General features: G+C 47.3%; 3 protein-coding genes across 4 annotated transcripts; 2 read left to right on the forward strand and 1 right to left on the reverse strand.

Moving 5' to 3' along the window:
- The first annotated feature begins 484 nt into the window (after positions 1 to 484).
- LOC112932408 (transmembrane emp24 domain-containing protein 9) lies at positions 485 to 16,763 on the forward strand. Its single transcript, XM_026015339.2, has 8 exons — positions 485 to 601; positions 734 to 834; positions 7,936 to 8,095; positions 12,418 to 13,583; positions 13,716 to 13,816; positions 14,632 to 14,757; positions 15,118 to 15,264; positions 15,889 to 16,763. The coding sequence occupies exons 4-8, from the start codon at positions 13,400 to 13,402 to the stop codon at positions 16,036 to 16,038; spliced, it is 708 nt and encodes a 235-aa protein (XP_025871124.2). The 5' UTR covers positions 485 to 601; positions 734 to 834; positions 7,936 to 8,095; positions 12,418 to 13,399; the 3' UTR covers positions 16,039 to 16,763.
- Positions 2,913 to 5,440, reverse strand: LOC112932407 (transmembrane emp24 domain-containing protein 9-like). The gene is made up of 5 exons (XM_026015338.2): positions 5,149 to 5,440; positions 4,657 to 4,757; positions 4,234 to 4,359; positions 3,544 to 3,690; positions 2,913 to 3,405 (listed from the first exon to the last, which is right to left on the reverse strand). The coding sequence occupies exons 1-5, from the start codon at positions 5,276 to 5,278 to the stop codon at positions 3,256 to 3,258; spliced, it is 654 nt and encodes a 217-aa protein (XP_025871123.1). The 5' UTR covers positions 5,279 to 5,440; the 3' UTR covers positions 2,913 to 3,255.
- Positions 16,764 to 19,783: 3,020 nt separating the features above from the next.
- B4GALT7 (beta-1,4-galactosyltransferase 7) lies at positions 19,784 to 30,934 on the forward strand. 2 transcript variants are annotated; one of them, XM_072728792.1, is made up of 7 exons: positions 19,809 to 19,939; positions 21,586 to 21,747; positions 23,274 to 23,636; positions 26,626 to 26,851; positions 27,670 to 27,753; positions 27,962 to 28,066; positions 28,461 to 30,934. In XM_072728792.1, the coding sequence occupies exons 1-7, from the start codon at positions 19,890 to 19,892 to the stop codon at positions 28,614 to 28,616; spliced, it is 1,146 nt and encodes a 381-aa protein (XP_072584893.1). In that variant the 5' UTR covers positions 19,809 to 19,889; the 3' UTR covers positions 28,617 to 30,934. The 2 variants fall into 2 exon arrangements, with proteins under 2 accessions (XP_025871185.2, XP_072584893.1); XM_026015400.2 differs by lacking the exon at positions 21,586 to 21,747 and having other exon boundaries at positions 19,784 to 19,939.
- The last annotated feature ends 39,009 nt before the right edge of the window (positions 30,935 to 69,943 follow it).

Consider the following 69,943-nt stretch of genomic DNA (forward strand, 5'->3'; position numbering starts at 1 on the left):
CCCAACATGGGGCTCAAATTCAGGACCTCAGAGATCAAGTGGGAGCCGAAATCAAGATCAGGCGCTTAACCCACGGAGCCACCCAGGCCCCCTCAAAGCTAAATTTTAAAAGTGGAAGCAAGCCCAGAGTGTGGATGCATAGATGCAGAGGAAAAGTCAGGGAGCCTCTATTTCAGTCCTACATCTGTTCATAATTCACTCTGTGACCACAAACAAACGGCGTTACTTGCAGCATCTGTAAAAAGCTGATCATCACTGCCATTCTCCGGCCACCACGACAATCAGCAGAAGTAAGGTTTTGATTCCGCAGTTCCAACTCCCTTGCGAGCAGAAGCGGTTCCCGTAGCCAGGACCGCTTGGCGGCCGCACCTCGGGCCCTGTAGTCCGGGCGGTGGGACTCGCCGCCCCAGCAGGCCGTGCGGCTGCGTCCGGCTTACGTGGTGCCGCCGCCCGCAGCCCTGGGGACCGGGGCTGAGGTGGATGCGGAGCGAGCGTGGGAAGGACGTGTTTGCGGCCCGCGGAGGCGCGCTTTACTTCCACATCCGGGAGGCCGAAAAGAAGTGCTTTACTGAGGAGATTCCGGACGAGACCATGGTTATAGGTGCGGGCCGAAGGGAGAGCTGGGACCGAGACCTTCCTTGGTGTTGGGGCGGGGGGTGCGGGGGGTCCGCCGGGAGCCGACTCCACCCCGCCTCGCGCTTGTCTGACCCGGGTCCGCCCCACTCCCCTCCAGGAAACTACCGGACGCAGCTGTATGACAAGCAGCGGGAGGAGTACCAGCCGGCCACCCCCGGGCTGGGCATGTTCGTGGAGGTGAAGGACCCGGAGGACAAGGTGAGCCGGCCCCTCAGCCCCGCCGAGCCCTGCGCTCTGCACTTGAGCGCCAGAGCCGGCGGCCGCTGGCACTTCCGCTCCTCCTCGCCGCAGCCGCCAAACTGCTGAAGAGACTTGGGGTGTTGGTGAGAAGATCCCGGGTTTTCGCTCTAGGCCACACCTGGGCTGCTGCAGGGCTAGCGGCTCCTCTCGGTTTCTTGCCGGCTGCTGCAGGACTCGGCCGAGTCCCTTGCCTGCCCGGAGCCTTTTCTCCTGCTCTGTGAAGTGGAAACTCCCCTGCCTTGTAGGCGTGGTTGGTGCCTTCATGGTGGTGCTGGCCATCAAAGAATTGTGGTAACTCTCACGCTGTGACCTATGACGTATAGGCTTTAGGAGGTCGTTCAACAGGGTGCTTTCCAAACGAACGAGTAGCTTTGAATTTCGATAAATAGGGATATTAAAATAAAGCAAAACAAATCTTTAGTTGTCACCTTTCATTTTAAAAAATAAGTCACACCAGAAGAATTGACGTGGCAGGAGCTCTGAATAGAGCCCTCCCAAGAGCAGTCACGTGTCAGCTTCATCTGACTCTTCACTCCTGCCCCAGAAAGTTCTCAGACAAGCTCTGGACCTTTTAGTATTGTGAGATGCCCAAGGCTCTGTTTGCCAACTTTTGAGGCACTGAAAGCCCGAATTTGTTTCCTTCCAGCGCCCCCTCCCCCCAACACTTGCTGAAGCCCCTTCTCTGTAGGTCATGCTGGGTTGGCAGTATGGCTCTGAAGGCAGGTTTGCTTTCACCTCCCATACTCCCAGCGAACACCGGATCTGTTCTGTGGTCTTAGAGTCAGGATCATGATACTGTAGTCTTCTTTTGTTTCTCCAAATTGCCATATTCTTTTTTGCCTTAGGAGTCCTGCATGTGCTATTCCCTCTGGCCAGAACACACTTCCCCCAGCTAATTCCGACTAATCATGAATGCAGTTCTAAAAAGCAGCCTTCTCTGACCATCTAGACTAGGCCAGAGCTCTTCTGTCATTCTTAGTGCATACCCTTCTCAGAAGCATGCTTCACCTTTATCTGTTGTTCTAGCCCTGCCTCATTTAGTATCAGACCATAGGCTCCATGTGCAAGAATGTGCCTTTCTGGGTCACTCTGCTTCTCCTGTGGCAGAGAGCAGAGCACCCTCCCACACACACCCCTTCAGGTAAGGGTAATGGGCGCTATGATCACACACTCTGGTCTGAGGTTACTCTCCAGTGGTTCCCCCCACCCCTCCCCAACCTTCGGGTCAGTCCATTTATACTTTCCAGAGGCCAGTCATGACCACACCCACAAATGAGCAAATCTCCAAGACTTGGCCGTGTTCCTCCAGCGTATCTTAGGGTAGGGTCGATCTGTCTCCAGGGCCAAGTGCTGGAGCTGTCCTGACATCCCTCTCCTCATGGGGAGTCTTCCTTTATTGACATCTTGGGCCTTGGTGATTTGGACTTAATTTTGTCGAGGGTGCCAACCAGTGAATTTCCTTACAACATAAAATGTCAGATTCACGTGAGAAATGACTATTCCAACAGGGCAACCAGCAGAAGTAAAATGTGGGCTAGATCAGGCAGATGCAGTAGGTACATGGATATCTGGCCATCACTCGTGTGCACGTGTGAAGGAGGAGATGCTGACTATAATGGAAACAGTTACTTGGAATCCTATTTTCAAAAAGAGAAAAAGAATCATCTCCTGGAAAAATTAACCTATGACATCACAAAGAGAGAGACAGATTGCCTGAAAAATACTAGGAAGACAGAGGTGCCCATCCGACTTCCTGGAAGAACCCAGCAGTCCACATAACTGGAGTAAAATAGCACAGGAACCCGAGCCCAGAAAGAGGCACAGGATCACCACCAGTACTCAGGCTACCCATAAGGTGGGCCCAAATTGGACTTTTCTGGAAAGGGCTCCACAGGTTGCTAAGGCTTTCGGAGTATAAACTCTTCACATCATTCATTTTGGGATCAGTCCCCACCAATGCATGAGGAGCCTCACATGTTAATATCTGGTTAGAAACAAAACACCAGAATGAATTGCAGAGCAGGAGGCAATAAATGTTTAGGTCAGAAAGTTTGCAGTTTATATTCACTCTTAATTCTCCATCTTGGGTTAATTCATCTATCCAGTTTTGGTGGGGGCGGGGGAGGGTTGGGGTACCCTCACTCTCCTCCGAAGCACAGAGCCACAAAGAATCCTGCAGCTCCCCAACCAAGTGTGTACGGAAAACTCCTCCTGTCCCAAGTGCTGGCTGAGAAACCAGTTCAAAGCAGTCCTCTGTCCCCCTGACAGTACCAGGAACCCCTGCAGGGTTGGGGGACTGGGAGCCAGGAAACAGACCAGGGCAGGCCACTTTCCATCAGTTAAGAGGAGAATGAGTTGGGGCTAGGTTTCAGGGCCCACCTACACCAGCTTCTTGGCTTTAAAGAAACTCTTGAGGTGCTGCATCTGCCAGACACCTGTGGCTACAAGGATGAGGGTCTGCAGAATGGACCACCATAGCACCCGCTGATTGGTGCTCTCGCTGGTCTGCCGGAAGCGCTCCTCTCGCCACTGTGGAAGGAGAGAAGGAAGAATATGCCTGTCTAGAACTGAATTTTACCCCCACCCTCTCTGGGGGAACAGCTGGAAGAGTCACCTCCCAGGAGATTACACATCCCCTGTCCCAACTGTCTCAACCCAGCCCCTCACCCTTTGGTACTCCTGCTCCTTCTGGATCAACTCCACCTGCTCCACAAGCTGCTGTACACGCAGATGCAGCTGGGTCAGCTTGTCCTTGGCTGCAAATTCCACATAATCATTGGTGTGTTCACCTAACTGCATATCCAAGTGAATGGCCTGGAACAGAGGAATCAGGATGGGGGTCAGAGAGCTTAGCTCCATGAACCTGCCTGAAATCTAGTCCTCCATCCCACTCTGGGCCTGACACTGGCAGTTCCATTCCTCACACCCCAACTTAGTGACTGGCCCTGCTCTAGATGATCAGGACCCTACTTGTGTGAAGTTCTATATTCAAACACAAAGGATGGGACATGTGCAGAGAAATAGAGTTATGACTCTGAAACAGGCAGTTTACTAGAAGTTCTGTATTGGAAGGTGACGATGGAGAGCCCTGAAGGACTCAGATGCAGAAGAGCTCTGAACTTCACCTTATGAAGTTTGGTCTTTATCCTAGGGATGGCTGGGAGCCAAGGGAGGGCTTTAAGTCCAAGTGACTCCCTCCCAAGATCCCCTTTCGTCCTCAGGAGCTGTTCTTGGTATGCTCACTTCAGGTAAAGTCCCAGCCCAACTCAATAGGCAGCATGCCCTGCACCCTTCTTATTCTAGAGGCTGAGAAATTGAGCCCCTGGGGATGGTGGAGCACCCCCCTGCCACACTCACCAGCTTGCCATCATAGAAGAGGGCGAATCGGATGGACTCAAGGTGGAGACAGATCTGGTGCTCTCCTGGAGACTGGGAGGTGAAGGTGAAGCTGCCCTGAGGGCCATACTGCCGGGCCAGAAGATTCTAGAGGAAGCAGTCTCCAGTGAGCACAGAGAAGTTAGCCATGTACCTGCTTCTGGGAGAATTCTGAGAGTATCCCAGGTGCAGAGGGGTCAGTATGAGGGAAATGGCATGGGTTTGGCCATAAAGTCTCAAATGCCAGCATTGCCAGTACAGAACACAGATTGCAAAGAGCATGGCCCTCCTTGAGCTACCTGCCTGTGAGGAGACCAATCCTTCCGTGAGAAGTGAAGGATTAGAGAGGGCTATGCTTTGACCCGTGGCCTTGGGCGGGCTGCAAGGGGTAAAGGCCTGCCTCACCTTGTTCTCGGGGTCCTTCACAAACACGAACAAATTGATCCACTGTGGGGAGGGCTGATACTTTTCCATAGCAGGGTCGTAAAGCTCCGTCTTGTAATTACCTAATGGAGAGGCAACGGAGGTGTATTCCCATCCATTCCCATGACCGAGTCGTGGTTGTCGGGGGAGGAACAGAAGGATCTCGAGTCTGAGGGGCCTGACCACGGGCCTCTGCCTTCTCCTCCCCTCTCCAGCCCCACTTCTCTGCCATCAATCGAGTCTGAATCAGACGTGCCTCCTCGGCGCCCCTCCCCCAGCCCCGGCACACGCAAAAGAGAGGATGCCTTGGCGAGACTGCTGTCCACTCATTTCTCCCCGGCCCCAGCCCACTCCCCACCCCCCAGCAGGGAAGGGAAGGCGCGGGCCTGAGCTGGTGCCACGGCGCCCCATTCCGTCCCCTTTCAGGACTCTGGGTGCAGGGAGGGCAAGGCCGGGAGTGGCCGGCGCGCGCACCTATGACCACGGTACCATCGGGGATCTCCTGGATGAAGCACTTCTCTTCCAGCTCGCGGACCTCGAGGTAGAACGCGCCCCCGTGGCCCATGAGCGCCAGCAGCTGCCCCAGCAGCAGCGGCAGGGCCATACCGGTTGCCTGAGCTCTGCCCCATTCCCGCCCAGGGCGAGCCCTGGGCCCAGCTCCTCGAGCACGGCAGGCCCCCGCCACTTTCCCAGGCGAGTCCACCGGTCTCCGCGCGTAGGCTGCGGAGACTGCGAGCTCGCGCGTAGACTACAACTCCCAGGAGCCACGGCGCATTCCCGCCTACCCTCGCCGGCGGGGGGCCAGGCGAGCCCTCCACCCAATCCCCGCCAGGTTCTAGAGCGCTCTCCGCCCTATGGCTCTTATTCCGCGCAGGAACTTGGGGAGGCGTAGGTGTTGTAAGCCCATCTTGCTGATTGGGGTCACAGCCTCAGAGGGGGAAGAGGGTTTGCCCTCTGCAACTTGCAGGGCAGCCACTCAAGATGTGTGCTGAAAGGATGCACGATTAATGGGAAATGTATGACCTGGACTTGAACCTGGAAGACCTTAGAATTGATTGGGGAGGACCTGGAGACCTGGAGACCTGGAGAAATGGAATGGGAAGCCCCGTGGGATTGAGTTTGAAGCAGTAATTCAGGAAGGGCAGGGGGGAAATGTCGCGGTTTTCATGGAAGAGGTAGATTTGACCCCAGCCTTGAAGGATGGTTAAAATCTCCCTGCGCAGTAGGGGACAAGAATAATTTAGGTAGGGGGACCTAGGATTGCCTAACAGCCAATAGGCGAGTTAAGGAACTGGGGGAAGAAAAGCTATAGGAACTTAGAGGGTGGAGGTAATTGGGCTGAATCTGAGGGCACAGGAGGTGCCAGGCCTGCTTGAACAGGGGAGTCTGTCATCTAGTGTACTTTTCTCTGCACTAAAGACTAAAAAGAGGTTGTGGGTGAGCCTGGAGAGGAGAGAAGATGGCAGGAAAGCCACTGGTAAAGGATAGAGATGCACAACTGAAAGGGGTGGGAGAGTGGAGCCAACATGACAAAATGGGGACCCAGAAAAAGCAAATCTCTAGAATGCCAAAGCACACAATGCCCTGAGTAGAACAGTGTAGACCTAAACATATCAATAGAAAGCTGTAGCCCAACCCAAGTAGTGGGATGAAGTCTTCCACCTCCTAGTGCCTGGTGATAAGACATGCTCATTAGTTTATTCAGCAACCTGTCACGATGCTCCCCCCCCCCTTTTTTTTAAGATTTTATTTATTTATTCATGGGAGACACAGGCAGAGGGAGAAGCAGGCTCCATGCGGGGAGCCCAATGTGGGACTCTATTCTGGGACTCCAGGATCATGTCCTGGGCTGAAGGCAGGCGCTCAACTGCTGAGCCACCTAGAGATCCCCGATGATGGTCTTATTTATTTATTTATTTATTTATTTATTTATTTATTTATGATAGTCATCGCAGAGAGAGAGAGAGAGAGAGGCAGAGACACAGGCAGAGGGAGAAGCAGGCTCCATGCAGGGAGCCGACGTGGGATTTGATCCTAGGTCTCCAGGATCGCGCCCTGGGCCAAAGGCAGGCGCTAAACCCCTGCGCCACCCAGGGATCCCATGATGGTCCTTTTTATTATTTTTTTTAATTTTTATTTATTTATGAGAGTCACAGAGAGAGAGAGAGAGAGAGGCAGAGACATAGGCAGAGGGAGAAGCAGGCTCCATGCACCGGGAGCCTGATGTGGGATTCGATCCCGGGTCTCCAGGATCGCGCCCTGGGCCAAAGGCAAGCGCCAAACCACTGCGCCACCCAGGGATCCCCTGATGGTCCTTTTTAAATAAGATTTTACTGATTTAAGTAATGTCTGTACCCAGTATGGGGCTCTAACTCATGACCCCAAGATCAAGAGTTGCATGCTCTTCCAATTGAGCCAGACAGGTGCCCCAGTGATGATCCTTTTTATTCTTTTGTGCCAAGCACTGCTCTCATCACTGTTAAACTCACTAACCGAATTAATCTTTTAAAAATTATTAGGTAGACTGTAATGCTATTCCAGTTTAATAGCTAGGAAAAAGAGGCAAAGTTGATCTTCCCCAAGATCATCCAACTGATAAGTGGCAGGCATTTGCTGACACAGACTCTGGTCCAGGCGTCTGACACATGTTGGACGTCCAGGCATCTGACACATTAATTAATGAAAATTAATTAGACCTATCTCCTGGTCTCTAGGAACCCACTGAAAGCAAAAAAGCAATGTCAATACGGTGTTTTAAGACTGATATGAGAATTGTTCCCTCATTTTAGTGGTGTGGCTCATTGGAAATCCTAAGAGAGTGTTTTTTTATTTACGAGGAAGATCATTAAACAAACATGACAAATTCATATATTAACAAAAGTCATGCTTTAGAAAGGTCAAATAAGACAAGAGCTGAAAAGCATCTGTTGGGTTTGGGAGTCAATCAGTTGATTTAGCCAGAGTGGGGAGCAGAGGCAGAAAAGTGAGGATTCAGGCTTGGGAAGCAGAGGTGCTGTCCGTGGTACTGAATGGTTGCTTTCTAGACCAGTACCACCACCATCTGTAGTAAAGCTTTTTGGCTTTGTTTTGTTGTTAATAAAATTTGTAATATCTCCCAAGCCAATATTCTTTTTTTTTTTAAGCCAGAACTCTTATAAAATGAAAAAAAAAATAAACTAATCATGTGCTTGAATATCACATCAATATTAAACTTCTGTAAAACCTCCTAAACATTCATTTTTTGTACTTATCTCATTGCAGACCTATAACAAACATGGACCTGTACCAGCCCCCACACCACACTGTGAGTACCAGTCTTGAGTGGCAGTGGTCCATTGGCCAGACTACCCACAGGAATCCCCCAAATGGTCAAAAGTGGAAAATGCTTGCAGCCACCTACATATAAGGAAATAGTGCACTGGTGAGATTTCAAGACCCAGAACCCAGACATTTTGAAGGGGGAATATAACTCTCCAAGTAGCAAAACTGTTTTGCTAAAAATAGAACAACCTGAGGCTGCCTGGGTGGCTCAGTCAGTTAAGCATCTGACTTTGGCTCAGGTCCAGACCTCAGGGTCCTGGGATGGGCAGCATGGGGGGTGGGGTCTACATTCAGCGGGGAGTCTGCTTCTCCCTCTCCCTCTCCCTCTGCCCCCCACCCCCCGCTCATGGTCTCTCTCCCTCCCTGAAAAAAAAGAGAGAGAGAGAGAAACAACCTGTTTCTGACCTATGATAAGGCTAGGAACATAAGACCAGTGAACCCACATGGTCTGGGATCATCCCACATGGCAAAAATCTAATTCCACAATGGTTGTCAAGATCACTGAACCTGGGTGCCATTTGTGAGATTCAAAGAAGACACTGAGAGGCTACATCTACTTGCTCCACCTGTGGTTCCCCAAGATTTCAGACTTTGATGGATTTTTTAAAGGTTTTATTTATTATTTATTTGAGAGAGAGAGAAAGAGAGCACACAAGGGGGAATGAGGGACAGAGGGAAAAGGACAAGGGGACTCTGTTTAACATGAACCTCACCCCCATGCCGCCCATTCCAGGACCCTGGGACCATGACCTGAGCTGAAGGCAGATGCTTAACTCACTAAGCTACTCAGGTGTCCCTGATTTTTTTTTAAGGACAGATTTATTTGAAAAAAATATTACAGCATAGAACACTGCATAAGGACTTAATTTCTATTCATACACTGGTAGATTTGATATAATCCATAATAATAAAAAAAAGACTTTAAAAATCCAGAATCACAAAGCCCAGGCAAATCCAGGCCTCTCTTACATGCTGTGCCCTTTCTGGGAAATGCCCTGGGCCTCAATCCCTATCCCCTTCTCCACTTGCCTAGTTTCTATTCATCTTTTCAAGACTCAAATCCAGAAGCACTGTTTTATTTTTTTTCCTTCTCCTAGGGACTTTGTCAACGCCTCTATGGCAGTGTAAACCCCATTGTATTGCAATAGATAATTCTTGAGCAGGACCCCCTGGGGCTGATAGCTGTAAGAGATAAAGATGTAGGCTTCTGCCTTCGATTTATGTCTGCTAGCAAAAAAACAGCAACATCAAGAATATGCCTATGCCGTTGATGTTTGCTTGGAGAAAGGGAAGAGAGAGGAAGAAAAAAAAAGGAGAGAGTATGGAGGGGAAAGGAGGGAGAGGGATGAAAATCAAAGAGAAGACAGAAGAAGAAGGAGACAGTGAAAGAGAGAGAAGAAGAAAAAAAAAAAAAGAAAGAGAGAGAAGAGGAAAGAGGGGACGCCTGGGTGGCTCAGCAGTTGAGGATCTGCCTTTGGTTTGGGGCATGATCCTTGGGTTGGGGTGAAGTCCCACATTGGGCTCCCTGTGGGGAGCCTGCTTCTCCCTCTGCCTCTGTCTCTGCCTCTATATCTGTGTCTCTCATGAATAAATAAATAAAATCTTTAAAAAAAGAGGGAAGGAGGAAGACAAAGGGAAGCAAGCAAGGACGAAAGAGAGAGGAGAGAAAGAAGGAAGAAGGGTAATGGTGATTCATAATTATGGAAAAAGGCAAAATCTCGTAATCTATGCCTGGTTTTGCTGTAATGTCTCCTCCTGATTATTTCCATAGACATCTTGACCTGGGCATGGTAAGGGTGGGGATACATCAGGGATAGAATGTTCTGTACATAAAACCAGAGATTCCATGTGCAATTCTTCTGCTCTAGTGTTGGGTGGCTTCTTTGGTTTGCTGCTGACTTTCATACCATCCCCGGAGCCCCACCATGACACTATCCCTTCCTCTGCACCATGTCCTTCTACATTTATCTTCCCCCCTGGTGTGTGGAAAAACAACTTCTAATCCTTGTGACCATCTCTACAAAGAGAATTCCTATGACAGTTTGTTTCCTTGTGCTCTCAATCCCAGAACACCTAGACATGGGGGTGGTGTTGCTGAATTCAGGGATATCACAAACAATATTCTGCTGAACTTGTTTCACCACCTTCCTTAGGCTTACAGTGGTCCCTCTAACAGGATCCTTCCACTTCTGGTGAGTTTTCTCAGAAGTCTCACTGTGTCTTCAGTCCATTCCTCCTGGAGATCTGGGCAGTCTGTCCCCCAGGTCTGTGCCTGACTGAATCCTGACTAAGAACTTCTGTCCTCCTGCCCCCAAAACTGTGGGGGTTCCCATATGTAGGGCAAGGAAAGTGGTTGGGCTGTGCCTCAGTCCCTGAGAGTCAAGAAACCATTGATCCCAGGACTCAGAAGACTTCTAGGGGAAATGTGGCCAAAGGCTACACACATCGGCCCACTGAAGTCTCGGCTTTTTTTTTTTTTTTCTTTAAAGATTTTATTTATTTATTCATGAGACACAGAGAGAGAGAGGCAGAGACATAGGCAGAGGGAGAGGCAGGCTCCCTGTGGGGAGCCTGATGCCAGACTTGATCCCGGGACCCCAGGATCACTACCTGAGCCAAAGGCAGATGTTCAACCACTGAGCCACCTAGGCATCCCTGCTATTTGTTTTCTATTTGCCCTATAGCTTCTTTTTGGTCCCTCAATTCCTGCATTTACTATTTTCTTTTGTATTTAGTTTTTTTTTTTTTTAGTTGTGAAACATTTGAATTCCCTTCCCATTTCCTTTTGTGTATATTTTATAGCTATTTTCTTTGTGATTATCATGGGGATTACACTTAATATCATAAAGTTAAAACACTCTAATTTGAATTTATCAGTTTACCTTAAATAACAACAACAAAAAAAACCCTCTCTGCTCCTTTAACAGCTCTTTTCTCACCCATTTCTATGGTTGATATCAAACAAATTGTATCTTTATACATTCTATGTAATGGTTACTTTTTTGCAATGATTGTTGATATAAGTAATACACTGATTAAATCTCCAGATAATTAACTGAGTGAAAAAAGCCAATCTCAAAAGGTTACACACTGTGTGATTACATTTATATAACATTCTTGAAATGACAAAATTGTAGAAATGGAGAACACAGATTACTTGTTGTATGAGGTTAAGAAGAGGGAAGTGGGGGATCCCTGGATGGCGCAGCGGTTTAGCGCGATCCTGGAGACCCGGAATCGAGTCCCAGGCGGGCTCCCGGTGCATGGAGCCTGCTTCTCCCTCTGCCTGTGTCTCTGCCTCTCTCTCTCTCACTGTGTGCCTATCATAAATAAATAAAAATTAAAAAAAAAAAAAAAGAAGAGGGAAGTGAATGTGGCCAATACACAACGCGAGGAATCTTGGTAATGGAAATGTTCTGTGTCTTGACTGTATCAATGTCAATATCCTGGTTGTGGTATTGCATTATACTTGGACAAGATGTTACCATGGGGTAACCTGGATAATCGGGTACACTGGGTCTCTCTGCATTGCTTCTTACAACTGCATGTGAAATTATGTCAACATAAAAAGTTTAATTTTAAAAATACTAGAAACTTATTATGAAATTTTATCATTTATTAATTCTGTAATAATTTGTTAATTCTGAATGGTGGTAACATCAGCACTCATAGCATGTCGTTATAATAGCTAAGAAAAATCAGCAGTGATTCACAAATGACCAACAAAAAATGCTCAGTATCCAAGGAAATAAAAATTAAGAGGATAGCAAAATACAAGTTTTCATTTACTTATTTTGCACAATTAAAAAGATTGAGAACATTTGACCAGGGTGTGGGGTAGTAAGCACCAGGACACACTGCTGGTGAGACTGTAAATTGGTATGAAATTTGAAAGAGAAATTGTGATCTATTATCAAAAATCTATGTCCTACAGTAATGCTTTTTAAGAAACTGAACACAAATTTTTTTAAAGATTTTATTTATTTATGATAGACATAGAGAGAGAGAGAGAGAGAGAGAGAGGCAGAGGGAGTAGCAGGCTCCATGCCGGGAGCCCGATGTGGGACTCCATCCCAGGAATCCAGAATCACGCCCTGGGCCAAAGGCAGGCACTGAACTGCTGAGCCACTCAGGGATCCCCTGAACACAAATTTTTATTGCAGTAATATATGTAAGAGCAAATGATTAGAGGAAAATCTTAACCACTTTCATCACAGGAATGGTTAAAAAGTAAGGCACGAACCAAGCTTATGTTATATTGTTACTGTTAAGAAAAATGAGATAAAGACTTCCAATGAGGGAGAAATGTCAAAACATCATCCTTAGGGCAGCCCGGGTGGGCTGAATAAATGAATAAATAAAATAATAAATAAATAAAATCTTAAAAAAACAAAAACATCATACTTAAACTTCCCTCTCCAGGGCCAAATGAAAGAACAAAAAGAACCCAAATTAGAGAGAAAACCTCCAACTTCTATGAAATCTTAAGGTGGCACAATCAGAAACTGCTAACTCCGAAGAGCTGCCAAAATCCACTGGAATTGGGTGAAATCCAGGAGGGGTATGGAGGGCAGACCCAGACTTCTGGATCTCACATTGAGTGCCGAGCCCTCTGACACGGACGACTGTGCCCCCAAGACCTTCACAATTATGCCTTTACCTGCGGGCTCAGAACCACGTTCTGGAGAGGAGCCACCAGGGCGCAGCTCCGGCAGCAGAGTCCACGTGGATGACGTCTGAGCCTGGGATTATACAGACCAGATCAGACTCGATGTAGAAGTGGCTGGGTTTTGGAAGGCAAAGAAGTGGTAAAGGAAGTCTCTAGGCTTAAAAAAAAAATTTTTTTTTTAAGATTTTATTTATTTATTCATGAGAGACACAGGCAGAGGGAGAAGCAGGCTCCATACAGGGAGCCTGATGTGGGACTCGATCCCGGGGTCTCCAGGATCAGGCCCTGGGCTGCCCTTAAAAAATTTTTTTTCGAAGATAAGCTGGTGCACTGTTGGTGTTGCTTTTTCAAAGTTCAAGTTTTTAAAAATAGAAAGCTCAGAGTTTCGCACGCAGAGATGTCAAGTCAGGGATCCTCGGCTTCAATCCTGTATCTGCTCATAATTCATTCTGCGACCGCAAACTGTGTTACTTGCAGCATCTGTAAAATGCTGATAAATATTAGTAGTCACCTGCCCGCCACTGCGATCTATGAAAAGAAAGTTTCAATTCTGAGGTCTCAATTAGGTTGCAGGCAGAAGCTGCTCTCCAATCAGATACTGCCTCGCCGTGGCCGTGGGGCATCTCGGGACTTGTAGTCCAGCTGGTCGAACTCGCTGTCCCAGCAGACCCCGCGGCGGCGGCGGCAGGGCTACGTGGCGCCGCCGGCTGCAGTTGCGCCGGCAGGTGGGGCAAGATGGCCGCGGAGCAGGGCATGAGGGTCGTCGGTCCCCGGCCTGGAGCTGGACTGGGGCGGGTGATTCGGGCCCTCTTGCTGCTGCTGTGTTTTGCGGCCCGCGGAGGCGCGCTTTACTTCCACATCGGGGAGACCGAAAAGAAGTGCTTTATTGAGGAGATTCCGGACGAGACCATGGTTATAGGTGCGGGCCGAAGGGAGAGTTGGGACCGAGACCTTCCTTGGTGTTGGGGCGGGGGGTGCGGGGGGTCCGCCGGGAGCCGACTCCACCCCGCCTCGCGCTTGTCTGACCCGGGTCCGCCCCACTCCCCTCCAGGAAACTACCGGACGCAGCTGTATGACAAGCAGCGGGAGGAGTACCAGCCGGCCACCCCCGGGCTGGGCATGTTCGTGGAGGTGAAGGACCCGGAGGACAAGGTGAGCCGGCCCCTCAGCCCCGCCGAGCCCTGCGCTCTGCACTTGAGCGCCAGAGCCGGCGGCCGCTGGCACTTCCGCTCCTCCTCGCCGCAGCCGCCAAACTGCTGAAGAGACTTGGGGTGTTGGTGAGAAGATCCCGGGTTTTCGCTCTAGGCCACACCTGGGCTGCTGCAGGGCTAGCGGCTCCTCTCGGTTTCTTGCCGGCTGCTGCAGGACTCGGCCGAGTCCCTTGCCTGCCCGGAGCCTTTTCTCCTGCTCTGTGAAGTGGAAACTCCCCTGCCTTGTAGGCGTGGTTGGTGCCTTCATGGTGGTGCTGGCCATCAAAGAATTGTGGTAACTCTCACGCTGTGACCTATGACGTATAGGCTTTAGGAGGTCGTTCAACAGGGTGCTTTCCAAACGAATGAGTAGCTTTGAATTTCGATAAATAGGGATATTAAAATAAAGCAAAACAAATCTTTAGTTGTTACCTTTCATTAAAAAAAAATAAACCACATCAAAAGAGCGGAAATGGTAGCAGCTCTGAATAAAACAAGGGGACAGGACCCGTGGGCAGAAAGAGCTGCAGGTAGCCGCTCTAAATAAAAAGCCCTTCCCAGGAGCAGTCACGTGTCAGCTTCATCTCAGACTCTTCACCCATGCCCCAGAAAGTTCTCAGACAAGCTTTTGGCAACTGCTGCTGAGCAGCTCTGGACCTTTTAGTGTGAGGTCCCTAAGGCTCTGTTTGCCAACTTTTGAGGCACTGAGAGCCTGAAGCTCTTTCCTTCCAGTAGCTCCCTCCGCAGTAGCACTCACTTGAAGGCTTTTCTCTCCAGGTCATCCTGGCCCGGCAGTATGGCTCTGAAGGAAGGTTCACTTTCACCTCCCATACCCCGGGTGAACACCAGATCTGTCTTCACTCCAATTCCACTAAGTTCTCCCTTTTTGCTGGAGGCATGCTGGTGAGTTGGAACCACATGGGATTTGTAGCTTACAATCTCTATACCCTGATCAGGACTGGAGACTTGGTGCTTTGGTTGTGAGAGGAGTATGTTGGATTTTGTGTTTCCTAATACATCTGGGTTTCCAGTGAAGAGCCAAGCACAGTTGCCAAGCTCTTCATGTATGCCTTGGACCAAGTATTAGCCAAGCTGATTCTTGCCTGTTTTCCCAGAAACCCACAGGGCTAGACACTGAGGAGGCCTCAGTCAGCATTGGCTAAATGCACAAATGAAGGAAAGTGGGGGACCAGCTGTTAGTTCCTGGCAGGAAGATGGAGCAGAGCTGCCTGATTGCTTCTTATCGTCCTTCTCTGTCCTCAGAGAGTTCACCTGGACATCCAGGTGGGAGAACATGCCAACGACTATGCAGAAATTGCTGCCAAAGACAAGTTGAGTGAGTTGCAGCTCCGAGTGAGACAGCTGGTGGAGCAGGTGGAGCAGATCCAGAAAGAGCAGAACTACCAACGGGTATGTCGGGCCGGGGGCTGCTAGGTGGGCTTCTTCCCGGAAGCCTTCAGGCTCAGCCAGAAGTTGCATGCCTGCAAGGTTCATTAGGAAACTCGGGAGGGATCCCTGGGTGGCGCAGCGGTTTGGCGCCTGCCTTTGGCCCAGGGCGCGATCCTGGAGACCCGGGATCGAATCCCACGTTGGGCTCCCGGTGCATGGAGCCTGCTTCTCCCTCTGCCTGTGTCTCTGCCTCTCTCTCTCTGTGACTATCATAAATAAATTAATTAATTAAAAAAAATGTTTAAAAAAAAAAAGGAAACTCAGGGGACTTACCCTTCTGTGCTGCTTTGCAAGTTTAAAAGATGGGGTGGGTACTACTAACTCCAGTTTGTAACCAAGGAGACAGGCTCTCAGGAGGCTGTCATTCTTCTAAATCACAGTGACACGTGCACAGTGACAAAAGCAGGAACTGATACTAATGCCTTAGGTGTTTTTTCCATGGCTATAGGTGTTTCCAAGACCAGCTATTTCAAACTCACTTTGGTCTGGGAGCCAGGGTGGTACCATGAATGAATCTAGCAGTTAGAGTGGCACCAGGTGGTGCCCAGCAAACTTAGGCTCCTCTTCCCTTCTCTCTTCCCACAGTGGCGAGAGGAGCGCTTCCGGCAGACCAGCGAGAGCACCAACCAGCGGGTGCTGTGGTGGTCCATTCTGCAGACCCTCATCCTCGTAGCCATTGGTGTCTGGCAGATGCGGCACCTCAAAAGTTTCTTTGAAGCGAAGAAGCTGGTGTAGCCATCCCAGGCCTCAACAGACCATCCCTCCTCCTCCGAGGCTGTGGGAGAAAGGGCCTCCTGGAACTGATTTCTCTTTGGCAGGAGGACTGGTTCCAACCCGTGGATATATTGGAGGGGGCAGGGCTACAGGCACCCGAGGCACAAGCTTAGGGCAGCAGCTTGCTTGGCTGGCTACTACTGAGCAGGTGGTGGGGTCAAGCCTGCCCCCTTCCCTGGGCTCTGAGCCCTTTGCAGTAATCATCCAGGGGCTGGTGAAGCCACTGGGAGCCTCATTGGCACCTCAGAATCATAGTGTTACTGATCAGGGATGTGAGACTGTTGTCTGGGGTGGCTGGGGGGAGGGGAGTGGGTGGGCAAGCCAGTCTTTTTTTCTGTCTTCCTTTGCTAACTTGGGATTTTGAGCAGGTTGGGGTGTGCCTGTGATTCCCTGCCACCCTGGGAACCACTATACCCTCCTTGGGCCCAGACTGCTGATCCAGGGTAGGGTGTGTGTGTGTCAGTGGAGGGTGGGGTGGAGGGGGTTGCAGTGTGGGAAAGTAGCTCTGAGGTTGACCTCAGCTTCTCAGCATAGTTGTCCTTTGGGGAGCTTGAGGAACTGGGGTCAGGCCAAGCAGAGGCCTTGGTGCTGGTTGGGGATGGGGCCTGCAGAGTCTTAGTTACTGATTTCATTTTCAATAAGTCTAGGTTTGTTATATTGGTTTCCCAATAAAAAAAGAAAATTGATGATTTGTCCAGAGTAGTTACTGTACTGTCAGTGGCTATAACACGGAGGAGTTCAGGGAATGTCATCAGTTCTTCCACTGTGTGAAGCACTTCATATTCCAAGATGAAAACCCACCAGTGGGCTTTATCCTTTCTGTCCTCTCTCCACCTTGTCGCAGGGGATAGTGGGTTTGCCCAAGACTATAAAACAGGTGAATTGTGGGCTTGGTGCTCAAACTGACAGCATTTTCCTCTGTGTCCGCTCCCTTGTGACACAAGTGCCCTCCCTGCATTTCCAAAGTAAATGGATAGCACTGTCATGGTGCTGCCAGGAAGTACCTCATTCAAGAAGGTAGCATGTGTTGAACAGAAAAAGGCTGCAGGTTTGGGAAGGGCAGAAATCCCTGCGCTGGTGGGCATGATGCTGATGGTCATAACCAATAGCACGGGATTTTGGCAAGGACCTTGGAGAGGAAAGATTCTGATGGAAGAAGGCAGAGCTGGGGGCGTGGGAAGCAATAGCAGATGGAGGTCAATAGGCATTGTTTCCATGAATTCGGGAAGGGGGTTTAAGGAAGCTTATGTTAGGGAAGGTTGGTCAGAATTAGAAAACATTCGGGGACGCCTGGGTGGCTCAGCAGTTGAGTGCCTGCCTTCAACCCAGGGTGTGATCCTGGAGACCCAGGATCGAGTCCCACATCGGGCTCCCTGCATGGAGCCTGCTTCTCCCTCTGCCTGTGTCTCTGCCCCTCTCTTTGTGTGTCTCTCATGAATGAATAAAATCTTTTTAAAAATTAAAAATAAATAAAAATGCTTTCTAAAAACAGCTTTGTAATTACAGAAAAATTGTAATAATAGTTCCCCCCCCATTACTAATGCCTTGCATTAGCATGATACATTTGTTAAACACTAGCAATACATTATTTTTAAAATCCATACCAAATGCAAATTTCCTTAGCCATCACCTAATGCCCTTTTTCTGTTTCAGGATCCTACCCAGGGCACCACATCACATTTAGCCCCTTCTTGGCTGTGACTTTCTCAGACTTTCCTTGTTTTTTATTACCTTGACAATTTTTAGGAGTACTATTCAGGTTTTTTGTAGAATTTCCTTCAGTTGGGATGTGTTGGTTTTTCTCATGATTAGACAGGAGTTCTGAGTTTTTTGAAAGAAAGATCAGAAATGTGCCGTTGTCATCCCATCCTATCTAGGATGCTTATCAACATGACTGTGGGTGTCACTGTTTAAGATAGGATTTTTATGTGAAATCTTATTTTTTTTAAAGATTTTTTTATTTATTTGTCCATGAGAGACAGAGAGAGGCACACAGGCAGAGGGATAAGCAGGCTCCATGCAGGGAGCCGGACTCAGGACTCGATCCCGGGTCTCCAGGATCAGGTCCTGGGCCCAAGGCAGCGCTAAACCGCTGAGCCACCCGGGCTGCCCAAAATCTTATTTTTTTAAACGATCTTATTTTATTTATTTGAGAGACTGAGCATGAGCTGAGGGAGGGGCAGGAGAGGGAGAGCTCTATCCCAGGACTCAGGGATCACGACCTGAGCTGAAGACAGACACTTAACCGATTGAGCCGCCCAGACGCCCCTGAAATCTGATTTCTTGAGACAGATCTGATGCCAGTTGGGCTTCATTGTGATGGACAATGAACTGGACCAAATGGTAGGTGTCCCCTTTAGATGGGCTTATACTCTCAGGTCCTAATGCCACCCTTCCTGCTTCCATTATTGGCCTGACCTGGCTGGTCTCTGCAAGGGGTCAATCAGCCTTGCCTTTGTCATCAGCCAAAGCTAGGCTGCATTTGCCATGGTTCTGTTCTAGAGTGCAGGGCAGAGGCAGAGTTCAACAAGATCCCTGGTGGGTTGTACACCAGGTGTAAGGGAGAAAGGGAGCTGCTGGGGATGATCACATTTCTCACCTAAGGAAAGTCCTTTTGCAAGCACAGTGGTTGAGACCACAGACTGTGCAACCAATGCGTTTTGATTTACACCCTGAACTGCCTCTCTGTGCCCCGGTCTTTCAAGTGGGCACAGTAAGGTCATTGCCCATAAGGACTGAATGACAAAACAGCAGTAAAGAACTTAGAACAATGACTGGCACATAGAACTCAATAGATGTTAGCTATTTATTAGAGAACTTTACATTTGCCTGAAGAGCAGGGGAGATTAAGCTGAAGGACTCTGTTACTGTCTTTTCCTAGGTGGGAGGCTGGCCCATCCAGGCAAGTTCCCACTGTGCCAGGGCAGACATACGAAATCTTAGGGGCACCTGGGTGGCCCACGCCTTTGGCTCAGACGTGATCCTGGGGTCCTGGGATCGAGTCTCACATCCGGCTCCCCGGAGGGTGCCTGCTTCTCCCTCTGCCTATGTCTCTGCCTGTATGTCCCTCATGAATAAATAAATAAAATCTTTTTTAAAAAACTCTTACTCCCTCTTCCGTGCTCACCTCAGCTCCAGCAAAGCGGTAACGGCCGCCGGTGACAGAGCGCGAGGTGCCCAGCAGCCTACCAAGTGTTTGCGGTTTTCCCACCGCAGCAACCAAGCAGATAAACTATTTATACGCTCAGATGCAAGGAGATGGTGCCTTGGCCCCACAGGCAGAGGGAGGTTTCCCACGCGGCGAGGGTGTCTCCGGGGCCTGGCTCCTCCGAGTCCTTGGGGTACTGCCCGGGCCGAGCCTGAGCCCCGAGCCCGGCCTCGCCCCCAGCCCCGCGTGCAGCGGAGGAAGCAGGCGCCTCCCCGCGGGGCCGGGAGGAGCCGGAGGAGGATGCGCACCCTCCCGGAGCGCCGGTGTGGCAGTCTGGAGTCTCTCACCGGTCCCACGCCGGCCCGGTGCCTTGCGCTCGCTCCGGGCTCTCGGGCTGTCGGGAGAACCCGCGGGCCCCCGGGCGGGCGGCAGCTGGCGGGCGGCGCTGGGGCGCCTGGGCCGTCCTCGCACGCGGAACCTTTCCGGAGACGGCTCCGGGGAGCGGCCGGCGCGGCTGCAGCGGCGGACCCGGCGGACCCGGCGGACCGAGGGGCGGGGCGGACCGGCCGGGGCGGGGCGGGAGGCGGAGGCGCCGCGTAGGCCCGGGAGGCCCGGCCGGCCCGGCTGGGAGCTCGAATCCCATGCGCCGCCACCTCCCCCTACGATGTTCCCCTCCCGGAGGAAAGCGGCGCCTTTGCCCTGGGAGGACGGCAGGTGAGCGGCGGCGGCCGGCGCGGGCCCCGTCCTCCCGGGTGCCGATCCTTTCCGGGCCGCCCCGCGGGATCCGGAGCCCGAGGCCGTCGCGTCCCCGCCTGCGGGGCTTCCTGAGGGTCTGTGGTTCTCTTTGGGGGTCCCTGTGTGTCTGTGCCTGCGGGGCGCCGTGTCTCTGCGATGACCTCCCCTTGCGAGTCCCTGTCCCCCGGTAGAGGTCTCTGCGCCGTTTCCGCACCGGCGTGTCTCCGCGCGGGTCTCCGACTGCGGTGGCCTCGCCACTGGGTCTGTCGTTCTGTCTGCCGCTGCCCCTTGCCCCTTGCCCTGGTCTCCGCAGCCCGGGACCCTGCCGGTCTCACGCCTCCCCAGCCCCGGCGGCCTGCCAGCCTCTTCCCCGACGGAACTGCGAGCGCCGAGCCTGGCAGGCAGGCCCCTGCCCGCGCGTACTAGGCGCTCGGCCCGCGTGTGCTGGTTCATTTCCGGGGCGGCTGGACTGAGCGGGTCCCGCTCCAGGTGTTGGGTGTGCGCTTGGTCCAGACCTTAGCCGATGATGTTTTCCACCAAAGCAGAATGGGGGGGGGGGGCAGGGGAGCTCTTTGCCCCCTAGATTTGGGAGGACAGCCACACTCATTCTTCAGATGTGCCCCCGCCCCCCCAGTCTTCTCACCCCAAACACGGAGAGTGGGTCTCCACCCATCCAGCGAATGACATTTGGGTTTACCAGGTGCCAAAGATTCTGGAATATAGTGGGCACCACTCTTTGGTTTTTAGGGATTTTTCCGACAGTGTGGAAGGAGGAAGACAGGAATCTAATAGAAGGAAAGCCTGGACCGTGGAGTCAGCCCTGGGCGGGAATCCTCTTTATGAGCCATGTGACCAGAAACAGATCACTTAATCTTTCTGACCTCAGCTTTTCCACCTCTGAAACAGGGATCATAATATGTACGCTGCAGGGCTGGGTAAGGAGTAAAAGAGACCACGAATGTAAGACTCGTGACACTGCCTGGCACAGAAGGAGGTGTCTTCTAGTTCCCTTTGCAGTTGGGAGGTGCTGTGACCAGAGCGGCTGATATTCAAACTTGTACCACTAAGATTTGTGTAAGGGAGGAAAAGGAAGGTGATGGAGGAGAACTTCCATTCTCTGATCCCTTCCTATAAACCTTTGGAATGTACATGTGTTCCCCCAAAAAGTTACCCATGTCGATTCCTGCTTTGGACACAGGGCTACAAAAGTCCATGCAACAGATACGGGCTAGTGTGGCATTTAAGAGTGCTGGCTCTGGGGCCAGCCTGCCTGGATTGGAATCTGCCTTTTCTAGCCTCAGGCACAGGTTGATGAAGACAAAACCGCATCTGGTCTACCCATCATAGCAGGGTGCCCTGGCCTGGGAGCACCTGGGACTGCAGGTCTGGAGTCTGCCACCAGGTGGCACCAGGAGTGTTTTCAGTGTCCGCTATCCTGAGGACTTGAGATTTGGCTCCAAATTTAGTTGCTCAGCCATTTGGGCCCTTAGAGCCCAGGACAAGATTGCCCATGAGAACCTGATCCTGAAAGAGAAGCTGGACTGAAGGAACAGCACGTGAAACTGCACAGAATGCCCAGTCCGTGCCACACCCCTGGATAACGGTCACTGCTTCTTTTCCTGAAGGTGGGATGTTTCCTCATGTCCATATCCCGGGTCTCCATCCCACCCCCAGAAAGAGGCCCGAGGGCGAGAGAGAATCTGTAGAGGTTCCAGCCTTCCCAGGCCACTGGCAGGATTGGGCTCCCCTCCTCCCCAGCGGAAACCCCCACCACGGGACAATGGGGGGTAAGTCAGAAGCCTTGTCAGGGTGCCTTACCTGGCCACCTCTCTGCTGTGTGGGGGACCTGGCTTCCTTCCGGGTTGCTGGCTTCCAGGTTGGCAGTTATGCTCTAGAGGAAGTCAGGAGTTGGTGTGGCTGTGGTGTGTGACTCAAAGCATGCCCCTGACTGCTTGAACCTTCCTGTAACTCACTTAGCAAGCCCTCTGCTGTCTAAACTGGGGCCACAGGCAGGAACCGACTACTCATGGAGAAGATGAGCAGGGACACAAGTGACTACAGAACTCTAAGTGTTTCAAAGAGGAAAGGAACCAGATGCCACGGAGGGGGCACGTGTATCCATTTGTGTGCACGCAGAGGGGTGGGCAGTGCTGGTGCTGGCATTGGAGTTGAGGCGGAGGGACCGAGCTGGCCATACATAGGAGTTTCACCCTGAGAGATGAGAGGGGGGCTTCCAGGAAGATGAGCTGAGGAAGAGCACTGCAGGCAGAAGTGGCAGGCCGAGTGAGCACTGGCACAGGAGGGAAAATGGTGAGTGGCGGAAGCCCTGAGTTACCCCGTACACGCCGTCTGAGTGGTAGGGAGCAGGTGGGGGACGAGTCAATACCACCTGCTATACCTCACTGGAGGCTAGAAAGCCAAGCGTTCTGCAGGTTATTTCAGGGAGTGTAGGTAGAGAACTCTTTCTTTTCCTGAGATTGTTCGGCTCCTTCATGCTCCTCTGCAAAGCAATCAGGTGAATCCCACCTCCTGACCCGGAGGGCAGCCTCTCCCAGCACTCCGTGTGTCCGAGCTACACCTGGCCTGGGCTCCATACCCGGCCCTCATCCTTCTTTCCCTCTCCCAGCTCTCATCACTTGTCACATGGGCTGCACCTTGGACCAAAGCTTTTTGAGACCCATTCAGTGAACTGCCACTGTCAGTATGGACCTTGCGGGTTTTAGAGGGCAGATTCAATCTTCCCAGAGTCAACTTAGGTCTTTTCCCTGGGACTGATGTCAGCACGGGGCCCCGCTGTGGGGACCTTTCTGGCATGAGCAGCAGGCTGAAGCCAAGGTTTCAGCTGGGGGTCAACTGACAGGGGAAGGAGGTTGGAAGGCAGTGGGTGGGATCTGCAGGGGGGAGGAGGCTCCTGCTCCTGCCATGGGCTCTGGTTCTGGACCTTCAGCCATTGTCCTGGGAACGGGCAGGTGCCAAGGATGAGTCTCATCCCTGTCCTCCAGCAGCTCTCCATCTGCCCTGCATCCACAAACAGAAAGTAAGGGGGTGTGAAGGAACTAGGGCAGCTCCTCCTTGGGGTGGGAGGGCTTCCTGGGAGTGGGGTGAAGCAGGCTAGGCGGGGAGCAGGGAGCAGGACTCTGATGCGTGGTAGGTAGCAGCATGACCAAAATCACTGGAGCGGCTTCTGCACTAACTCGCAGGCGCTTGGGGCAGACCCGTCCTGTGTGCTCCACTCCTGGGGAGGCCGGAGGAGGGCCTGTCAGTGGGCCCCGGCTCCACCGCCCTTCTGACCCTGTCCCGGCTCTTGTCCCAGGTCCAGGCTGGTCCCCGGCGGCCTCCCCCGGAAATGCTCCGTCTTCCACCTCTTCGTGGCCTGTCTCTCACTGGGCTTCCTCTCCCTGCTCTGGCTGCAGCTCAGCTGCTCCGGGGACGTGACCCGGGTAGCCAGGGGACAAGGGCAGGAGACCCCGGGCCCACCCCGGGCCTGCCCCCCGGAGCCGCTGCCCGAGCGCTGGGACGAAGACGCGTCCTGGAGCCCCCACCGCCTGGCGGTGCTGGTGCCCTTCCGCGAGCGCTTTGAGGAGCTCCTGGTCTTCGTGCCACACCTGCACCGCTTCCTGAGCAGGAAGAAGATCCCGCACCACATCTATGTGCTCAACCAGGTGGACCACTTCCGGTAGGGCCTCTCCCCGCCGATTCCTCCCTTCCCACGGGGGGCAGTGCCCAGTGGGCCTCTGGCCTCCCAAAGGGCTTCCCTCCCCATCCCTGGGCAGTGGCAGGAGGGGGGAGCCGTAAACCCTTCTCGCCGGTGTGACCTTAATTTGACAGCAGGGTTTAGAGCTAAGGAGGATCCTGATCTGATAGCCGTTTTGAAAAAGGAATCCCTTTTACCCAGACAGAAGGGGTGGGGAGACCCGCTGGGTGGGGGAGGTGCTGGTGTCTTGGCTCTGGGGCCCCACGGGTGGAGGGTGGAGAGACGTAATGGGGAGAGAGCGCACACAGAGCTTTCTAGTAGATTGGCTGCAGGGCCAGGGAGAGGGAGGGTCAAGAGCACCGCCTGGAAGTAGTTCACAGTCTGGTGTTACCCTGAGATCCACGCCCTTTCCCGCACTGCTCCCTCCCACCAGCCAGTCCACATGTCTCCCACCCCACCTCCACCTCCTTTTCCTCCACCTTGCTCCGCTGGGAGACAGGTTCACCCCCAACCCTTCAGGCCACAGTTCTCCCAGTTTTCATGGCCCACCCTCCTGGTCCTCACTTCCTCCTCCCGCAGCTTGGATTCCGTGGTCCACCATTAGCATCAGTCCCCGGCACAGCTCCACACCTGCACCTGGGTGGCTGGATGTAGTTGGAGACTTTGCTCACTCGTCCCCCTAGCCATGAGCCCTGGCCCGGGAAGCCCCGCAGGCCTGCCTGGAAGCCTTGCGTTCCCCTGGCCTGCTGCCTGTCCCTCTGTGAGGCAGCTTTGCACCCTTTCTCTGCATCGCCTGTTCCTCAGCCTCAGCTGGTGACTGCTTCCTGTTTGAGAAAACAACCAGCTTGGAAGAGAGCATGCCCAAGTGCCCACCAGCCTCCTTGCAGGCGGACGAGGCTCCCGCCATGCTGGGGATGCCCTGTCCCAGCGCCTGCAGGGCCAGCTCTTCCGCTCGGGCCCTGGACCCCCTTCTCACTGTGGCTCCCCAGCCCCAGCTCCTTTATCTCCCGCATAATCCATTTTTCTTCTCTCCTGGAGCATTCGCATCAGCAAAACCGCACTGAAATAGCTCCCTTCCAAAGAAAAAAAGAGAAAAGACCCCATGACCTCCCATCACTTGCTTTTCTATGCTCCCCTTTATAGCAGAACTCCCCCCTCTTGGTCTCTCCGGAACCTGTTCCACCCAGACTTTTACCCCCATCGTGACACTAAAAAGGCTCACATCATCAGTGAGCCCACTGCATTAACCCAAACCCTGTTCTCAGCCTTCATCCCATCCACCGCCCCCCCATCTCCCTGCCTCACCCCACCCCCTCAGCATTTGCATTTGCCAACTGGGTTACTTCTTCCTTCTTTCTTTTTTTTTTTTTTTTTTTTTTTTATTTAATTATGATAGTCACACAGAGAGAGAGAGAGGCAGAGACACAGGCAGAGGGAGAAGCAGGCTCCATGCACCGGGAGCCTGACGTGGGATTCGATCTTGGGTCTCCAGGATCGCGCCCTGGGCCAAAGGCAGGCGCCAAACCGCTGCGCCACCCAGGGATCCCAACTTCTTCCTTCTTAAAACACCTCTGGTTGGCTTCTGAGACAGCAGTCTGCTTGTCCTTCCTCACTGCCCTCCACCACGCCCTTTGCTGGTTCTGCCTCACGTCCCTGACGTCTCGGCCCTGGTGTTCTTGGGGCTCAGTGCTTGGGCATCCTCTTCTCTGGCTCCAGTCACTCCCTGGATGTCATCCCATCTCCTGGCATTAGACCCCATCCATACCCTGCTGACCCCTGAGTCTGTGTTCCCAGCCCAGACCTCTCTCCTGACCTCCAGACCCACACGTGCAACCAACCACCTGTGTCAACCTCCATCTGGGAGTCTTGGGCATCCCAAGCTTCATGTGATCAAAACTATTTCTGATTTCCTACCCACCCCCTTCCCCGTTTCAGGAGATGGCCGCTCCTCTCTTCCCTCACACATCGCATCCCATCTCTCAGAATACATCTAGAATCTGCCCACTTCTCACCACCTCCCTGAGCTAAATTACCAGTATCTCCTGACTATATTAGTGTGGTAGCCTCCCAGCCCGACTCCCCACTTCCACCCCTGACTCTCCCACCTCAACACCCCAGCTACAGCAATCCTGTGATACCCAAGGTCACAGCGTGTCCTGCCTCTGCTTGAAGGCCTGCAGTGGCTCCTGCATCTTTTTTTTTTTAATTTTTATTTATTATTTATGATAGTCAAAGAGAGAGAGAGAGAGGCAGAGACATAGGCAGAGGGAGAAGCAGGCTCCATGCACCGGGAGCCCGATGTGGGATTCGATCCCGGGTCTCCAGGATCGCGCCCTGAGCCAAAGGCAGGCGCCAAACCACTGCGCCACCCAGGGATCCCTGGCTCCTGCATCTTAATCTGGGTTGCAGCCCTGCCGACTGCATCCCTTAAGCCCTCCTGGGTCCCTCTGCTTTGACCATCGTGGCATCTGTTCCTGCCTCGGACCTTGGTGGCTGCTCTTACCTCTGCTCAGAGCTCCATTCTACTTATGCCCTTCTGGCTCGTTCCCTCAGGCCTTCTCATGCTACCCCATTCCCCAGGCCCTCGCTGACCACCCCCCCGCCCCACCCCAACCCCAGCATGCTCTCCCCTCCTCGCCCTACTCTTCTTTTCTCCATGGAGGAATGGCCTGGCTGGGTACATATTTACTGATCTGTGTCTCCTCTCGTTAGAATGTCAGCTCCTGGAGGACAGGGCTCTGATTTGTCAGTGCCGTGACTCCAGTGACCCAGACGGTTTCTGGCACATAGCAGGTGCTCAGTAGACATTTGTGAGACAAGTGGAGGGCAGCCCCACAGGGGAGTCAGCATCAGGCAGGGGGGCCCGACAGGTGCCAGGGGCTGAGTACCACAGAGGGCAGACTCTCACTCAGTGTGGGGAGAATGAGCTCACTGCCCCTGGCCCCAGCTCAGCCCTGGCCTCCCTGTGCAGGTTCAACCGGGCGGCCCTCATCAATGTGGGCTTCCTGGAGAGCAGCAACAGCACGGACTACATCGCCATGCACGACGTGGACCTGCTCCCCCTCAACGAGGAGCTGGACTATGGCTTCCCTGAGGCCGGGCCCTTCCATGTGGCTTCCCCGGAGCTGCACCCACTCTACCACTACAAGACCTACGTGGGCGGGATCCTGCTGCTTTCTAAGCAGCACTACCAGCTGGTGAGGCCCCGCGCGGCTCGGGGGGCAGGGGCATTGGCAGGAGCCACAGCAGTCTTGGGACCCAGCAGATGGAGGAGTCCTGCCCAGGCCCATCACAGGAGCCCAGGAGCAGGGCCAAGTGAGTCCGTCAGGGAGGATTCTGTACAAGCTGGCTTCATAAGACTTGGGATTCGTAGGCTCTCAAAGTGGACCAGTCTGGGCAGGGGCAGGGGCTGGCTTCAGGTGTGGCTGGCCCAGCCTCTCAGACAGTGTCCCCGGGATGCCATTTCAACTGCCATCTGGCTTTCTCCAGAGGGTGTTTACTTCCAGACATCCAAGGTGATCAAGTGACTTAGACCCCTGCCTCCTATCCCTCTCTCCAGGCTGTGGCTGAAGCCAGCTTTATGTAAACAAAGCCCCAAATCTAGTGGCAAACAGAGGTGTCTGCCACAGAGCCCCAGCATCCCTCTCCCCATGGAAGGACATCAAGGCAGAGCCTCCCTGGGGAGAAATGGGGGTATGAGGCAGGCAGAGGCCATGCAGGAGGTGCCGCTTCTGCCCCGTCACCATCTCCCCCAAGAGGTGTCCTCCCACCAGTCAGACATTTTGAGAAACCAGCAATCTCACCCAAGTTCAGGACCCCATCAGAACAGGCAGAGGGACTGGGCTGTGGTGGTCATTCCGCAGTGCCACAGCGGCAGGCACCGAAGGCACCCGGGTGCCCATGAGGGCCTCCAGCAGAGGACGAGCAGGGGGCTTTGGCCCACTCCCAAGTGCTAGGATACCGGAGAGCGCCCCAGCAAGGATGGGGCAAGTGATGTTCCCTGTCTCTGTGTCAGTGCAACGGGATGTCCAACCGCTTCTGGGGCTGGGGCCGTGAAGATGATGAGTTCTACCGGCGCATCAAAGGGGCCGGGCTGCAGGTAATGCCCTCTGCAGGGCCCCCCACCTCCTCAGCGTTTGGGGCTGCCCTGAGGTTCCCTTCTCTGCCCTCCGATGCAGTTCCCTGGGCTTGGAGGTTGCTCCCTGCCTGCAGCCTGGTGCTGGGGCCAGCGGGGACCCCAGAAGACTAGTGGTGAGGGCCAGGGCTCCAGGAGGGCAGCCTGACCCAACTTCCTTTGGCCTTCTTAGCTTTTCCGCCCTTCGGGAATCACAACCGGGTACAAGACATTTCGCCACCTGCATGACCCCGCCTGGCGGAAGAGGGACCAGAAACGCATCGCAGCTCAAAAACAGGTGCTGACTGGTCCCCTGCCTGGGGACAGATCCGTGTTATGTGGGGAAGCAGCAGAGCCAAGCCTCTCACCACACTGTCCTCAGGCCCAGCTGGCCCTGGGCTACCCCGCTTGGCCCAGGTCAGGCCCTGAGCATTCTGCCAGGACACTGTGCCCCGCTCTGGTGGCTTCCACATGCTTCTGGGCACCATGGGTCAGCAGACACTTTGGGGTCCAGGCAGGCAGGGGCAGGACCCCCCTGTGGGTGACCTGTGACACAGGAACCACCATCCTGCACAGGGCCTCCCTTTTAGAAGCCAGACTGGTCCTTCTCTCCTGCTTACTTGGGGGTACAGTTGGGGCCAGAGGGCAGCCACAAAGCTCTGAGCCGCGCCATCTCCCCCTTTCCTTCCCAGGAGCAATTCAAGGTAGACCGGGAGGGAGGCCTGAGCACAGTGAAGTACCACGTGGATTCCCGCACAGCCCTGTCAGTGGCCGGGGCCCCCTGCACCGTTCTTAACATCCTGTTGGACTGTGACAAGGCTGCCACCCCCTGGTGCACCTTTGGCTGAGCCAGCGTGACAGGAAGGAAGCCTGTGCCCCAAGGCCACACTGCTCCTCAGGCTCAGGACAGCAGACCCAGGTTCCCACACCAGGAGGACAACCAAGGTTTGCAGCAGCCCAGCGCCCCCAACGTCCTGAGGCAGGCCTGAGCCAGGACAGGACACGCATGGGCACCCAGATGAGTTGCTAGCAATAAACAGTGTTGGGGAGAGGCTGGAGCGCCCGCCCCTTCCTGCTGCCCTGCTGTACCCTCCTTTGCGTGTTCAGACTTGACAGCTTTCCGTTCCTTTCCCAGGACCACGTCGGCAGCAGCCACGCCACCTCCGCTGCTGCCGCCGCGCATGGCCAAGACCATCCAGAAGGTTAAAACTGCAGACACCCATGTGCGAGTTCTACCAAAAGGGAACTGCCAAGACCCGCTGTCACTGGGTGTCACCGTGCAGGGATGGGGGCCTAGTGTTGCTGGATCTTGATTTTTTTTTTTTTTTTTTCAAAAGAAACTAGGATTCTGGGTTCTTACGTGAAATCAGTTAATTTCTATTTTTTTAAAGACTTTATTTATTAGAGACACAGAGAGAGGCACAGGCAGAGGGAGAAGCAGGCTCCCCATGGGGAGCCTGATGTGGGACTCCATCCCAGGACCCTGGGATCACGCCCTGAGCCCAAGGCAGAGGCTCAACTGTTGAGCCACCCAGGCGTCCCAGAAATGGGTTAATTTCTATATGATAGCACATAATCGAAACCTTGGGAAAGTATGGCAGGCCAAACAAAATGTGCTGTGGACCACCAGTTTGTCACCTGTGACTGAGTGACTGAGCGGAAGGGGAGGGGGCAAAATGGCACCTCTCTTAGTGATAAGCTGGCGGGGGGTTGGGGCAGGCCTGGGGACACCAAGGCCAGGAGCAGCTCTGGTGAGAAAGAAGCCAGAGGGCAGGGTCTGGGTGGTCTGATCCCCCACACTCTGATGGTCTCCAGCTCTGGGCGGGGCGGGGGGGGACTGCATCCTGCTACACTGGGATGGACAGAAATAGAGCCATGGACTGGACTCAGGGTAGGTGCAGAATTTGCCAGCAAGGAACTGGCCATAGCTTGAGGGTGGGAGGACCACATTTCTGGGGCGGGCAGAAGATGAGAAGCAGGAGAATCCTGGAGTGTTGCCACAGCATTAGAACAGATTACCACTGATCACACAATGTCCAGGAGAGATGAAGGAGGGGAGCCAGGGGAGACCATGGAATTGGGGAGTGACCTTGGAGGAATAACCTGGAAGGAAGGCTGGGGCCAATGAGAGTGGGAGGTGAGGTGATCTGCAAGGTCGATCACTCCTTCAAGGCATCTGACTGCCAAAGGTTTGGGCCAGAAGTCAGAGAAGTCTTGGAACCAGTTAAGATTGGTTTGTGTAACAATAAACAGAACACCTGAAATGCTAGAAGACAGGATGGACATCTCCGTTCAGGAGACTGGATTCAACAGCTGTGCTCCAAAAAGACGACCTCTTCTGAGGATGATTTGGGCTGCTGTGTGCAGTTGTGTGGGTTGTGCACTGTACCACCGAGCACAGTGTGAAAGAGTGCAATGTATCTCTTCAGATGTATAACAGGATCCTTGTTATCCTAAACTGACCTCTTGCAGTAATTCAGCTTTACTCTGTAAAATGAGGGGCAAACATGCTGTGATTATAGTGCAAGAGTGGTGGGAGGGACTTTCTCAACTTGAGACCTAGGAGAGGGGAATGAAGCACTCCCTGTGTGCCAGTTTCTGGACAACCCTGGCTGCATCATCTTAGGACTTCTGTAACCTGGAGGCAGAACGCCAGCCTCTTTGGAGTTGGTGAGAATGAGTGTGCCATCAAAGCCCCCCAGCTCTGTACTCCCTTAGTATGTAGCCACACCCTAAAGAATGGGGAGCTCCCTCCTTGCCACCTGCATGGAGGGAGTAGAATGGAGCTGGGGCACAGCTCCAACCACGTGGCCCCCTACCCCACCATGGCCACTGCCACCACCTCCTTCAAGAAGCCTGTGGACACCGCAGGCCAGGCCTGACACAGCCTAAATGTGCAGCCTCCCTGCCAGCCGGGGGCCTCCCTCAGCCACTCCAGGAGAGGAGGAGAGGTCTGAGCGGTGGCTGGCCAGGGGAGGAAGCAGACAGCCCTGCTACTCCCACAGCACCTCGGCGGCCTGCTCCGCGGAAGGGAACTGACACCCTTGTCTTGCCACCCAGGGTAGGAAATGGATCCAGGACAGAGGACGAAGTGGACAACAGCAGGTGGCATGGCGTGTGGCCAGCATGGTGGCTCTAATAAAACCTAGCACTTGTTGAGCTTTTACCATGTACATGCATTGCATTCAGGAGGCCTCTCTCTCCCTCATCTAGGCCCCATGCATGAACCTGTCCAATACACGAGGCTGGTGAAACAGAGGTGAGTGGCTTGCCAAGTTCAGAGAGCAGAATACATGGGGGAGCTTGGGATCTGGACCCCAAGACTTTAGCTTCAGAGCCAAATTCCTTCATCCCTGTGGTCTGTACAGCAGGTGTCAATACACAAATGTTCCTTCCCCTGCAGACCTTCCCTCCCCAGCCGGAGGGAGCCAATGGGAGCGTTAGCCAATGCAATCTGGTGCCCTTCCCACTTCTGGGACAAAGCAGAGCCTGGGGGAGATAGGAAGTGTCTGTGCGCCCCCCCCCCCCCCATGCCTCCTCTGCCTGGAGTAAGGTAGGGATTCAGCCTGGAGGGGCCCCTTGGGGCATCAGTGGGATTCACAGCACAGCACTGTGCCTGAGGAGTGGGCCAGAGGCTTGCAGAAGGCCTCCCAAGGAGCCAGGGTCTTGCTGGTGGAGTCACATTGCAGTCATGATGACAGGAAGGGTTCCAGAGGGATCAGCAGGTGCAAGGCAGAGACCCCAGAGACAGCGTGTGATGTTGAGGGACCTGGAAGCTGTTCAGGGTGTCCTTGGTACCCTAATGCAGTATAGGCAGGAGGTGGGCAGCAGAAGGAAGGCAAAGCTCAGCCATGAGGATCTGTGAAGGCCACACTGAGCAACATGCACATTATTCCATGGGTGCAGAGCTTTTCTGAGTGGGGAGCTGCATGGTCAGGTCTGCCTTACAGAAAGATCCCTGGGGGGCTGGGCCGGGGGTAGGGGGGCAGGGAGAGCTCAGGCTGAACAAAATGTGATAAGGCCAGGCTGAGACAGGAGGCGAAAGAAGTGGGGTCCCCCAGGGTCTGCAGGAGCCAGGAGCAGGGCATGCCATTGGCCTTCCTTCCTGGAGGGTCTGCCTCCCTGCACATTCTGGCCCAAAAGGCCAAACAGATGGCCACCTGCCTCTTTTAGTCAAGCTCAGCCCTTATACCTTGAGGGCATCTCTTTTAAGGACAAACCAAAGGAAAAGCAACTTCACTTTCAGTTTCCACCTGTAAAGGGCCTGGAGGTCAGGCACTCCCCACCCCACCCTTACAACGGAACAAATCTCAACAGGAAAACAACCACTTTTCTGGCCTGATGTCTTTTCTCACGCAGGGTTGGTGGATGGTAAGATATTACCCAACCGCAGTTCCCGCTAGCTTTTCTGCCTCACCAAAGGAAGAGGGGACAAAGCTGAGACTTCTGGAAAGGTCACAGCCTAGGGATACACACCCACTTAAATACTGAGATTTCATCATAAAATTAGAAAACACTTCTTCCCTAAAGCCCGTGCCACCAAGTCACCAGGGCTCCGCCAGGACGATAGCAGCTTACAGCTGCAAGAGCTTCCGGGCACAGACTCTTTAAAAGGAAGTTCTGGGGGGCACCTGGGTGGCTGATCCATTGAGCATCTGCCTTCCACTTAGGGCGTGATCCCAGGGTCCTAGAATCAACTCCTGCATCCGGCTCCTCGCAGGGAGTCTGCTTTTCCCTCTGCCTCTCTGAGTGTCTTTCATGAATAAATAAAATCTAAAAAAAAAAAAAAAAAAAAATCTGGGACACAAAGACAACAGAGGAAAACAAGGACACTATAAGAACTTAGAAAAAAACTGGGGACACCTGGGTGGCTCAGCGGTTGAGGATCTCCCTTTGGCTCAGGTCGTGATCCTGGGGTCCTGGGATCGAGTCCCACGTCGGGCTCCCTGCATGGAGCCTGCTTCTCCCTCTGCCTGTGTCTCTGCCTCTCTCTCTGGGTCTCTCATGAATAAATAAATAAAATCTTAAAAAAAAAAAACTTAGAGCCACTAGCACCTAAATCTACAGGAAACATTAAACCAATCCAACCCCTAGCCAGACTAACATCAAACCTCATATTAAAGTTCTGTTTATAAATACCAGTCCCTTTACCCAATAAATCACACACTACAAGCCATTCTAAGAGGCAAGGGGAAAAAAAACCAAACAGAACAGAAGAGCAAGAATCAGAACCAAACTCAGGTATGACACAGATTTGGGGATTACAGACAGGACATTTAAAATAACTATGACTAAAAATAAAATAATAAAATAAAATAAATAAAATAAAATAAATAAAATAACTATGACTCGTATATTAAGGGCTTGGGATATTATGATTTATTATTTGGGATAATTATGATTTGGTCATTCAGATGACCAGAGGTTTTTCTTCTCATATATATGGTCTTCATCCATAGTTCCTGGCTCAGCTCATAAAAATGCTTGGCATTTCCTCAGCAAAAAGAGTAATGAAAGCATCTTTTGTTATGATATTTGGTCTCATGTCCTCAGTTCCAGAAATCACTTGAGAGCCATAAAGGTGAAACAGGTGTCTTGTTCTTCATTATAAGCCCCTTTCCACTACAACTGGGTTTATGTTTTTTTGTTCTGTTTTGTTTTTTTGTCTGACAGCTGCACAAGTAGGCAGAGCGGCAAGCAGAGAGAGAGGGAGAGGCAGGCTCCCCAAAGAGCAGGGAGCTCAACTCGGAGCCCAGGATCTTGGGATCCTGACCTGAGCCGAAGGCTGAAACCAACTGACTGAGCCACCCAGCCACCTAATGGTTTTTTTTTTGTTGTTATTGTTTTTTAAGATTTATCTATTTATTTATTCATGAGAGACAGAGAGAGAGGGAGAGACACAAGCAGAGAGAGAAGCAGGCTCCATGCCGGAAGCCCGACCTGGGACTCGATCCCGGGACTCAAGGATCACGCCCTGGGCCAAAGGCAGGCGCCAAACCACTGAGCCACCCAGGGATCCCCGAGTTCCTTTCTTTTTAAGCAGACTCCAAACCCAGTGTGGAGCCCCTTGTGGGGCTTGAACTCAAGACCCTGAGATCAAGACCTGAGCTGAGATCAAGAATTGGATTCTCAACTGACAGAGCCACCCAGGTGCCCCTCATTTTTAGCTTGAATAATGTGTGTGTGTGTGTGTGTGTGTGTGTGTAATCCTTTAGGATTTTCTATATATGAGATTATGCAATATGTAAATAGAACTAGTTTTTCTTCTTCCTTTCCAGTATAGGCGCCTTTACTTTTTTTAAAGATTATATTTATTTATTTGACAGATAGATAGCACAAGCAGGGGGAGCAGCAGAGGGAGAGGAAGAGGGTGCAGTAGGGAGCCCAATGTGGGGCTTAATCCTAGAACCCCAGAATCATGACCCAAGCTGAAGGCAGATGCTTAACTGACTGAGCCATCCAGGTGCCCTGCCTTTAATTTATTTTTATTGTCTAATTGTCATGGCTAGAACCTCCAGTACAATGTGACAAAAGCAGACATCCTTGTCTTATTCTTGATCTTAGGGAGAAAACTTTGTTTCTCAACACTAAGTGTGATGTTAGCTCTGTTTTTTGTAGATATCCTTTTTCAGGCTGAGGAAGTTCCCCTATATTTCAAATATTTTGAATGTGTTTATCTTAAAGGAATGTTGAATTTTGTCAAATGCTTTTTTCTGCATCCATCAAGATGATCATGTGGTTTTTGTCCTTTATCGATATGGTGTATTACATAAATTGATTTTCAGATGTTAAACCAATCTTTATTCTCGAGATGAATCCCACTTGGTTATGGCATATAATCCTTTTTTATACATTACTAGATTCAGTTTTTTAGTATTAGGTTGAGGATTTTTGTATATCCTTTCATGAGAGCTATTGGTCTGTGGTTTTCTTGTAGTATCTTTGGTTTTGGTATCAGGGAATACAGGCTTCAAAGAATGAGTTAGAAAGTGTTCCTTCCTCTTCCATTTTTGGGAGGAGTTTGTGAAGAAACTTTATTTGTTTGTGAGGAAACTCATTCATTTTTCTTTAAATGTTTGGTGGAATTCTCCAGTGAAGCTATCTGCGCTTGGACTGTTTTGTGTGTGTATGTGTGTGTGTGTGTCAAATTTTTAAATTATAAATTCAATCTTTTTCCTTGTAGGTCTGTTTAGGTTTCCCATTTCATCTTGAGTCAGTTTTGCTCATTTCTGACTTCCCAGAAATTTGTCCATTTTATCTGATTTATCTAATTTGTTGGCATAGAGTTCACAATATTCCCTTATAATTCTTTGTATTTCTGTAAGGTTGGTAGTAATGTCCCCTCTTTCATTCCCAACTTTAGTAATTTGAATTCTCTCTCTGTCTCGAGATCTCTCTATCTCGCTGCCCCCTCCACCTCTTCCCCCTGGTCAGTCTAGCTAAAAGTTTGATAATTTTGTTGGTCCTTTCAAAGAACCAAGTTTTGGTTCCATTGGTTTCCCTGTTTTGTTTTGGTTTTTTTTATTCTTTATATAATTAATCTTTACCTATTTTTAAAAATTTATTCATGAGAGACACACAGAGAGAGGCAGAGACACAGGCAGAGGGAAAAGCAGGCTCCATGCAGGGAGCCCAATATGGGACTTGATCCCGGAACTCCGGGACCATGTCCTGGGCAGAAAGCAGGCGCTAAACCGCTGAGCCACCCAGGGATCCCCGAGATAGCCACCTCTGACATGCAGTGGAGTCTAACACACACTCTAGCTTCCTGATCTCAAGTGGGCTGCTCAATCTCCATCTGCAGTTTCCTCATCTCAAAAATGCGATGCCTGCTTTGCAACTTTGCTTTGAGTATTAGGAACACTGCATAATGTACCCATGTCAATGTCCAACATGGGATAATTCTCAATAAACACTATCTATAATCACTATTAGGCTATTTAGATGCATCCTATCTAGTTTAATATGTAGAACACCATAAACTAGATTTTATTAAATAATGACATTAGGGGCACCTGGGTGGCTCGGTTGGCTAAACATCTGACTCTTGATTTCAGCTCAGGTCATGATCTTAGGGTTGTGAGATCAAGCCCTGAATCAGGCTCCATGCTCAGCCTGGAGTTGGCTTGAGAGTCTATGTCTCCTTCTCTCTCTGCCCCTTCCACTGCTCACTCCTCACTCTCTCTCTCTCTGTAAATAAATAAATAATCATGACATTATTGAATCTGTATTTCTTTCCTTCATAAATTAGACATCATTGGAAAAACTGAGGCTATAGTTAAGTGACTTGCTTAAGTTATCTACCCAGAGAGTAAATGCCTGAATTTCAACTCTGGTTTATTTTATTTTCTTAACTTTTTTTTCTCTTTTCTTTCTTTCTTTCTTTCTTTTTTTTTTTTTTTGTATTTGGAGTTTAAGAGCAGAAAGAAAAAAACTTGAATCAGGCTAAGCTGAATTATCAGGGAAGAAATAATAAGGAAGCAGAGCCCATTATACTTTTTTTTTAAGTTTTTAATTAAAAAAAAGTTTTTAATTTATTCACCTGGTGCTCATCACAAGTGAACCTCCTTAATCCCCATCCCTGTTTTCTCCATCCCCCCACCCCCTCCCCTCTGGTGACCATCAGTTTGTTCTCTATAGTTAAGAATATGTGTCTTGGTTTGTTTCTCTTTTTTCTTTTCCTTTTGCTTGTCTGTTTTGCTTCTTAAATTCCACATATGAATGAAATCAAATGGTGATTGTCTTTCTCAGAGTTATTTCTCTTAGCATTGTACTCTCTAGCTCCATCCATGTTGTTGCAAGTGTCAAGATTTCATTCTTTTTTTTATTGCTCAATAATTTTCTATTATATATGTATAAATGTACCACATCTTCTTTATTCATTCATCTATTGATGGACACTTGGGCTGTTTCCATATCTTGGATATTGTAAATAATGCTGCTACAAACATAGAGGTGCAAGTGTCCCTTTGAATTAGTGTTTTTGGGTTGTTTTTTTTTTTTTTTCCAAGATTTTATTTATATATTTGAGAGAGAGAATGAGTGGGGGGGGAGGGGCAGAAGGAGAGGAAGAAGCAGACTCCTTGCTGCTAAGCAGGGAGCCTGACTCAGGGCTCAATCTCAGGACCCTGAGATCATGACCTGAGCAAAAGGCAGATACTTAACCAACTGAGCCACCCAGGCACCCCTTGAATTAGCATTCTTGTATTCTTTAGGTAAAGACTCAGCAATGTTATTGCTGGGTCATAGGGTAGTTCTATTTTTAACTTCTTGAGGAGACTTCATACTGTTTTTCACAGTGACTGCACTAGTTTGCATTCCCTCCAACAGTGGAAGGAAGTTCCCCTTTCTCCACAACTTCACCAACACCTGTTGTTTCTGGTGTTGTTGATTTTAGCCATTCCTACAGGTGTCAGCTGATAGCTCTTGTAATTTTGATTTGCATTTCCTGGATGGTAAGTGATGATGAGTTCATGTGTCTGTTAGCCATCTGTATGTCTTTGAAGAAATGTCTGTTCATGTCTCCTGCCCATTTTTAAATGGGATCATTTGGTTTTTGGGTGTTGAGTTGTATAAGTTCTCTATGTATATTGGATACTAAGCCTTTATTAGATAGGTCATTTGCAGATATCTTCTCCCAGTCAGTAGGTTGCCTTTTAGTCTTATTGGTTGTTTCCTTCACTGTGCAGACCTTTTTATTTTGATGGAGTCCCTATAGTTTATTTTTGCTTTTGTCTCCCTTGCCTCAGGGGACCTATCTAGAAAAACGTTGCTGTGGCCCATGTCAGACAAATTATTGCCTATGCTCTCTTCTAGGATTTTTATGGTTTCAGGTCTCATATTGAGGTCTTTAATATATTTTGAATTTATTTTTATATATGGTGTAAGAAAATAGGGATACCTGAGTGGCTCAGTTGGTCAAACAGCTGACTCTTAATTTCAGCTTGAGTCGTGATCTCAGGGTCCCAGGATCAAGCCCCACATCAGGCACTGAGCTCAGTGGGAAGTCTGCTTGAGAATCTCTCTCCCTCTCCCCCAGCTCAAAGTCTTTCTGAAATAAATCTTGAAAAGAAAAGAAAGAAAAGAAAGAAATCTTGAAAAGAAAAGAAAGAAAAGAAAAGAAAAGAAAAGAAAAGAAAAGAAAAGAAAAGAAAAGAAAAAGGGAAAATAGTCTAGTTTCTTCTTTACGTTGCTGTCCAGTTTTCCCAACACCATTTGTGGAAGAGACTGTCTTTTTCCCATTAGGCATTCTTTGCTGCTTTTTCAAAGATTAATTGGCCATAGAGTTGTGAGATTATTTCTGGATTTCCTATTCTGTTCCATTGATCTACATGTCTATTTTTGTGCCAGTATCACACTCTTTTGATTATTATAGCTTTGTAATATAACCTGAAGTCTGGAATTATGACACCTCCAGTTATGCTTTTCTTTTTCAAGATTGCTTTGGCTATTTGGGGTCTTTTATAGTTCCATACAAATTTTACGATTGTTCTAGTACTGTAAAAATTGCTGTTGGTATTTTGATAGGGATTGCTTTGAATGTGAAGATTGCTTTGGGTAGTATAAACATTTTAACAATATTTGTTCTTCCAATACATGAGCATGGAATGTCTTTCCATTTCTTTGTGTCATCTTCAATTTCTTTCATCGGTATTTTATAGTTTTTAGAGTATAGATCTTCTACCTCTTTGGTTAGGTTTATTTCTAGATATCTTATGATTTTTGGTACAGTTGTAAATGGGATTTTTTTTTTCTTAATTTCTCTTTCTGCTGCTTCACTATTGGTTTATAGAAATGCAGCAGATTTCTGTACGATGATTTTGTACTATGACTTTATTGAATTTCTGTATCAGTTCTAGCAGTTTTTTGGTGGAGTCTTTCAGCTTTTCTATGTATAGTATCATGTTTTCTGCAAATAGTAAAAATTTTACTTCTTACAAATCTAAATCCTTTCTATTTTTGTTGTTGTTGTTGTTGTTGTTCTGCTATGGCTAGACTTCCAGTACTATGTTGAATAAAAGTGGTAAGAGTGGACTTCCCAGCAAAGAATCATCTGGCCTAAGATGTCAGTATTCTTCACTTTTGTTTTTGGGGAGCCTGGATGGCACAGTCAGTTGGGCTTAGGTCATGATCTCAGGGTAGCAGAATTCAGCCCTGCATTGTGCTCTGCGCTCAGTAGTTGGCTTGAGATTCTCTCTCTCCTCTCCCTCTGCGCCCCCCCCCCCCCCCCCCCGCCGCAAATGAATAGTTACATCTTGAAAGAGATAATTTATTATTATTATTCTTAAATTTACTATGAATGCCTTCTGTGCAGAGTACCACCAGCCTGCTCTATAAGCGAACTGTTTCACCTTTTCTAAGGCATTTAAGTTTTTCAACCTTTGATCCACCCATTTCCTGAAGAAGCATTAAATAGGCCCCCAGGGAAGGCCCTGCTTCATTTCTAGAAGAAATGCAGAGTCAAATCTTTTCACTGCAGTAATTCTTAAAAAGCTTAATTTTGGTTGATCTTAAGTAAGGCTGAGGCTCTGGGGAACACTGACATATATGTATTGGTCACTTATTGTAGAGAGGATAGTAAAATTGTTTCTTTTTGTGGTGACTCTTTGACCTGAGTGTCTACAGAGAGAAAGTTTCCAAGACCTGAAACCTCTTCCAGGAAGAACAAAAGAAGGCAAACCTCCTTCTGGAGGCCCTCCTGAGGCTAATCTGTGCCTTCTAGAAGAATGGTATGAGCTCACATTGTGTGTGTTGCAGTGGAATGCATTGTATGTTCACTGCTGTGGCTTAGTTGAGACTTGGTTATTTGATTGTTCTGGAAACCACCCAGTGCTAAGAGACTAAAGAAAACTGATTAAGATGTCCATAGGTCTCCATTTTAATCTCTTTTGAAAAAAAAAAAAAAAAAAAGCAGAGGTTTTAAATGACAAAAGAAAGAGTACTGTTTGGGACAAGCCCTTACCTGGAACTAACACTGGAGCTGGAAGCTCTGAATTAGCAGATCACCACCACCAAAAGGCATTTTTACTTGTGTGTGTGTGTTTAAGATATTTATATATTTGCTAGAGGGAGAGATTTAACGAGTGGTGGGGAGGGGCAGAGGGAGAAGCAGACTCTGTACTGAGCAGGGAGCCCGATGTGGTAACTATCCCGGGACCCTGAGATCATGACCTGAGCTAAAGGCAGACACCTAACCAACTGAGCCCCCCAGGTGCCCCCATTTTTTATTCTTTTAAATAAAAAGGACATCTCTCCAGGTGTCCCCTTGCCTTGCACCTTTCAATCACCCCACATACCTCATAAAAGTACACCAGCTAACCAAGGACAGCAAGTTGCAGAATCTCTAAGGGGGGCCTGATTGGCTTCTGACTCTTGACTCTTTTCTTTATTAAAAGAAAAGGACCACTCCTGTCCCAGAGTCCAATATAAGTATTTGGACTCTCTGGATGTCCTTTAAAGACTTGCCCTCCAGCTGTGAACACCTCTAGTAGAACAGCCTGCTCCCCACTGGTGGTTCCGGAACCACTTCCATCTCCTCACACGGACAAAGATTCAGAAACTGGTGCCTTTTCAAGGCCAGGATCACTGGGCTCTCCATTTTGCTCAAGAAGGTAAAAGAAGCAGGTAGTGGCCAGGCCTTCAGTAATTATCTGTTGAGGGGCACCTGGATGGCTTAGGGGCACCTAAGGCATCTGCCTTAGGCTCAGGTCATGATCCCAGAGTCCTGGGATCGAGTCCAGTATCTGGCTCCCCACAGGGAGGGAGACTGCTTCTCCCTCTGCTTATGTTTCTGCCTCTCTGTGTGTCTCTCCTGAATAAATAAATAAAATCTTTTTTTAAAAAATCCCTATTGAAAATTATCGTGTAAAAATGTAATTATCCCTTCTGAAAATTATCATATAAAACTACAATGAAGTAGTTTCCATAGTGACCCCTCAGAGAGCTTTGAATAAATTTTTGGAATTATCCTTCCATGAATTGATAGACTCTTCTGAATGAATTGGAAACTGCCCTCCAGACTAGGTTCCTGGACCCCCAAGGCTTCAGATTTTTCCTTTAGGTGGGAATCCACAAGACCTGCCAAAGTCCAAGGGCATCCAGTCAATTCTGAATAGCGCGGTGGTAGCAGGATTCTTTAAAATTATTCTCTCCAGGATCCCTGGGTGGCGCAGCAGTTTAGCCCCTGTCTTTGGCTCCCGGTGCATGGAGCCTGCTTCTCCCTCTGCCTATGTCTCTGCCTCTCTCTCTCTCTCTCTCTCTCTGTGTGTGTGTGTGTGTGTGTGTGTGTGTGTGTGACTATCATAAATAAATAAGAATTTTTAAAAAATTATTCTCTCCAAGGTAAAAATATTCAGGAAGATGGTGTCTGTCTTTAGGCAACATATGTTTTAAAAGGTGTTTTTTTTTTTTTTTAATTCATGTATTCATGAGAGGCAGAGAGAGAGAGAGGCAGAGACCTAGGCAGAGGGAGAAGCAGGCTCCATATGGGGAGCCCAATGTTGGACTTGATCCCAGGACCCCAGGATCATGACCTGAGCTGAAGGCAGATGCTCAACCACTGAGCCACCCAGGCGTCCCTATATACTTTTTTTCTTTTTTTTTTTAAGATTTCATTTTTAAGTAATCTCTACACCCAGTGTGGGGCTCAGACTCACAACCCCAAGAACAAGACTTGCATGCTCTGCAGACTGAGCCAACCAGGCAACCTTGGGAGTTATTTTTTGAATGAATGAATTCATTAGAAGAGTACTTTCAAAAAAGGAAGAATACTGTGTTGAACTAATTTGAACAAAAATGGGGAGGACACTGGACAGATATGACATGGATTGCTCCAGTTCCCTACAACTCCAAATAAACTCTCAAATATCTTATAACTCTTCCTCTTTTATGCACCTCATGCCCAGGGGCTAATCTAAAATTTATTGGAAAAACCTTTATTTTGTTTAAGATGTGCATGTTGAAGAATGTACTCTCCTGGGACGCTTGGGGGGCTCAGCAGTTGAGCATCTGCCTTCAGCTCAGGGTGTGATCCTGGGGTCCTGGGATCAAGTCCCACATTGGGCTCCCTGCAAGGAGTCTGCTTCTCCCTCTTTCTCTGTGTCTCTCATGAATAAATAAATAAAATATTTAAAAAAAAAAAATGTACTCTCCTTAGATGGAGAATATAGCTTTCAATAGCCACTTACTCCCACAAATGAGTTTGGTCAAGTTTCTAAATTTCTTATGACCTTTAGTTTCTTCTATAATAGATATTACTATCCTGTGGGTTTGTTGTAAGGGTTATAAATAAAAATGGTACACAATAGGCAATCAATAAGTACTATCATTACCATCACTATTACTATTATTATTTAATTAATTTCTATGCACAAGGTCGGGCTCGAACTCAAGACCCTGAGATCAAGAGTCACATGTTCTACCAACTGAGCCAGCCAGGCACCCCAATCATTATTATTTTAGGACTCTGTGTTTATTCACATAGCAAGATTGTCCTGGTGGCATGAAGCAAACAGTATTGCTTCACTTGTGTATATACACTGAATACAACCAATAATTTATCCCATATCTAACTCTGAATCCATGGAGGGCTGCCCAGCAATGGATATATTGTGCTAAAGAATATAACAAAATTCTGCTATGACTTAGGCAAACATTAGTTCAAAGATGTTCAGTATGATGGGTGGACAGGGCAAGAGAATCTAGGCGATGGTTTCACTCAGCAAATATCCAGTGACTCACTCTGTGCCAGGCAATTTCTTAGGACAGTAGATTTAGTGGTGCATAAGGCAGTCCCTTTCTTTTAGGGAGCTTACTTACTGCCTAACGGGGGTGGGGGGGGGTCAGGCAGAGAGCACTGTAACCTACCTACTGGTGGATTGTTTAAGAATAAATGCTGGGAGGGTGGCTCAGTCAGACAAGCATCTGCCTTCAGCTCAGGTCATGATCTCAGGGTCCTGGGATCAAGCCCAGCATCAGGCTCCTTGCTCAGAGGGGAGTCCACTTCTCCCTCTGCCCCTTCCCCCTACTCCTACATTCTCTTTCTCTCTTGCATAAATTAATTAATTATTAATTAATTAATTAATTTAGCCCCCCACAGGCAGGGGCTAAACCGCTGAGCCACCAAGGGATCCATAAATAAATTTTTTTAAAAGAGTAAATGCTGGAAGGTCACTTGAAACTGTTGCAGAGGCACCTGGGTGGCTCCGTGGTGGAGCATCTGCCTTCAGCTCAGGTCCTCGTCCTGGGGTCCTGGGATTGAGTCCCATATCGGGGTCCCCACAGGGACCCTGCTTTTCCCTCTGCCTATGGCTCTGCCTCTCTCTCTGTGTGTTCTCACATGAATAAATAAATAAGATCTTTAAAAAAAGAAAAAGATGGACACCTGAGTGGCTTAGCAGTTGAGCATCTGCCTTTGGCTCAGGGCGTGCTCCAGGGACTCCGGGATCAAGTCCCACATCAGGCTTCCTGCATGGAACCTGCTTCTCCCTCTGTCTGTGTCTCTGCCTCTCTCTCGGTGTCTCTCAAGAAATAAAATCTTTAAAAAAAAGAAGAAAGAAGAAAGAAGAAAGAAAGAAAGAAAGAAAGAAAGAAAGAAAGAAAGAAAAAGAAAGAAGAAAGAAAGAAAGAAAGAAAGAAAGAAAGAAAGAAAGAAAGAAAGAAAGAAAGAAAGAAAAGAATCTGTTGCATAGTTCAGGATTTTTTTTTCATCCTTGACTTCATATGCTGTTCTTCCTTGAACATTCACCCACCTCCTTTACCTGGTTAACTCCTGATTCAAAACTCACTTCTGAAAAAAAAAAAAAAAAAAAAAAAAAAACTCACTTCTGGTGTCACCTGCCCTGGAAGCGTTCTCAGATCCCCCCCACCCACTATGAGAGGCTGGGTTATGTGCTCTCGTTTTCCCTCATGCTCTGGTTATCCTGGTGTTTCCCACAGTTCTTTGTACTTGTTTATTTATTCAATTTATTTACTGTAGTTGTCTATTTAAATGTTTATTTTATTTTTAAAAGATTTTATTTATTTATTAAAGAGAGAGAGCTTGCCAGTGAAAGAGAACATCAGCTGAGGGAGGGGAAAGGGCAGAGGGAGAAACAGACTCCCGGCCTAGCAGGGAGCCCAATGCAGGACTTGATTCCAGGACCCTGGGATCACACCCTGAGCCAAAGGCATACACTCAACCACTGAGCCACTCAGGCGCCCTTATTTTATTTATTATTATTTTTTTAAAGATTTATTTATTTATTTATTTTTGATAGACATAGAGAGAGAGAGGCAGAGACACAGGAGGAGGGAGAAGCAGGCTCCATGCTGGGAGCCCAACGTGGGACTCGATCCCGGGACTCCAGGATCACACCCTGGGCCAAAGGCAGGCGCCAAACCTCTGAGCCACCCAGGGATCCCTATTTATTATTTTTTAAAGTAAGTGCTACATCCAACATGGGGCTTGAACTCACAACCCCAAGATCTGGAGGGACACACTCCACCCACTGAGCCAGCCAGGTGCTCTCTATTTAGGTGTCTGTCTACTTTCTACACTAGTTATTCCTCAAGTGCGAGAAAGTGTTTTATGTAACTGTATGTAACTCAAACATAAGCTATCCATAAATATCCCTAAATTTTCCAGGCTCTAGGAATCACTCTTTTCTGTAAAACCCCAGTAGTGGGATGTCTGGGTGGCTCAGCAGTTGAGCATCTGCCTTTGGCTCAGGGCGTGACCCGGGGTCCTGGGATCAATCCCACATCGGGCTCCCTGCTTCTCCTTCTGCCTGTGTCTCTGCCTCTCTCTTTCTCTCTGTGTCTCTCATGAATAAATAAATAAAATCTTAAAAAAATATATAAAAATAAAACCATAGTAGCAGTAGTCCAGAGCCCATGAAATCACTAGTCACCAGGCACTCACTCTCTGGATCTTTTTCAAGCTGTCTCTACCCTCCCCATCCCACTCTGCCTGAGTATGAGCAGAAGACCCTCTTCTTATTCCCCCAAATATAGATAAGAACAAGATATAATAGGAAATAAAACCTTATTGAGGGATCCCTGGGTGGCGCAGCGGTTTGGCGCCTGCCTTTGGCCCAGGGCACGATCCTGGAGACCCGAGATCGAATCCCATATCAGGCTCCCGGTGCATGGAGCCTGCTTCTCCCTCCGCCTGTGTCTCTGCCCCTCTCTCTCTCTCTCTCTGTGACTATCATAAATAAATAAAAATTAAAAAAAAAAAAGAGTCAGATGCTTAACTGACTGAGCCACTCAAGCACTCTTTAAAAAAAAAAAAAAAAAACAACCTTATTGAAGACTTCAGGATAAAAGAAAAGAATTTCAGTGCAAAGAAGGTAATTTAAAAATAAGATAGGGGTCCCTGGGTGGCTCAGTGAGTTAAGCTTCTGCCTTTGGCTAGGGTAATGGTCCCCAGGGTCCCAGGATCGAGCCCGGCATCAGGCTCCCTGCTCAGTGGGGAACCTGCTTCTCCCTCTGCTTCCCTCCTCTGCTCCTGCTCTCTCTCTTTCAAATAAATAAATAAAATATTTTTTTAAAAAAAAATATGTGTTGAGTGATGTAATTGTTATCTATTATCTTATTGTTTTTAAGATTTTATTTATTTATTTGAGAGAGAGAGCGTGAGAGAGTACAAGGAGTGGGGAGGGGCAGAGGGAAAGGAAGAAGTAGATTTGCCACTGAGCAGGGACCCTGGGGACCATGACTTGAGCTGAAGGCAGATGCTTAACGGACTGAGCCACCCAGGCACCCCTCAACACAGACTCTTACGGTTCTGCACCAATCATTGTTCAAGATATTGGGCATAGAACTATAAAGAAGACAGATAACAAGTCCCTACCTTCAGGAGCTTGCCTTCTCGCCACGGGAGAGAAAGAACATGAATACACTCTGATCTCAGGGAGTGGTAAGAGCTATAGCTATGATAAACCAGGCTGATGAAGGGGAGAGTGGTAGGGATGGGGGTGCTTCTGTGGGGTGGGAGGAAGGCTCTTTGACCAGATTTTCTCTTCAAACCAGGATGTGAGGCCAGATAGTAGCAGCTTTGAGACAGGATCATTAAAAAATGTGTAGGCACATGGTGAAGCTCCTAGGGGGTGGGGGGGCAGGAGCAAATGCTGGGGGAGAGGGGTGGGCGTTGGTGGAATTCTCACCCCAGCTGCTGCCCAGATTGGTGGAAAGGAAGGTGTGGGCACAACTTGTTAATGAGCTCAGGGCCTTTTACAGACAGCTTGCTCCAGTGTCTGAATCATCCATCTCGAGTCCCCTTTCCTGCAAGCTACAAAGAACACCTCCTAAAAAAGCCAGCTCCCTTCTACCTCCCTGGAAAAGTCAGAGGCGGTCTCTTCAGGAGGCAACAGGAGGAAAACTTGTTTTGATTAAGGATCATCCCTATGTTAATCACAAGTCTGTTTCCCCAGGAATAGGACACAGAGGACCAGAGAAATGAGCTGGCTTGCTTCTGCTTCCTATTTATGCACGGTCCCACTGAGGGCAAATTGCAATGTTTCTGCTTGTAAAAATATCTTAATGATTTCTCCGATGTCTTTTTTTTTTTTTTTTTTTTTTTTATTTATTTATGATAGTCACAGAGAGAGAGAGAGAGGCAGAGACACAGGCAGAGGGAGAAGCAGGCTCCATGCACCGGGAGCCCGACGTGGGATTCGATCCCGGGTCTCCAGGATCGCGCCCTGGGCCAAAGGCAGGCGTTAAACCGCTGCGCCACCCAGGGATCCCTCTCCGATGTCTTTAAAAATGACGCAGCCAAGAGTCTGCAAACTAATCAGCTTCTCGCACTCAAACCAATGGCTCCCTTGTGACTGTTTTTCTAGAACTTTGCATTTTAATTCTATTCTTTTCCTCCATTGGCCTCAGCCTCTTTTTGGTTAAATAGCATTCCAGAAATGAGGATGGACCTCTAAGGTTCAGCGATTTGGGTCTTTATCCAACAAAATTATTCAGCCTCTGAGCTTTTCTAAATGAAAGGTAAAAGTACCTCTCGGAGTCTTGAGGATTAGGTGAAACCCTCATCATGCCAACTCTTCATGCCAACAAACCCAGAGGTTCACATTCTCTTCTACAAAAAGGACTGAGCATAATGTTGTTCTATATGCAACATAAAGTGAAATGGCATTCATTTTTTTTAATGGCATTAATTTTTCCAGGGACTTCAGATTTTTTTTTATTATTATTTATTCATTCATAGACACACACACACAGAGAGAGGCAGAGACACAGGCAGAGGGAGAGGGAGAAGCAGGCTCCATGCAGGGAGCCCGACGTGGGACTCAATCCCGGGCCTCTAGGATCACACCCCAGGCTGCAGGCAGCGCCAAACCGCTGCGCCACCGTGGCTGCCCTTCCAGGGACTTCAAACAAGGAAGGAAAAGATTCCTCAAAAAGCTAAACACAGAGGAACACCTGGGTGGCTCAGTGGTTGAGCATCTGCCTTTGGCTCAGGTGGTGATGCCAGGGGCCTGCGACCAAGCCTCGCATTGGGCTCCCTGCATGGAGCCTGCTTCTCCCTCTGCCTATGTCTCTGCCTCTCTCTCTCTCTCTCTCCCTCTCTCTCTCATGAATAAATAGATTTAAAAAAAAAAAAGCGCTAAACACAGACATTTGCAATGACATGGATGGAGCTGGAGAGTATGATGCAAAGTTGGTCAGAGAAGACAAATACCATATGATTCCACTCATATATGGAATTTAAGAAACAAAACAAACAAGGAAAGAAAGAGAGAGAGACAAACCAAGAAACAGACTCTTAACTGTAGAAAACATGGTTACCGGGACCCTGGATAGCTCAGTGGTTGAGCGTTTGCTCAGGTTGGCTCAGGGCATGATCCCAGGGTCCTGGTCCTGCTTCTCCCTCTATGTCTCTGCCTCTCTCTGTGTGTCGCTCATGAATAAATAAATAAAAGCTTAAAAAAAAAAAAGAAAGAAAACATGGTTAGCAGAGGGGAGGAAGTTGGGGGGACAGGGGAAACAGGGAGTAAGGAGGGCACTGGTTTGATGAGCACCAGATGTTGGATGCAAATGTTGAATCACTAAATTGTACACCTGAAACTAATATTACACTGTATGTTAACTAATTGGAATTTAAATAAAAGCTTTAAAAAAAAAAAAGATAAACATAGAATTATCATATGACCCAGCAATTCTGCTCCTAAGTATATGCCCCAAAGAATCAAAGACAGAGGCTCAAACAGACACTTGCCCATCAATGTTTATAACAGCACAATTCACAACTGCCAAAAAGTGGAAACAACTGCAGTGTCTACCAACAGTTAAATGGATAAACAAAAAGCAGCCTATCCATGCAATGGGACATTGGTCAGCCCTATGAAGGAATGAAGTTCTGACACACGCTACAACGTGGATAAACCTTGGGAATGTTATGCTAAGTGAAAGGAGCCAGACACAAAAGACACATATTGTATGATACCACTTGTATGAAATATGTAAAAGAGGCAAATTCATGGAGATGGAAAGTCCATCAAGGGTCGCCAGAGGCTAGAGAGAGGAAATGGAGTCTTACTGCTCTAGTGGGGTGATGAGAAAGTTCTAGAAGCAGATAGTGGTGATGTTTGCACAACATGCGAATATAACTAATGCCACAGAAACGCACACTTTAAAATGGCAAATTTTCTATGAATTTTGCCACAAAAGAAGTTGCTTAAGAAACAAAGTTAAGGGGGACACTGGGGTGGCTCAGCGGTTGAGCATCTGCCTTCAGCTCAAGGTGTGATCTCGGGGTCCTGGGATCAAGTTCTGCATCGGGCTCCCTGCATGGAGCCTAATTCTCCCTCTGCCTGTGTCTCTGTCTCTCTCTCTCTCTTTCTCTTTCCCTCTCTTTCTCCCTCTCTGTGTCTCTCATGAATAAATAAATAAAATCTTAAAAAAAAAAAAGTTAAGGGAGATAAGGACAATTAGGATAAATTAAAGTTGGGTTGCAGGGTGCCTGAGGAGCTCAGTTGCTGAAGCATCTGCCTTCAGCTCACTCAGGTCATGATTTTAGGGTCCTGGGATTGAGTCCTGAGTCAGGCTCCCTGCTCAGTGGTGAGTCTGCTTCTCCCTCTGCCCCTCCCCCACTTGTTCTCTCTCTTTCTCTCTCTCAAATAAATAAATAAAATCTCTTACAAAGGGATGCCTAGGTGGCTCAGTAGTTAAACGTCTGCCTTCAGCTCAGGATGTGATCCTGGGGATCGAGTCCCCATCAAGCTCCCTGCATGGAGCCTGCTTCTCCCTCTGCCTGTGTCTCTGCCTCTCTCTGTGTCTCTCATGAATAAATAAATAAATAAAATCTTAAAAAAAAAAAAGATAAAATCCCTTACAGAAATAAAGTTGGGTTGAAATACTTAGTATCCTATTCCTTTCTTATGAGACACTTATTATTCCTAAGAGATCTGATTACATTCACCTTCTGCTATGCCTGTAAAATGGATAGATAGCGGGTTTTCTTTCCACATTTAGTAAACAGAAAGAGTGTTTGAATAAAAGTCTAGAAGAGTGATGTGCTCACTCCTGGTGAGTTTGGAATAGCACTGAGACTAAGATGGGTCCACAATTACATGATATGTATGGAAGTAGGATCCAAGCGCCCTGTCTTATTGATTTTTAAAAAAGTTATGCAAGTGGGACACCTGGGTGGCTCAGTGGGTTAAGCGTCTGCCTTCAGCTCAGGTCATGATCCCTGAGTCCTGGGATCGAGGCCTCAGTCCGGCTCCCTGCTCTGCGGGGAGACTGCTTCTCCTTCTGCCTCTCATGAATAAATAAAATCTTTTAGAAAAAAAGTTATGCAAGTAATACATGAATGTTCTCATTGAAAACGCATGCCTCTTTTCCAGGAAAATTCAAAAGTTCCAAATTGCCAGATATCTCTGGGTATTTAAGGTTGGGTGGGCTTTCACGATCGCAAACCAGATTCCACCCTTTGATCTCCCTGTTTTTTATTAGTTGAGCTCCACATGTCAGAACTATCCTCGGTGCCTTCCTCTCCCCAGCTCCACACTCCAGTCAATCTGTAAACTCTTCCTTTGAAATGACTGGTTCTTAGACTCTCTCTGCCAAAGTGCACCATCCTCATCACCTTGTGACTGGGTCCTATCACATCCCTGACCTGGGCTCCTGGCTGTCTGATGCAGGTCTCTCTACCCTATGATATACACCAGGGATTAACAAATTCTTCCCCGGGGCCTGATCCTGGAGACCCAGGATCAAGTCCCATGTCAGGCTGCCAGCATGGAGTCTGCTTCTTCCTCTGCCTGTCTCTCTCTCTCTCTCTCATCCTCTCATGAATAAATAAATAAAATCTTTAATATATATATATATATATATATATATATTTTTTTTAAAGCTCTGTGGGCCTTACACTCTTTATAGCAATGATTCAATTCTGCCCTCGCAGCATGAAAGCAGATATACATAAAAGAACGGGTTTGGCAGTGTTCCAATAAAATTTTATTACAAAACCAGGTGGAGGGCCTTAGTTTGACAACCTCTGGTGTATGCTGAGTATATACCTCCATCCTCAAATGTCATTTAAAATATGTCATTTAAAATATGATTCCCCTTTAGAAAACAACCATCAATTGCTCCTGGTCATCTATGAGACAAATTTCAAACTCCACAGCTTGGTATTCAGGGTTCACATGATCAGATCTCAACCTGTCTTTCCAAGCCTATAAGTGCTTCTGCTAATTGCATGATTCCTCTGGTCTCGCCAGATGGTCCCCTAAGTCAATTCAATTCCTCCCATCTTAACTGTACTCTTAAGAATTCTCTTATCTGGAAAAAGAAAAGAAAAGAAAAAAAAGAAAAGAAAAGAAAAGAAAAGAAGAAAAGAAAAGAAAGAAAAGAAAAGAAAAGAAAAGAAAAGAAAAGAAAAGAAAAGAAAAGAAAAGAAAAGAAAAGAAAAGAATTCTCTTATCTGGAAGATCTGTTTTCTTCCCCAAGAGATTCAGATCATTTCTGTCCTTCAACCCGTCTCAAACCCTACCTCTTATGGAAGGCATCCCTGCCAAGCCCAACTTTTTGTTTTGTTTTGTTTTGTTTTGTTTTGTTTTAAAATATCTTATTTATTTATTCTTGAGAGACACAGAGAGAGGCAGAGACACAGGCAGAGGGAGAAGCAGACTCCATGTGGGGAGCCTAATGTGGGACTCGATCTCAGGACCCCGGGATCACGACCTGAGCCGAAGGCAGACGCTCAACCATTGAGCCACCCAGGTGCCCCACAAGCCCAACTTTTGACAATTACTCCTTCTGAACTCATGGCACACTTTGCCTCTCTTTTGGCATTTAGCTTCAAGTCTTCATTTGAGTTGTGATAAAAAGAACAAAGTACAGCTACTGTTCATGTAGAAGTGCCAGACTTCTCAGAGGACATGGCTTCCAGTATTTATGATGATCCATGGTCTCAACTTTTAGTCCATAAATGGAATACAGCCAAGACTGAGGAATGGCTTCAACTGGGTAAGTGAGACACCAAAACAGTAATTTATGGTGAACAGGTTAACAAATTCCTTAAAGTACAGTCCCCAGGGAAAGTGTAATGATTACTGGAAGGTTGCTTGAACCAGACTGACCCTAAAAGGTCCTCAGGCCCAGATGGGATGCCACCACCATCTCATTGCAGGGACAGACCTGCCAGGGACACTAACATGGTCTGATTCTCTATTAAGATGACCATGTGGTTTTTTCCTTTGATCTATAAATATAATTTTTAAATAATTGATTTTTGGATGTTAAGCCAAACTTGCATTCCTGGGATATATTTCTCTTTGTCATGATATATTACATCATGTAATATATATATTTTCTGGCTTTGGGTTGCTAGTGTCTTTTTTTTTTTTAAGATTTTATTTATTTATTCATGATAGACACAGAGAGAGCGAGAGCCAGAGGCACAGACAGAGGGAGAAGCAGGCTCCAGGGAAGGAGCCTGATGTGGGACTCGATCCCAGGACTCCAGGATCAGGCCCTGGGCCGAAGGTAGGTGCTAAACCACTGAGCCACCCAGGGATCCCAGGGTTGCTAGTGTCTTATAGAGAATTTTTGCACCTATACTCATAAGAGATATTTGAGTTTTCTTGTGATGTCTTTGTCTGATTTTGAATAAAATTAGGATAATTCTGGCCTAATTGAATGAGTTTGGGAATCTTTCCTATCCTTTCTATATTTTGGAAGTTTATAAATGGCGTTAATTTTTCTTTAGTGTTTGGAAGAATTTATTGTTTTTTTTTTTCTGTGTGTTTTTTTTTTAAGATTTTATTTATTTATTCATGAGAGACACAGAGAGAGAGAGAGAGAGAGGCAGAGACATAGGCAGAGGGAGAGGCAGCCTTCATGCAGGGAGCCTGACATGGGCTCGATCCCAGGTCTCCAGGATCACGCCCTGGGCTGAAGGCATTGCTAAACGGCTGAGCCACCCGGGCTGCCCAGAAGAATTTATTGTTGAAACTATTAAGATCTGGGCTTTTCTGTATGGCAAATTTTTAAATTACCAATTTAATCTCTTTATTTGTTATAGGTCTAGTTAGTTTTTCTATCTCTTCTTGATTCAGTTTCAATACTTTATGTATTCCTAAGAATTAATTAATCTCACCTGGGCTATCTAATTTGTTGGCATACAGTTGTTTATAGTGTTCCTTATAAGTCTTTTTATTTCTGCAACATCGCTAATACTGTCCCTTCATTCATTCCTGATTTTAGTAATTTTAATCTCTTTCTTTCTTTGTCAGTCTAGCTAAGTCTGAATTTTTGTGGATCTTTTTAAGGAATGAACTTTTTTTTTAAGTTTTATTTATTTAAATAATCTCCACACCCAACATGGGGCTTGAACTCATGACCCTGAGATGAAGAGTTGCATGTTCCTCCAACTGAACCAGCCAGCATATGATCTGTCCTGGAGAATGTACTGTATGTGCTTGAAAAGAATGTGTATTCTGCTATTGTTGGCTGGAGTATTATTCTATAGGTGTCTATTAGGTCTGTTGGATTATAGTGTTGTTTGAGTGCTCTACATCCTTTTTGCTTTATCACCTCATTGCTGTATCTATTCTTGAAAGTCGAGAATTGAAGTTTCCAACCATCATTGTTTTTGCTTTATTTTTCTTATTTTTATTATTTTTTAAAGATTTTATTTATTTATTCAAGAGAGAGGCAGAGACACAGGCAGAGGAAGAAGCAGGCTCCATGCAGGGAGCCCGATGTGGGACTTGATCCCGGGTCTCCAGGATCATGCCCTGGGCTGAAGGAGGCACTTAACCCCTGAGCCACCAGAGCTGCCCTTATTTTGTTTTTTTAAAGATTTTATTTACTCATTTGACAGAGCACAAGCGGGGGAGCAACAGGCAGAGAGAGAGAGAAAAGCAGACTCCCCTCTGAGCAGAGAGCCTAACGTGGGGCTCAATCCCAGGACCTTGAGATCATGACCTGAGCTGAAGGCAGATACTTAACCAACTGAGCCACCTTAGTGCCCCATCATTGTTTAACTGTCCAGTTCTCCTTGTTCTGTTGTTGAATTATGCATCATATTTTGGGGGATTTTTGCTAATTGCATATAGTTTATAAAAGTTGTAACAGAATAGATGAAACTGCATGGCAAATATCTTACTCTAAAATCATAAATAGGGATCCCTGGGTGGCTCAGTGGTTTAGCGCCTGCCTTTGGCCCAGGATGTGATCCTAAAGTCCCATGATCGAGTCCCACATTAGGCTCCCTGCATGGAGCCTGCTTCTCTCTCTGCCTGTGTCTCTGCCTCTCTGTGTGTGTGTTTCTCATGAATAAATAAATAAAATATTTAATAAAATAAAAATATAAATAATGCATTGCTTCTATGAAGCATAAGAACAAGGAAGAAATAACAACAGTTGGGGTAGAAATCGTGAGCAAACAAGATGAGAAAAAAAAAAAACAAGATGAGATAAAACATAATCTGTCAGAGCTCAGGAAAGAGGCAGAAGAAAAATAAAATAAACTCATTGCTCCAATGATACTGAAATTCAAAGACCTTAGAAACAGATAAAGACACTAAAGTATCCTAATGGAGGATACACATGAAAAAAGCCATCAGGATGAAGCTGATCTAAAGGCATTAAAAGAGGGCACCTGGGTGGCTCAGATAGTTAAGCATCTGCCTTCAACTCAGGTCATGATCCCAGGGTCCTTGGGATAGAGCCCCACGTCAGGCTCCCTGCTCAGTGGGGAGTCTCCTTCTCCCTCTCCCTCTGTTATCCCCCTGCTTCCCTCTCTCAAGTAAATAAAATTTAAAAAGTAAAATAAAAGTATTAACACAACTAGAGAGAAAATTATAGCTATAGAGGATAGACAGAAAGACACACGTAAGGACACTCCTTGAACAGGAAAGTCAAAATAAGACAACAGAATATGCAAATATTTTTAACGACAAGGAGATTATAAGTTACTAAATTACAGGCCTGTGCTATCCAATAGAGCAGCCACTAGCCACATGTGACTATGTAAGCTGTAATTAAGTAAAATGTAAAATTCAGTTCTTTAGTCATACTAGCCACATTTCAAGTGCTCAGTAGCCACATGTGCCTAGTGGCTGCCATGCTGGACCACACAGATTAAAACATTTCATTGTCACTGAAAGTTCTATTGGACAGCATTGTCATAGACCAATAACTTCTCATGAACATAGATGCAAAATTTCTGGACAAAATATTAGCAAATCAAATCCAGTGATATGCAAAAAGGATGATGTATCTGACTAAGGTGGGTTATCCCAGAAATACAAGGTTGCTTTAACATCAGAAATATCAACCAACCACCACATTAACAGAATTTAAAAAAGCACAAGATTTGCTCATCTGATGTGGAAAAAGCATCTGAAAAAAATTCAAAACCCATTAAGGATAAAAACAAACAAACCTTGGTGAATTATGAGGCAAAGGGAATTTCTTCAGTCTGATGTCATCTACAAAAAATTTCAACTAACATCGTAATTAATGGTGAAATAGCAAATGACTCTCCCCCAAGATTAGGAAGAAGGAAAGGAAGTCTGCTCTCACGATTACTATTCAATAGTGCCCTGGAGATGCCAGCAAGAGCAGTATGTCAGGAAAAATGAATAGAAAGCATAAAGATTGAAAACAAGGAAGTAGGGGTGCCTGGCTGGCTCAGTCAGTGGAGCATACCACTCTTGATCTCAGGTTTGTGAGTTCAAGCACCATGCTGGGTGTAGAGCTTACTTAAAAAAAAAAAAAAAGGAAAAACATGAGGAAGTAAAGTGGTCTTTATTCACAAATGTCCTGATGGTATACATAGAAAATTCTAAGAAACATGCTAAGAAAAAAACCCCACTTGGATTAATAAATGAATTTAGCAAATCACAGGGGAAAGGCAATTCATAAATTTAATTGTATTTCCATATACTACCAACAGGAAATGAAAAACAAAAAGTTAAAAATATATTTTATATATTTATAATAAATATATATATTTATATTTTATGAAAAACATAAAATACTTAAAAATGAATTTGCAAAATATCTGCAAGACTTTTCCATACGTGCAATGACAAAACATTTCTCGGAGAATTTAAACACTTAAATAAAATGGAGAAATACACCATGCTCATGGATTAGGAGATTCATATGTTATTAGGATGTTAATTCTCCCCAATTTGATCTATAGGCCAATAAACACATGAAAATTTGCTCAATATCATTAGTCATCAGAGAAATATACGTTAAAACCACAACGAAATACCACTTCACAATCACAAAAAAATGGCTCATATTACAAAGACTGACTACATATTGTCAAGGACGTGGCATGACTGGAACTCCCATATGTTGCTGATGAGAGTGTAAAACTGTACACTCATTTTGGAAAAGCATTTGGCATATTCTTGTAAAATTAAACATACACTGACCCTATAACCCAGCAATTCCACCCCTACCTATTTACCCAGAAGAAATGAAAACATGCCCCAAAATATACTTACTCAAGAACATTCATAAGAGTTTTACTCACAATTGCCCCAAGCTGAAAACAAACATGTTCATCAATAGGAAAATAAATAGACAAATTGTGGTATATTCATACAACAGAATACTGCTCAGCAGTAAAAAAGGACTTATACATGCAACAGCATGGAAACATTTCAAAACCGTTGTTTAGAGGCACCTGGCTGGCTCAATCAGTGGAGCGTGCAATTCTTGATCTCAGCATCATCAGTTTGAGCCCCACATTGGGCATGGAGATTACCTTTAAAAAAAATATTATTTTTTTTGAAAACCAAAAAACCCACATTATTTAAGCAAAAAGAAGCCAGATACAAGTAGTACATACTCTATGATCCCATTTCTGTGAGGTTCAATAAAATCCTACTATTAGGGACACCTGGGTGGCTCAATGGTTGAGTGTCTGCCTTTGGCTCAGGGCATGACCCTGGAGTCCCAGGATCAAGTCCTACACTGGGCTCCCTGTGAGGAGCCTGCTTCTCCCTCTGCCTATGTCTCTGCCTCTCTCTCTCTGTGTCTCTCATGAATAAATAAATAAAATATTTTTTTAAATCATACTATTATGTTACAGAACAGAGCCTAGCATTTCTCCCCAAACTGACCTATAGATTTCAATACAATACCAATCAACATCCCTAATAGATTTTTTTTTTAGTGTAGAAATTGTCAAGCTCCTCCTAAGACTTATATGGAAATGCAGAAAGCCAAGACCACACAAGGCTCCAAGAAAAAGAATGAAGTGGGTTGACTTTCCCTACTAGACAAAGAGATGATATCTACACTGTGGGGAGGGCACAAGGCTAACAGACCAAGAGAATAGCCTAGAAACAGGCTCAGGCATGCATGGATATCTGGTTGACAATAAAGGTAGTCAATAAAGTCAATAAAGTCAGTAAAGGTAGAGCAGTGTAGAAAGAACAGTTATTTCAATTTCAGTAAATCCTTTTTTAAAAAAGATTTATTTATTTATTTTAGAGAGAGTGTGTGTGAGCAGGGGGAGGGACAGAGAGAGAGAGAATCTCAAGCCAACTCCCCGAGGAGCACAGAGCCCGACATGGGGCTCAATCTCACAACCCTGAGATCATGACATGAGTCAAAATTAGGAGTCAGAAGCATAACTGCTTAATCAGCTGAGTCACACTCACGTGCCCCAAGATTTTATTTTGAGGTAATCTCTACACCCAGCTTGGGGCTCAAACTCATGACCCCAAGATCAGAAGTTGCATGCTCCACTGACTGAGCCAGCCAGGCACCCCTCAATTTCAGTAAGTCTTGCTCAGACAATTGAGTATCTGTTTTTTTAAAGATTTTATTTATTTATTCATGAGAGACACACAGAGAAAGAAAGAGAGGCAGAGACACAGGCAGAGGGAGAAGCAGGCTCCATGCAGGGAGCCCGACACAGGACTCGATCCTGGGTACTCAGGATCAGGCCCTGGGCCGAAGGCAGCACTAAACTGCTAAGCCACCCGGGCTGCCAGACAATTGGGTATCTAAATGGAAAAATAGAAACAACCCATACGTCACCTATACACAAATATCAGTTCCAGGTGGATTATAGATCTGCATGTAAGAGGCAAATCAATAAAGCTTCTAGAAGATAACAAAAGATAAGTTTGGGCTGGAGAAGGATTTTTTAAATGGAACACAAGAAAGTGTAACTATAAAGGAAAATATTGACCAAGCCAACTATTTTAAGAACTGTTAATACTGTGACACTATTGAGAGAGCAAAAAGGCAAGCCACAGAGTAGAAGTAAATATTTGCAATACAAATAACAAAGAAAGAGTCTGTGTCCAGAATATCCAAAGAAACTCTATAAATCAATAAGGCAGACAATCTGATAAAAACACAGGCAAGACATTTATTCAAGAAGACATCTAAATGGCTAACCTGGGGCACCTGGGTGGCTCAGTCAGTTAAGCATCCAACTCTTGATTTTGGCTCAGGTAGTGATTTCAGGGTTGTGAGATCAAGCCCTGCACAGGGCTCTGCAGCACTCACCAGGGAGTCTGCTTAAGATTCTCTCTCTCTCTAAAAAAAAAAAAAAAAAAAAAAAGATTCTCTGTCTCCCTCTCCCTCTGCTCCTCTCCAGGTTCTTGCATGCTCTCTAAAATAAACAAATAAATCTTTTTTTTTTTTTTAAATGGCCAACATGGGACGCCTGGGTGGCTGAGGGTTGAGAGTCTGCCTTAGCCTCAGGGCGTGATCCTGGAGTCCTGGGATTGAGTCCCACATTGGGCTCCCTGCATGGAGCCTACTTCTCCCTCTGCCTCTATCTTTGCCTCTCTCTCTCTCTCTGTGTCTCTCATGAATAAATAAAATATTTTTTAAAAAAATAAAAATGGCCAACACAGCACGATTTTGTTTAACGTCACTAGTAATTAGGGAAATACAAATGAAGACTACATTAAGATGCCAGTCACCTACAAAAAAGCTAAAATTAGAAAGATTGGCAATACAGAGTATTGGTGTGAATGCCAAACACTTAGAACACTCATACACTGCAGAGTGGTGTGAACTGGTTCAACCACCTAGGAGACAGCTTAGCACCATCCTCTACAATTGAAGATATGCATACCCTGTGGCCCAGAGATCCTACCCTAGCTCTCCTGAACTAACGTGTGCATATGTGTAGCAAGAAACATGTGTGAGAATGGGCAGAGTAGCACCATTTGTAATGGTAAAAAACTAGAGACACTCCAGATGTTGAACACAGTAGAAAAGATAAATGCATCATGGTGTATACATGTAATGGAATATCACAAAGCCATGAACATGAATGAATTCTAGTTTTCCACAATATTGATGAAGCACACAAACACAGTTAAAGAAATAAGCCAGATTAAAATATATTTATGTATATATGTATATGGTCTATGATTCCACTCTATATAAGGTTCAAAACTGACAAACCCAAACAGCAATGTTTCAGGGTACATTCCTCATGGTAAAACCATGAATATGAAGACTGGGCAGTGATTAAGATGGAGCCTGAAGAGGGCTTCTGGGGTGCAGATGGTGTTCTTGCCCCAAGGGGTGGCTGTAAGAACATTTGCTTCACGGTCTCACTGAACTTTACGTTTTTGCTTCATTCACTTTTCAGGGTACCATATTTAGTGACTGAAACAATTGAGTTTTTTCTTTTTTTACTTAAAAAATCTCTACACCCAGTGTGGGGCTCAAACTCACAACCCTGAGATCAATAGTCATGTGCTCTACTGACTGACCCAATCAGGTGCCCCACAGCTGAAATAAGTTTAAAAGAAGATGTAGTCCACAAAAACTAGCCTGGAGTAAAAGTAGACTTGAATCTACATGTTGGAAGGGAACCCTGCATCACCCAAAAAGATGATCACATTGGACAAAACTGAGTCATATCCTAGAAAAGTAATTGAATTTTAAATATAAAGATAGACTCCTTTATGCAGCCAAGCAAACAGATAAGGTTACTTACGAGGCAGAAAAAATAAGCTGGCCTCATACTTTCCCACAGCAACATTCCATTTTAGAAGGAAATGGAACAACTGCTACAAAATTACCATTGAAAATTGACCCAACTGGACTATAATAACATACAGGGATCACAGTATTCACATACACAAAAAATAACCAGTAAGAAGCTCTGGAAGAAAAAAAAAATTAAAAAAAATAAAAAAAAAAAAGAAGCTCTGGAAGAGAAGATCCTCATTCACAGAAACAACAAGAAAGAGAGATGATATAGGCTTAAACCTTTCAAGAAATATGCAAACCAAAAAGAGAGAGAGAGAGAGAAAGAAAAGAAAAAAAAAGAAATACACAAAACTCCATAAAGAGAACTACAACACTCTTGAGAGACAAAAGTAGACTTGAACAAATGGAAAAACATATGTTCTTGGACAGGACGACTCAACATGACAAAGATGACAATCCTAAGTTAATTTATAAGTTAAATGAACTCAGGGCACCTGGGTAGCTCAGTTGGATGAGTGTCTGCCTTTGGCTCAGATCATGATCCTGGGGTCCTGGGATCAAGCCCCACATTGGACTCCCTGCTCAGTGGGGAGTCTGCTTCTCCTTCTACTCCTCTCCCCTCCCTCCTGCTCATGCTCTCACTCTTTCTGCCACATAGATGGAATCTTTATAAATCAATCAATTAATTAAATGATCTTGATTGAAGAATACTAATAGGCTTTTTTTCTGATGCTAGGTAAGTTGATCTAGTTAATATGGAAAAATAAATGAGAACAGGCATTTTATTTTATTTTATTTTATTTTTATTAAAGATTTTATTTATTTCTTAAAGTATTTTATTTACTTATTTGAGAGAGAAAGAGCACAAGCAGAGGGAGCAGCAGAGGGAGAGGAATAAGCAGGCTCCCTGCTCAGTGAGGAGCCTGATGCAGGGCTCAGTCCCAAGACCTTGGGATCATGACCTGAACCCTAAGCAGATGCTCAACCCCTGAGCCACCCAGGCGTCCCAAAACAAGACATTTTGATAAGCGAATAGCCATTTGGGGAAAGATAAAAGTGGATCCACCATGCATTCCATGTGCCAGAGTTCAAAGTGTAAAACAATGAAAACAACCTCAGAGCAAGTGATGAGGGAAGTTTCTCTTTGGGCTGGATCATTCTATTGTCAGCAGGGCTAGTCTGGCTCTTCCCAGAACTCCCTTCCCCCATCAGCTGAAAGAGGAGCATGCAGGCAGGAGTGAAGCAGTGGCTGTGACAGTTCCATACCTGGTCTTCCTAATGTGACACCTGCAGCAGCCCCAGCTTTACCACCAAGTGTTTGGTTATGGTCACACAGATGCACTAGCCAGCCGCCCCTGCATGGCCTCACTCCAGCTTCCCTGATGCTCTGATGGCTCCTCTGAGCCTCAAACCACTCCTTTCCAACCTTTATTCTTGACTCCCCTCACACTTATGGAAGGTTGAGTTCCAGTATTAAATCTTCCAACTTGGGGTGCCTGGGTGGCTCAGTCAGTAGAGTGTCTGCCTTCGACTCAGTTCATGATCTCAGGGTCCTGAGATGGAGCCCCATGTTGGGTTCCCTGCTCAGTGAAATAAATACAATCTTTTTTTTTTTTAATCTTTCAGCTCATGGCAGTCCTGCCTCCCTGGTTGAACCCCAAGCTGATGGTTGAACCCAAGCTTTCCCTGGTTGAACCCCAAGCCAAAAGTGGGTGCTTGACAACAAAACCCTCAAGCGTTGGTCTGGGGGACCAGTCAGGATGCAGAAGGCGGAAGAGCAGCAAGGAAATTGCCATGAGATGTATTTAGAAGAATGATGTGTGCCTAGTGGTGAAACATTTGGAAATATTCTCGCCTGTGCTAATACTAAAGCTAGAACATGCACCTAACAGACTTGGATATCTGGCTAAGGAAATTTCTAGGCAGGAAGACAAAAGTGCCAATTGCCTCTTTTAGCCGCCTGTGATAAAGAACAAGAAAAGAGAGATGAGCTAAAGAAGGCACAGTTTAGGAATAAAGCAGAGTTTAGAGGAAATATTTCAACCCAGTACTATTCAAAACCTTTCCTCGCAGCCAGATTTTCAAAGTAACAAAATGGCTTGAAGGTTAAGATCAAATCTAGATACAGCTGTAAAACTCTGTTAAAACCTCACAATGAGGGATCCCTGGGTGGCGCAGCGGTTTAGCGCCTGCCTTTGGCCCAGGGCGCGGTCCTGGAGACCCAGGATCGAGTCCCACGTCGGGCTCCGGATGCACGGAGCCTGCTTCTCCCTCTGCCTATGTCTCTGCCTCTCTCTCTCTCTCTGTGACTATCATAAGTAAATAAATAAGAAATAAAAATTAAAAAAAAAAAAAAACCTCACAATGAGAGGCATCTGTGAGAGGCATCTGGGTGGCTCAGCGGTTGAGCGTCTGCCTTCAGCTCAGGTCATGATTCCAGGGTCCGGAATCGAGTTCCACATCGGGCTCCCCACAGGGAGCCTGCTTCTCCCTCTGCCTGTGTCTTTGCCTCTCTCTGTGTCTCTCATGAATAAATAAGTAAAATGTTTAAAAACACAACAAAACCTCATAATGATTTAGAAGGATGCCTCATGGACCTCTCAGCTAGAGAAAAATGCTCCTAAGAATCTTAAGGGCATTGTCCTACAGCTGCTTGATATGCCTGATTCAGGACCTTTCTCTTGGAAGGAATCATGTGTGTGTATTTTGGGGTATGAAGCGAACCCCAATCAGATTCATAGAAGACTTAGAGATTTTTTTAAAGATAATTGCATTGGTGAACACACTTCCTGCTTGAACTAAAGGAGACAAACTGTTCACACTCACCGAGACTGAGTTGCCAGTTCTCTGCAGTTGTGGAGAAGGCTAGTAAAGCCCCTCCATGGCACACACAGGGTATTTCCCTTAGAAGAGGATTTCTTAGTGAAGTCAAAAGCAAGTGAGAACAGAGGCTGAGGAAACCACTCCCAGAAAGCAGATCTGGGTCCTAATCAAGAAACATTCCAAAAAAAAAAAAAAAAAAGAAAGAAACATTCCTTGCTTCTGGAACATTCTAGGAATATTCCTTGAATATGTGTTGCTTGCTGAATTTCAAAGTTTTCATGGATCCATGATTGCTTTATATTTCCCATTCTTTCCCTTTTTTAATAGACATGTTTATTGTGGTTTTCCTTACACGGTTTTTATATTACACATTGGATGTATGGTGGGGGGTAAGGGTGGGGGTGCAGACGCCAGAGGAATTGTATGTAGGGAACACCATCCATATTTGAACCTGACATTGTTTTTTAATATTTTATTTATTTATTCATGAGAGAACACACACACACACACACACACACAGAGGCAGAGACACAGGCAGAGGGAGAAGCAGGCTCCATGCAGGGAGCCCGATGGGGGACTCGATCCCGGGTCTCCAGGATACACGCACTGGGCCAAAGGCAGTGCTAAACCACTGAGCCATCAGTCTGCCCTAAACTTGATTTAGATAATAATATGACAGACATTAACATGACTATGATATTAAAATGAGATATAATCAGGGTGCCTGGATGGCTCAGTGGTTGAGCGTCTGCCTTCAGCTCAGGTCATGATCCCGGGGTCTGGAATTGAGCCCCACATCCAGCTCCCTGATTGGTGAGAAGTCTGTTTCTCCCTCTGCCCCTCATCCCACTCATACCCTCTCTCTCACTCACATTCTCTGTCTCTCAAATAAATAAATGAAATGAGATAGGATCTTTGGGGACCTTGGGAGGGGGTGAGCTATTTTGCATCTGGAAAGGGTGTGAGTTGTGGCCAGAAGGTAGGTAATCTCCAAAAGTGGCCACCAGCAATTCCTTCCCTTTCTATCAAATACATGTCAGTTCTCATAGCATGTGGTGGGTTCTATTCTATCTCTTGAAACTGGGCAGATCTCCTGACTTGCTTTGACCAATAATGGAACAGAAGTGATGCTGTAGCAGTGAAAGACCTACCTTCTAAGAGGACTGTCAGGTTCCACTTCCTTTCTTGAAAGTCTCCATCCATATAAGAACTCTAACTGCCCTGAGACCATCATGCTGAGGGAAAGCCCAAGCTGGCCATGCAGAGAGGCCATACAAGATAAAGAGGTGCCTGGCCTGCTCTCAGATGTGCTAGCCACCTGACTGACGCATCAGACTAGTGAGTGAAAAGCCCACTGTATATTTCAGGAACAGAATACACCGTGTGCAACTGAAGATTTGCCCAATAGATCTGGTTTCAGAATCATGAAAGAGAATAGATTGTTGTTTTTTTTAAGATTTTTTAATTCATGAGAGACATACAGAGAGAGGCAGAGACATAGGCAGAGGGAGAAGCAGGCTCCTGTGGGAAACCTGATGCAGGATGTGATTCCAGGACCCCAGGGTCATGACCTGAGCTCAACCACTGAGCCACCCAGGCATCCCAATAATAGATTGTTTTAAGGTACTAAGTTTTGGGGTTATGCAATAATAGAAAGCAACCTCCATGATACATTGTTGAAAAGGCCCAGAACAGGGGTGTCTACCTGGCTCACTTGGTGTGGCATGTGACTCTTGACCTCAGGGTTGCGAGTTCGAGCCCCACATGAAGTGTACAGATTACTTAAAAATAAAAAAAAAGGGCAGCCCCAGTGGCGCAGCGGTTTAGTGCCGCCTGCAGCCCAGGGCGTGATCCTAGAGACCTGGAATCCAGTCCCACAGCGGGCTCGCTGCATGAGGCCTGCTTCTCCCTCTGCCTGTGTCTCTGCCTTTCTCAATCTCTCTCTCTCCCCCCGCCCTCTCTCTTTCTGTCGCTCATGAATAAATAAATAAAATGTAAATAAATAAATAAATAAATAAATAAAATAAAAATTTTAAATGTGCAAAAGAAAAACAGATCCAGTGCAGTTCCTGGCAAAATCTCAAGAGGGCTTTTTCATAGTGCTTGATAGGCGAGTTCTAAAATTTACATGGTTAAAAAAAAAAGGCCAAGAATGTTTAGGCACTCCTGAAAAAAGTACTAAGTAGGGAATTTGCCTATCAGATATCAAGACTTGTTAGAAGGCCATAGGAATTAAGATAACATAGTATTGGCAACAGGGGTAGACAGACCAATGAAATTATATAGAAAGCCCATAGACAGGCCTATAAATGGGTGTTTGAGCCCCACGGAGGTAAGGAAGGCATCCAGTCAAAGGGCACATCCCTTTAAACATAAATACGAGGGACGCCTGGGTGGCTCAGTCGCTTGACCATCGCCTTTGGCTCAGATCATGATCCCAGGGTCCTGAGATCGAGCTCTGCTTGGGGCTCTCTGCTCAGCCACAAGTCTGCTTCTCCCTCTCTCTCTGTGATTTATCTGGCTCTTGCTTTCCTCAAATAAATAAAATATTTCTTAAAAAAAATACATGGTAAAATATTTACATGTGCAAATATATGATGCTTATGATTTGTTTGAAAATAAAGATGTGGAGCAACGAGAAATCTCATGCACTGTTTATAGGAGTGTAAATTTGTTAACTAGTTTGGCACCATTTAGCCAAGAAAACTCACACAGGTGCTCCAGGGGACAGAGGGGGAAAGATGCAAGCAAAGTGAGAAGCTTGCTTATAATTTAAAAAGAAAAAAAAAAAAACTGGAAACAAGACAAATGTCCAAATGGGATCACACATTAGTAAATAATGATTTACAGTAAAATGCCACAAGTGGTGCAAATGGACTACCTGTATTAGCACAAATGAATCCTTCAAACACAACGCCCAGAGAAAAAAGGCACATCACAGAAGACAAATATAGTCCCTTTTCATAAAGTTCAAAACTGAGCAGGGTAGCCCTGGTGGTGCAGTGGTTTAGCGCCGCCTGCAGCCCGGGGTGTGATCCTGGAGACCCAGGATCGAGTCCCACATCGGGCTTCCTGCATGGAGCCTGCTTCTCCCTCTGCCTGTGTCTCTGCCTCTCTCTCGCTCTCTCTGAATGAATAAACAAAAATCTTAAAAAAAAAAAAAACTGAGCAGAAGTAAACAATATTTTCTTTAACAACATACAAACATAAATACATATATGGTTACATAAAAGAAAGCAAAAGGGAGGGATGCCTGGGTGGCTCAGTGGTTGAGCATGTGCCTTTGGCTCAGGACGTGTACCCCGGGGTCCTGGGATTGAGTCCCCTATCGGGCTCCCCACAGGGAGCTTGTGTCTCCCTCTGCCTATGTCTCTGCCTCTCTCTGTGTCTCTCATACATAAATAAATAAAATCTAAAAGAAGAAAGAAGAAAGGAGGAGGAGGAGAAGAAGGAGGAGGAGGAGAAGAAGAATCAAAGAAAAAAGAAAGCAAGGGAGCAGGGGTGCCTGGCTGGCTCAGTGGGCAGAGCATACAACTCTTGATCTCAGTGTCTTGAGTTCAAGCCCCACATTAGGTGTAGAGATTACTAAAAATAAATAAACTTAAGGACAGCGAGAGCGAGCCCTGTGATTACTAATCTAACCCAACATTTCTGGAACGAGACACGGATCAGATAGGGGTCTGGACAAACCTGAATTTATTTCTATTACCATCACTCCCTGCTTAACCGTTTTGAATTTGGCTTTTCCCATCACTCACTCAAGGTATCTCTTACCTTTATCAGCCAAATCCAGTGCTGTTTTTCTTCATCCTCATCTTACCATCTCAGTAGCGCCTTCCACTTTTAATTCACTCCATTGTGGAACTTCTCTTCCTCTTGGGTCTTTTTCTTTTTTTTTTAAACCATAAAAGTGTACTATTCTCATCCTTCATTTTCTTTTCTATTCCTGGGGAATATTGCATATTCTTTTCTTTTCTATTCTCTGTCATAATTCAAACTACCCTTGGGTTAAATCCTATATCTCTGTTTAGCTCTAATCCCAACTGCTGTTATAGTCAGGTTATGTACTACGGATTTCCTCCAAATCCCACAACACTGTCCAAAATAAAATTGTTAATCTTACATACACATAAAAAAATAAATAAATAAACTTAAGGAAAAAAGCAAGGAAAGAATTAACAAGTCAGGGCTGGGTGACAGTGTGGGGTGAGGAAGGAGAGGATGCATTTAGGGAGAGGCTTCCAGGGAGCTTCGGAGAAAACCTTAGTGTGTTCTATTTCTTAAGCTGGATTTTGGGCACAAAAGGGTTCATTTTCTTATTTTTGCACTTTATACATACACTTATACATACTTGTTTCATATTTACAAAATATAAAATCCCACAATAAAAAACTGCAGCTGAAACAAAAAGACTATTGGCATCCCTCTGGCTGTTACAAGTGACAAAAACTCTTTCTGTCACCACTCTGGGAGAACTCAGGTGAGCACACCTGTGTTTTATGCCAATCCCCTCAGCATCTCCTACGGAGCCACTTTGCACTTTCAGAGTTCCCCAGGTGGCATCTACTGACAAGAGGGCCCTGTGCTCCTCGTGGCAGCAGCTGTCACAATCGTTTGTCCCAGGGCAAAGAGAAATGCCAAAGGAGAAATGGATGTGGTCTGTGGAATGAGGTAAGTGAAACCTTCTAATTATTTTTTTAAGGTTTTATTTATTTATTTATGAGAGACACACAGAGAAAGGCAGAGACACAAGCAGAGGGAGAAGCAGGCTCCCTGTGGGGAGCCCGATGCCAGACTCGATCCCAGAACCCCAGGACCATGATCTGAGCTGAAGGCGGACGCTCAACCATTGAGCCACCCAGGTACCCATCTTCTAATTATTTTTTTTAAGATTTATTTACTTTGAGAGAGAAGGAGGGATGGCATGGGAGGAGGGGCAGAAGGAGAGAGTTTTAAGCGGACTCTGAGTTGAGCACAGAGCCCAACTTGGAGCTCGATCTCATGACCCTGAGATCACAACCTGAGCCGAAACCAAGAGTCAGATGGTTAACCAACCGTGCCCACCCAGGTGCCCCGAGGCCTTCTAATTAAATCATCACTTCCACTTATTTGGAAAGCCTCCTTTAGACCTAGTTTCTTCATCTGTAAAACAGACCTGATTGCTACCTTATGGGGTCGTGAGAATTACATGAAATTATCTAGGCTCAAGATGCAAGGAATGGAAATCTTTTTCAAATTACATTAGACATCCAAAATAAAAGGCCTAGTTGTGAAAAAAAAAAAAAAAAAATTACATTAGACAACAGCTCCAGCACCTGGCAGGAATCTAGTATTACCTAGTGTGGGTAGGAAAGGCTCCCCCACCTTTCTGCATCAGAAAGACTCCTCCCAGGCTTCCACAGTCCCATGAAGGTCACTGTAGATTAAAAGACATCTAAGGGACACATCCACCAAGTGCAGTGTGTGGACTTTATATGGATCCTGAGCCAGACCAATTGACCATAAAAACAGATTCTTAAGAAAATGTCAACAAGGATTGAATATGAAAAGATACCAAGGTGTGATAATGGTATTATGCTTGGGATTTTTTTAAAAAATGCTTATGCTTTAGAGATGCGGCCTAAGATATGTTGGCTAAAATGTGATCATGTCTAGGATGTGCTGTAGAAGAATCCAGAGGTGGAAGTGGAGAGGAGGTGGATACAGGTATAGCTGGCTGGTAGTGTCCGAGGGAGTTCATCAGTCTCTTGGTTCTACTTTAAGGCATGTGTGAAATTCTCCATGGAGGAGGGCGTGGAAGAGGGAGGAGAGAAGATCCCGGGAACATTCCGGACCCCGCAGAGAAGAGCTCCAGTCTCAGAGCACAGCTCAGCTCTGTGTGGGGATGTGAGCTGCCCTCCTGCAGGAGATAACGTCATCAGCCCATGCGAACTTCAGAGGACAGTGGTTCCACACACTGTGCCACGTTCACCCAATCTTTTTGGGGCCAAACCCACCCAAAGGACTGCTGTACCGAGAGTGCACGCAGGGCCCCTGGGGGGCTCAGTCAGTGAAGCATCTGACTTTGGCTCAGGTCAGGATCTCAGGGTCCCGGGATCAAGTGTGGAGTCTGTCTCTCTCCCTCTGTCCCTCCTCCTGCTCATGCTCACTGTCTCTGTCTCTCTCAAATAGATAAATAAAATCTTAAGAAAAAAAAAAAAGGAGTGTACCGCATGAGCAGGCTCAGACACCTGTCCCTCCTGGATCCCACAAGCTCTGCGCTCTCCGTCCGGGAAAACCATGCATATAAGAAGTGAGTCCCTTTCTGGGCCCCTCTCCCTTCTTGAAATACACCAACCATTTCCATCCCACCCATTCGGGCTCAGCCTGAGGGCCTAGAGGAGCTTCCATCTGAGAACAAAAGAGCCTGGCCTTCCCCACCTCTACCCCCCCTCACCCCCCAACCCCTGCTCCCGCCTGCTTCCTCCAGTAATTTCTGTTCCTCCCCCAACCAAATACCCACAAGAAGACTTCTTGCTATAAAAGTGCCACGAGGGGATCCCTGGGTGGCGCAGCGGTTTGGCGCCGCCTGCAGCCCAGGGCGCGATCCTGGAGACCGGGGATCGAGTCCCACGTCGGGCTCCCGGTGCATGGAGCCTGCTTCTCCCTCTGCCTATGTCTCTGCCTCTCTCTGTGTCTCATGAGTAAATAAATAAAGTATTTTTTAAAAGTGCTACAATAAACGTGAAGTGCTATGGGTCCCCGTGCTACAAGTAAGGGGAAGGAATCTTCAGGAAGCCGCCAGTACTGAAGGGCAGCCGTCCTCTCCCTCCGCCAAGAGCTCCTATCACATCCACCGGCTCTTGCTGCCCCCTCGTGGTCACCTGCCTCCCACGGCTGTTCTTGCCATCTGGATTTCCACACACCCTGCCCTGCCACAGGTGACAAAACTGGCCTCCGGCAAACCCTATTTTGGGCCAGTCTTCACAGATGGGCAGACATTTGGCTCGTAATGAGAAACTTCCTCCCAAAGCATGTCCATACATGAATATCTTCCAATTTCTTTGCTCTTTAAGAACTTTATTGTTTGAAATTAATTTTTTTTTAAGATTTATTGATTTATTAGAGAGAGTACATGAGGGGCACCTGGGAGCTCAGTGGCTGGGCATCTATCTTCAGCTCAGGTCGTGATCCCGGGTCCTGGGATCGAGTCCTGCACCCGGCTCCCTGCAGGGAGCCTGCTTCTCCCTTTGCCTGTGTCTCTGCCTCTCTGTGTCTCTCATAAATAAACAAAGTCTTTAAAAGAGAGAGAGTGAGAGAGAGCATGAGCAGGAGGGGCAGAGGGAGAGGGAAAGAGAATCTCAAGCAGACTCTGCACTGAGTGTGGAGCCCAACACGGGGCTCATCTCAGGACCCTGAGATCATGACCTAAGCTGAAGCCAAGAGTCGGATGCTTAACTGGGCTGCGCCACCCGGGCGCCCCTGAAATTCTGCAAAATAATTTGGGGATGAAGAAACTTTATGATGTGGCTTTTGGGAAAGGGAGCAGGAAAAATGCTCCCTGCCTCTACGTGGGTGAAGGAAGCTCTAATTCCTATAAAAATGCCGCACAGGACCTTGGGCTTGCTCCTAGCAGGGTGTGAGTGGATCTAACTCCCATGTACCTTTCTCAGAGCCCTGTCACTCTCAGTGACTTAGCCTCTGGTCACAGCAGAAGAGCATGTGGAGGTGCAGACAGTGTGGCCAGAGGCGAGAAAGTGCTATCCCAGCCTGGGGCAAGCCTCAAAAGCCTCCTGTTTGGCTGCTGCCTCCACTTCAGGGGCACAGTGGGGGCGGTTTTGGACTCCAGCGGGGGAAGGGCACAGGCAAGTGATCTGATGAAACCAGTCTGTGGCCAGCCAGCCGCTGCTTTCTGTTCTGTGTAGGCCGGTTC

The sequence above is a fragment of the Vulpes vulpes genome, chromosome 12, assembly GCF_048418805.1.
Source record: "Vulpes vulpes isolate BD-2025 chromosome 12, VulVul3, whole genome shotgun sequence".
NCBI lineage: Eukaryota > Metazoa > Chordata > Mammalia > Carnivora > Canidae > Vulpes > Vulpes vulpes.

Coding starts and splice junctions, on each gene's coding strand:
- LOC112932407 (XM_026015338.2), bottom strand. CDS start 5,278: ATGGCCCTGCCGCTGCTGCTGGGGCAGCTGCTGGCGCTCATGGGCCAC. Junction 4,360..4,656: donor TGAAGGACCCCGAGAACAAG/GTGAGGCAGGCC, acceptor TGCTTCCTCTAG/AATCTTCTGGCCCGGCAGTA. Junction 3,406..3,543: donor AGGAGCAGGAGTACCAAAGG/GTGAGGGGCTGG, acceptor CTCCTTCCACAG/TGGCGAGAGGAGCGCTTCCG.
- B4GALT7 (XM_072728792.1), top strand. CDS start 19,890: ATGTTCCCCTCCCGGAGGAAAGCGGCGCCTTTGCCCTGGGAGGACGGC. Junction 19,940..21,585: donor TTGCCCTGGGAGGACGGCAG/GTGAGCGGCGGC, acceptor CTTTTCCTGAAG/GTGGGATGTTTCCTCATGTC. Junction 26,852..27,669: donor CTAAGCAGCACTACCAGCTG/GTGAGGCCCCGC, acceptor TCTCTGTGTCAG/TGCAACGGGATGTCCAACCG.
- LOC112932408 (XM_026015339.2), top strand. CDS start 13,400: ATGGCCGCGGAGCAGGGCATGAGGGTCGTCGGTCCCCGGCCTGGAGCT. Junction 13,584..13,715: donor GGACGAGACCATGGTTATAG/GTGCGGGCCGAA, acceptor ACTCCCCTCCAG/GAAACTACCGGACGCAGCTG. Junction 15,265..15,888: donor AAGAGCAGAACTACCAACGG/GTATGTCGGGCC, acceptor CTCTTCCCACAG/TGGCGAGAGGAGCGCTTCCG.